General features: G+C 40.3%; 15 protein-coding genes across 32 annotated transcripts in view; 8 read left to right on the forward strand and 7 right to left on the reverse strand.

Annotated features, from left to right (window-relative positions):
- The first annotated feature begins 6,371 nt into the window (after positions 1-6,371).
- On the forward strand, positions 6,372-10,541 carry LOC104809763 (FT-interacting protein 1-like). Its single transcript, XM_010535840.2, has 2 exons — positions 6,372-6,902; positions 7,538-10,541. The coding sequence occupies exons 1-2, from the start codon at positions 6,704-6,706 to the stop codon at positions 10,348-10,350; spliced, it is 3,012 nt and encodes a 1,003-aa protein (XP_010534142.1). The 5' UTR covers positions 6,372-6,703; the 3' UTR covers positions 10,351-10,541.
- A 2,821-nt stretch (positions 10,542-13,362) lies between these two features.
- LOC104809732 lies at positions 13,363-17,253 on the forward strand. The gene is made up of 14 exons (XM_010535798.1): positions 13,363-13,482; positions 14,262-14,426; positions 14,507-14,584; positions 14,804-14,926; positions 15,041-15,154; positions 15,459-15,551; positions 15,660-15,722; positions 15,827-15,910; positions 16,031-16,123; positions 16,242-16,319; positions 16,408-16,497; positions 16,579-16,726; positions 16,879-16,935; positions 17,022-17,253. The coding sequence occupies exons 1-14, from the start codon at positions 13,384-13,386 to the stop codon at positions 17,123-17,125; spliced, it is 1,389 nt and encodes a 462-aa protein (XP_010534100.1). The 5' UTR covers positions 13,363-13,383; the 3' UTR covers positions 17,126-17,253.
- Positions 17,254-17,819: 566 nt separating this feature from the next.
- Positions 17,820-18,919, forward strand: LOC104809734 (protein EMBRYO SAC DEVELOPMENT ARREST 3, chloroplastic). Of its 3 annotated transcripts, none has more exons than XM_010535802.2 (5): positions 17,820-18,004; positions 18,196-18,255; positions 18,436-18,482; positions 18,589-18,655; positions 18,827-18,919. In XM_010535802.2, the coding sequence occupies exons 1-4, from the start codon at positions 17,858-17,860 to the stop codon at positions 18,638-18,640; spliced, it is 306 nt and encodes a 101-aa protein (XP_010534104.1). In that variant the 5' UTR covers positions 17,820-17,857; the 3' UTR covers positions 18,641-18,655; positions 18,827-18,919. The 3 variants fall into 3 exon arrangements, with proteins under 3 accessions (XP_010534104.1, XP_010534103.1, XP_010534102.1); XM_010535800.1 differs by having other exon boundaries at positions 17,822-18,004; positions 18,572-18,655; XM_010535801.2 differs by lacking the exon at positions 18,827-18,919 and having other exon boundaries at positions 18,589-18,797.
- LOC104809733 lies at positions 18,816-20,404 on the reverse strand. The gene is made up of 5 exons (XM_010535799.2): positions 20,023-20,404; positions 19,874-19,926; positions 19,539-19,715; positions 19,266-19,463; positions 18,816-19,162 (listed from the first exon to the last, which is right to left on the reverse strand). Exons 1-5 carry the CDS (start codon positions 20,344-20,346, stop codon positions 18,979-18,981), a joined length of 936 nt encoding a protein of 311 aa, XP_010534101.1. The 5' UTR covers positions 20,347-20,404; the 3' UTR covers positions 18,816-18,978.
- Positions 20,405-20,659: 255 nt separating this feature from the next.
- On the forward strand, positions 20,660-22,542 carry LOC104809736. Its single transcript, XM_010535803.2, has 2 exons — positions 20,660-20,798; positions 22,093-22,542. Exons 1-2 carry the CDS (start codon positions 20,726-20,728, stop codon positions 22,308-22,310), a joined length of 291 nt encoding a protein of 96 aa, XP_010534105.1. The 5' UTR covers positions 20,660-20,725; the 3' UTR covers positions 22,311-22,542.
- Positions 22,543-22,759: 217 nt separating this feature from the next.
- LOC104809737 (transcription factor TCP22-like) lies at positions 22,760-24,857 on the reverse strand. Its single transcript, XM_010535804.2, has one exon. It carries the CDS (start codon positions 24,323-24,325, stop codon positions 23,150-23,152), a length of 1,176 nt encoding a protein of 391 aa, XP_010534106.1. The 5' UTR covers positions 24,326-24,857; the 3' UTR covers positions 22,760-23,149.
- A 382-nt stretch (positions 24,858-25,239) lies between these two features.
- On the reverse strand, positions 25,240-27,916 carry LOC104809738 (alpha-(1,4)-fucosyltransferase). Of its 2 annotated transcripts, XM_010535805.2 has the most exons (5): positions 27,314-27,916; positions 27,066-27,093; positions 26,902-26,990; positions 26,237-26,410; positions 25,240-25,929 (listed from the first exon to the last, which is right to left on the reverse strand). In XM_010535805.2, the coding sequence occupies exons 1-5, from the start codon at positions 27,797-27,799 to the stop codon at positions 25,363-25,365; spliced, it is 1,344 nt and encodes a 447-aa protein (XP_010534107.1). In that variant the 5' UTR covers positions 27,800-27,916; the 3' UTR covers positions 25,240-25,362. The 2 variants fall into 2 exon arrangements, with proteins under 2 accessions (XP_010534107.1, XP_010534109.1); XM_010535807.1 differs by lacking the exons at positions 26,902-26,990; positions 27,066-27,093 and having other exon boundaries at positions 27,314-27,913.
- A 170-nt stretch (positions 27,917-28,086) lies between these two features.
- On the forward strand, positions 28,087-32,090 carry LOC104809739 (putative CCA tRNA nucleotidyltransferase 2). The gene is made up of 15 exons (XM_010535808.2): positions 28,087-28,472; positions 28,901-29,031; positions 29,139-29,256; positions 29,436-29,488; positions 29,590-29,639; positions 29,718-29,816; positions 29,932-30,041; positions 30,135-30,262; positions 30,364-30,430; positions 30,540-30,623; positions 30,729-30,791; positions 31,120-31,297; positions 31,387-31,542; positions 31,623-31,720; positions 31,807-32,090. Exons 1-15 carry the CDS (start codon positions 28,107-28,109, stop codon positions 31,909-31,911), a joined length of 1,806 nt encoding a protein of 601 aa, XP_010534110.1. The 5' UTR covers positions 28,087-28,106; the 3' UTR covers positions 31,912-32,090.
- Positions 32,091-32,200: 110 nt separating this feature from the next.
- On the reverse strand, positions 32,201-34,708 carry LOC104809740 (receptor homology region, transmembrane domain- and RING domain-containing protein 2). The gene is made up of 4 exons (XM_010535809.2): positions 34,168-34,708; positions 33,428-33,658; positions 32,934-33,338; positions 32,201-32,856 (listed from the first exon to the last, which is right to left on the reverse strand). The coding sequence occupies exons 1-4, from the start codon at positions 34,286-34,288 to the stop codon at positions 32,300-32,302; spliced, it is 1,314 nt and encodes a 437-aa protein (XP_010534111.1). The 5' UTR covers positions 34,289-34,708; the 3' UTR covers positions 32,201-32,299.
- A 3,890-nt stretch (positions 34,709-38,598) lies between these two features.
- On the reverse strand, positions 38,599-39,597 carry LOC104809741. The gene has a single exon (XM_010535810.1). The coding sequence runs from the start codon at positions 39,472-39,474 to the stop codon at positions 38,839-38,841; it is 636 nt and encodes a 211-aa protein (XP_010534112.1). The 5' UTR covers positions 39,475-39,597; the 3' UTR covers positions 38,599-38,838.
- A 1,118-nt stretch (positions 39,598-40,715) lies between these two features.
- Positions 40,716-41,936, forward strand: LOC104809742 (subtilisin-like protease SBT3.6). The gene is made up of 3 exons (XM_010535811.1): positions 40,716-40,956; positions 41,209-41,306; positions 41,699-41,936. The coding sequence occupies exons 1-3, from the start codon at positions 40,766-40,768 to the stop codon at positions 41,773-41,775; spliced, it is 366 nt and encodes a 121-aa protein (XP_010534113.1). The 5' UTR covers positions 40,716-40,765; the 3' UTR covers positions 41,776-41,936.
- A 54-nt stretch (positions 41,937-41,990) lies between these two features.
- On the reverse strand, positions 41,991-48,558 carry LOC104809743 (NAC domain-containing protein 30-like). Its single transcript, XM_010535812.2, has 5 exons — positions 48,224-48,558; positions 47,775-47,788; positions 43,391-43,561; positions 42,652-42,923; positions 41,991-42,567 (listed from the first exon to the last, which is right to left on the reverse strand). The coding sequence occupies exons 1-5, from the start codon at positions 48,556-48,558 to the stop codon at positions 42,091-42,093; spliced, it is 1,269 nt and encodes a 422-aa protein (XP_010534114.2). The 3' UTR covers positions 41,991-42,090.
- Positions 48,559-50,719: 2,161 nt separating this feature from the next.
- On the forward strand, positions 50,720-56,462 carry LOC104809765 (probable LRR receptor-like serine/threonine-protein kinase At1g51880; the record flags this gene model as incomplete). Its single annotated transcript, XM_010535843.1, has 12 exons — positions 50,720-51,174; positions 51,292-51,782; positions 51,854-51,995; positions 52,103-52,174; positions 52,237-52,308; positions 52,460-52,531; positions 52,617-52,797; positions 54,598-54,811; positions 54,916-55,166; positions 55,337-55,529; positions 55,604-55,793; positions 55,870-56,462. Coding segments are annotated over 12 exons (2,739 nt in total), but the record flags the coding sequence as incomplete, so codon positions are not given.
- A 111-nt stretch (positions 56,463-56,573) lies between these two features.
- LOC104809768 (cleavage stimulating factor 64-like) lies at positions 56,574-60,507 on the reverse strand. 15 transcript variants are annotated; one of them, XM_019202126.1, is made up of 11 exons: positions 60,211-60,499; positions 60,025-60,103; positions 59,686-59,860; positions 59,448-59,481; positions 59,104-59,339; positions 58,930-59,008; positions 58,548-58,583; positions 58,003-58,455; positions 57,419-57,601; positions 56,987-57,123; positions 56,574-56,905 (listed from the first exon to the last, which is right to left on the reverse strand). In XM_019202126.1, the coding sequence occupies exons 7-11, from the start codon at positions 58,572-58,574 to the stop codon at positions 56,899-56,901; spliced, it is 807 nt and encodes a 268-aa protein (XP_019057671.1). In that variant the 5' UTR covers positions 58,575-58,583; positions 58,930-59,008; positions 59,104-59,339; positions 59,448-59,481; positions 59,686-59,860; positions 60,025-60,103; positions 60,211-60,499; the 3' UTR covers positions 56,574-56,898. The 15 variants fall into 15 exon arrangements, 11 of the variants coding, with proteins under 11 accessions (XP_019057671.1, XP_019057674.1, XP_019057678.1 ...); XM_019202129.1 differs by lacking the exon at positions 59,448-59,481; XM_019202133.1 differs by having other exon boundaries at positions 57,058-57,123; positions 59,104-59,481.
- An 869-nt stretch (positions 60,508-61,376) lies between these two features.
- Positions 61,377-62,463, forward strand: part of LOC104809744 (sphinganine C4-monooxygenase 1-like) — a 1,420-nt gene continuing 333 nt past the window's right edge. The window contains exons 1-2 of the mRNA XM_010535813.2: positions 61,377-61,786; positions 61,873-62,460. Coding sequence (XP_010534115.1) covers positions 61,478-61,786; positions 61,873-62,415 — 852 coding nt within the window. The 5' untranslated portion in view covers positions 61,377-61,477 and the 3' untranslated portion in view covers positions 62,416-62,460. The remainder of the gene's footprint in view (positions 61,787-61,872; positions 62,461-62,463) is intronic.

Genomic DNA, 62,463 nt, shown 5'->3' on the forward strand with positions numbered 1-62,463 from the left:
TAGCTCCATGTTAAAAAGATCTAAGATTTAGTCCACATATATATGAGGTAACAATAAATCAAATCTCATTAATTTCCAAAGATTACCCAACGTATATTTTATAATTTTATATAATAAAGTTAATATAGAAAGGAGCATAATGGAAGGGAAGCACGTTATTTTTGTTCATATATGGTTTTTAAATATGTATATTTGAAATTATTAAATTAAAGTGTAAGACCAAGAACATGTTAGCAATTTGTCTCTTTGGATTAATATTTAAAAAATAGCGCAGATGTCACAGTTTTGGATATTTTCAGTTTTTCAAAATATGAAATATGTGACGCGAGGGTGACTATTTCGATTTCGATTTCAATTATAAAAAAGTTATAACCATTTAATTTTTTTTATAAATTTCGTTTCGTTTCGTTTCGGTTCGGATTTAACTTTTCTAATAAAAAAAAATTTTGTAAAAAAAATATCGTTTTTTTTTATAATTTTTTATTTGTTTTGATTCAGTTCGTTTTTTATGGGCTGGGCCTAAAGCCAATATTATGAGGCCCATTAACTAAAACGACGTCGTTTTGTCTCCCAACCAAAACCCTAATACTCCTCTTTTAACTCGTCACTGTTAAAAGGCTTCCGTTCGTCCTTGTCGTAGATGCATCTCTCTGGTAATTCGTCTCCTCTCTTTTTTTTTTTTTCTGAGTTTTTTTTTTAAACACCAGTTTCCGTCACTTGTCCTTTTTTTTTTAATAAGATGATATGGTTGGTTGATAAGTTGGAATCAAATGATGAGATTGGATCAATTATTCTCACGACGGTCGTCTGAGACAAATCATGTGATGCATCGAATCCAATGTTCTCTGATGATATTTTCTTCCTCAATTTTTTTTTTTATTTACCCTCTTCATGACCTTCTGTAATTCCTCCTTGCAGATCAAATCGGGTTTCGGTTTAAGTTTGGTTCCATTATTTTCGATTTTGAATTTTTTATTTGAACAAAAAATGATTTTTATTCGTTCTTCATATTTTATTTGGATTTGGTTTCGGCTTTGTTTGAGTTAATTTCTGATTATCTAGTTGTTTAGGTTATAAATCTTTTATATGTATTATGGGCAAATATTACAATAAAAGTAAGAATTATTTGGAGGTAAAAAACCTTGTGCGGACAGAACATCGAAACGAGATGCGACGACAAAAGGAAAAGAAAGGGTGGAACACGAGGACTTCCCAGGAGGTCATCCATCCTAGTACTACTCTCGCCCAAGCACGCTTCATTGCGGAGTTCTGATGGGATCCGGTGCATTAGTGCTGGTATGATCGCACTGGTCGACTCTTGCGTTCACTACGTTTCATCTATTTTCACCCGCTAGTTCGTTCACGGCCTTTCGCCATTCTTGACCCCGCAAAATATAGCCGCGAAATCTAAGTTCTCCGGTTTTTTTTCAACGGTTTGGTTCTCGTACCATTTCCGACTAGAACAAACAACAACAGAACAAACCCATGCCGAACAAACAACAACAGAACAAACCCATGCCGAACAAACAACAACAGAACAAACCCATGCCGAACAAACAAGACAACGGTTATCTTTATCAAACAAGACAACGGTTATCGTCTCCGTTAACCCGAAACGAGGTGTGAAAAATAAAAAACATCAATCAAATATTACAATAAAAGTAAGAATTATTTGGAGGTAAAAAACCCTGTGCGGACAGAACATCGAAACGAGATGCGACGACAAAAGGAAAAGAAAGGGTGCAACACGAGGACTTCCCAGGAGGTCATCCATCCTAGTACTACTCTCGCCCAAGCACGCTTCATTGCGGAGTTCTGATGGGATCCGGTGCATTAGTGCTGGTATGATCGCACTCGTCGACTCTTGCGTTCACTACGTTTCATCTATTTTCACCCGCTAGTCCGTTCACGGCCTTTCGCCATTCTTGACCCCGCAAAATATAGCCGCAAAATCTAAGTTCTCCGGTTTTTTTTCAACGGTTTGGTTCTCGTACCATTTCCACCTAGAACAAACAACAACAGAACAAACCCATGCAGAACAAACGAACATCGGTGGAACGAGATCCGGTGGAAAAAATGGCGCAACACGTGCAACCGGGTATTGCATTAGAATTTATCAAACAAGACAACGGTTATCATCTCCGTTAACCCGAAACGAGGTGTGAAAAATAAAAAACATCAATCAAATATTACAATAAAAATAAGAATTATTTGGAGGTAAAAAACCATGTGCGGACAGAATATCGAAACGAGATGCGACGACAAAACGAAAAGAAAGGGTGCAACACGAGGACTTCCCAGGAGGTCATCCATCCTAGTACTACTCTCGCCCAAGCACGCTTCACTGCGGAGTTCTGATGGGATCCGGTGCATTAGTGCGGTATGATCGCACTGGTCGACTCTTGCGTTCACTACGTTTCATCTATTTTCACCCGCTAGTCCGTTCACGGCCTTTCGCCATTCTTGACCCCGCAAAATATAACCGCGAAATCCGAGTTCTCCGGTTTTTTCTCAACGGTTTGGTTCTCGTACCATTTCCACCTAGAACAAACAACAACAGAACAAACCCATGCAGAACAAACGAACATCGGTGGAACGAGATCCGGTGGAAAAAATGGCGCAACACGTGCAACCGGGTATTGCATTAGAATTTATACAACAAGACAAGGGTTATCGTCTCCGTTAACCCGAAACGAGGTGGGAAAAATAAAAAACATCAATCAAATATTACAATAAAAATAAGAATTATTTGGAGGTAAAAAACCCTGTGCGGACAGAACATCGAAACGAGATGCGACGACAAAACGAAAAGAAAGGGTGCAACACGAGGACTTCCCAGGAGGTCATCCATCCTAGTACTACTCTCGCCCAAGCACGCTTCACTGCGGAGTTCTGATCGGATCCGGTGCATTAGTGCTGGTATGATCGCACTCGTCGACTCTTGCGTTCACTACGTTTCATCTATTTTCACCCGCTAGTCCGTTCACGGCCTTTCGCCATTCTTGACCCCGCAAAATATAGCCGCGAAATCCGAGTTCTCCGGTTTTTTTCTCAACGGTTTGGTTCTCATAATGCCTACAAATGCATGTGATCTCCGTATAAATCCTATAAAAACGCCCTGGAGATGTAGAGAGAAATATGAGTTATCAAACCTAGAACTGGTCACGAAGCAGAGAGAAAAACAACTGGGCGTGTCGGAAGTGTTTACGGTGGTGGGTCTTCAAGAGTTCTTCTACGACCAAGTGCCGAGCGAGCTCAGAAGCGTGGGTCTGTCTCTCTACTTGAGCGTTCTGGGCATCGGAGATGTTCTGAGTAGCCTTATGGTTTCTGCCATTGGGGAGGCCACTTCCCAAAGCAGCCAGACGAGCTGGTTTGCGAATAACCTGAACAAGGGTCATCTCGACTACTTCTATTGGTTACTTGCCAGCATCAACTCCTTCGGTCTGGTTTCCTTCTTGCATTTTGCCAAGTCTTATGTCTACAAAACACCAAACTCGTTGTGAATTTAACCGCTGCTATCTGCTTTTCTCATTGTGACCCGATGTATGATTCATACAGAAAGAACTGTACCTCCGTCTGATCCGCAGTTTGAATATGTATTGGCTCGAGTGCTCTGTTTTTTGGCAGAGCAAAACAGAGACACTTTTGTTCAGGTGAGGAAGACATGTTTGTTTTTTTTTTTATAGAAAATCTGTTTTGATTGGATGGCTTGACCAAAGGAAAACATCAAAACAAACTGAGATGAAGATATGTCCGAGCTGTCACTCGGTGGCCGTCTTTCACGATGACGTCAGCCTCCGGCTCCGTCAGCGCCCACACCGCCCGTGCTAAAAACGTGCTCAATATCAGACATACCCTCACTCTGGTTTCACGTCGATTAATCTTCCCGACGTTTTTTTTTCTACGTGTTGCTGATTGACACGTCATGCCACGTGGTACTCTCTGCGTCAACCACGCATCCACTATCTTTCGCATCGTAGTTTAAGGGTGATAAATGATGGGCCCTCGCAAACAGCCCATTAAGGCCCAAATGATAACTAACCTAGAAATAGAAAGAGAGAATAAAAGCATAAATAAATACTTTTAATGTTACGGGTAAAGGAGGATGTATCGATAGGGAAATGGGAATATGCTTCGAAGTGGAAGCAGAAAGGGAAATGCTCATGCGCTCTGTGCCTTCTCTTTTTCTCTGCAATCAAACCCATTCATCTTTCTTAAAGAGACAAGGAAACAAAAACATGGAATACCACATTTGATATTGTGGATCTCATTCCACAACCTAACAAGAGCCATATATCTAAACTGATGTCGTCTTCTTCTACGTTAAATTAAAAAAAATAATAAAAAAAATTCTCACCTGATGAGGAGCTTGCAAGTGGGTCACAAATTAAATGACACGTAAAGATGTGCACTTGTTCAATTATATATATTAGTAAGGTGCATTACCTTGGATCTATACATGACAAATTAAGGCTGCAGTGTGTGTGTGTGTGTATATACACTGTCAAAAGAGAGGGGGAGAAAAAGCGATGAAGAGGGAGGCATGTGATATTATATTACACGTGGCCTGGCTTCGACAAGAGAACAAAAGGCAAATACAATTCACCTTGTATCCACAACACACATGCATGCGTGTGTATGTAAACATTCGTATTTATTTTTTAACAGTGATCTACCGTGTCTATATATTGGCAATTGGTATTTCATCATCACCTACCGCATATGTAATCACGTCTGCATTTTTTGTGTGTATATATACAAACACGACATATATAGAATATCATATCTAATATCTATCGATCGCATTTTTGAAATCTGTAACATGAACAGCATGTGGATATCTGACAAAAAAAAAGAACCAATGGCATGGCATCGTAGATATTTTCTCAAGGCAATATAAAACGATCCATTTTCCATCGTCCTTGTATAAAATCTCAGTTACCAAAACGAGGTCACAAGAATCAAGTCATGACCAAGGAAGTTACTGAGAGACTAGAGATAGATTAACAGGCCTCTCTCTCTCTCGCCGCTGCTTCCAAAAGCAGCAAATGCTGAGTCGTAGAACGGAAACATGTCTTAGAGGTCACATGTTTTTCAATTCCAAGAGAGGACATTTGCTTTTAATGTGTTCCTACCAAACCAATACTTAATGCTGTACGGACTGTTGTTTCTCGGAGATTCCATTATATTTATCACAGCAAGGTCACGCGGGATTTACTATATTTTTTTTTAAATAAAAATTAAGTATATATGGTTTCAGTTGTTTGTTAACGACCGGTTTTAGAGCCTGTTCAATTTTTATTTTGTATTGCGTTGATACATTTATTATGGGCATTGACCACTCTTATAGCTTTAAAAAGGAGAAAAAAAAAGAGAGGGCAGAAAAGGGATCCCCAATAAAAATACAATGAACCTTAGCTACTAAGGAGCGGATTGTTGACTTCAAAGCAAACTTCCAAATCAGAAAAACAACGATAAATTGAATAAATATTTATATCAGGAAATAAATAATAATTAAATGTGCGGATAAAAATCTACAGTTTTCGTGAACGTGAGTGATCCATCTCTCTCGCACATTTCTCTTCTCCCCATGGAAACCCCATTGAACGACAAAAACAAAATATTGTCCTCACAAACTAAAATGTTAGTGCGACAATTAGAGAATATATGAGAGAATGCATGAACTAACGAATTTTTGCACCACCAACTCCAAATAATATGTGTCGGAACAACTTCTGTGTGATAATGTAAAATATCCCTTTGCATTTGGTGTATGTATTACATCCAGCCTATATATATATGCGTATCATAGCATTATGTTTGAGACAGAAAAAAAAAACGTGTATACGCTTGTACACGTATGTAAGTCTTGAAACATACTAATGGTGATGTTGTGGTTGCCATTTTAATCCTTCATTTTCATATAATTTCTTCGGTGGGGGAAAAGACACAAGTTGCTTATTTTATAGGGAAATATTATATTTTATTATAAGAAATCCTTTGGCTTATCATGATCGATGGCATTAGCATTAGCATTAGCAAACAAAACACAAGTGCCTGCCTCCTCGACAAGGATGGTACATCGCTTATGGTCCTACACCTCACTCACCTAATATTCTTTATTTTTACATTCTATTTTTATCTGTTTAATGGAACAAAAAGTTACAGTTGCCCATGATTCATTACACCTTTATTGTTTTCATTTTATTGAAATTTATGAATTTTGTGCTGTCGTGTAGCTTCGTCCGGTATATACGTAAGAATCTGGCGTTAGGACATGATGCCTTTACTTAAATCGAAATTCATTTGGAGAATCTAATAAATTAACAACTTGCCGTATAAATTATTTGCCGAAATAACCTATCCTCACTACAATCATGTCTGTTAATTTTAACTGTCCTTTACAACAGAAAAGGTAAATTATAATTTTAAATGATTGTGATAAAGAAAAAAAAAGTCCAAAATGGACTAATGACGTCTTCCTCTTGCCTTCTCTCTCTCCCCCAAAGGTTTTTCTCCTGTTTGAATTTGAAACACATCATAAGTTCCTGTTATTACATCAAAATAATAATGAGAGAGAGAAACGATAGTCTCATTTCCTCTGTTTCGGGTTCCATCGTTCATCTCTCTTCATAATTGCAGCCATCTTCTTCACCCGAATTCTCTCTCCACCGCTCTGATTTCTCTCCTCCCGACACAGGAGATGAGCAAACTGGTGGTGGAAGTAGTGGACGCGAGCGATCTGAAGCCCAAAGACGGACAAGGATCCGCCAGTCCATTCGCCGAAGTCGATTTTGACGACCAGCGTCAGAGGACGCAGACGCGGCACAAGGATCTCAACCCTCAGTGGCACGAGAAGCTTGTCTTCCATGTCCCCGACCCCACCGCTCTTGAGCTTGCAAGTGGGCCACAAATTAAATGACACGTAAAGATGTGCACTTGTTCAATTATATATATTAGTAAGGTGCATTACCTTGGATCTATACATGACAAATTAAGGCTGCAGTGTGTGTGTGTGTGTATATACACTGTCAAAAGAGAGGGGGAGAAAAAGCGATGAAGAGGGAGGCATGTGATATTATATTACACGTGGCCTGGCTTCGACAAGAGAACAAAAGGCAAATACAATTCACCTTGTATCCACAACACACATGCATGCGTGTGTATGTAAACATTCGTATTTATTTTTTAACAGTGATCTACCGTGTCTATATATTGGCAATTGGTATTTCATCATCACCTACCGCATATGTAATCACGTCTGCATTTTTTGTGTGTATATATACAAACACGACATATATAGAATATCATATCTAATATCTATCGATCGCATTTTTGAAATCTGTAACATGAACAGCATGTGGATATCTGACAAAAAAAAAGAACCAATGGCATGGCATCGTAGATATTTTCTCAAGGCAATATAAAACGATCCATTTTCCATCGTCCTTGTATAAAATCTCAGTTACCAAAACGAGGTCACAAGAATCAAGTCATGACCAAGGAAGTTACTGAGAGACTAGAGATAGATTAACAGGCCTCTCTCTCTCTCGCCGCTGCTTCCAAAAGCAGCAAATGCTCAAGTTCCTCGGCCGTGTCAGGATATCCGGCGTGTCTGTTCCCTTGTCTGAATCCGAGGCCACCGTCCAGAGATACCCGCTCGACAAACGCGGCCTTTTCTCCCACATCAAAGGCGATATCGCCCTCAGAATCTATGCTCTGCCTCTCGACGACTCCAATTTTGCTCCGCCCACGCCCCAGGAGGAACCGGCCGAGGTGACGAAGAACTATGAAAGTTATGAAACCCCGTTTGTGGAAATCGATGGAAACGCTAAAGCCGAAGAAGTTCACACGGAGAAGAAGCCGAAAAAGAAGGAAAAGGAAGCGAGGACGTTCCACTCCATCGGCACGGCCGCGGCGGCTCCTCCTCCGGCGATTCCGCCAACGGAGTTCAGGGCGGATTTCATGCGGGCGCCGGGCCCTCCGCCGACGGCCGTAATGCAGATGCCAGTCCCGAGACAGAACCCGGATTTCCAACTAGTGGAGACGAGCCCTCCTCTGGCGGCGAGAATGAGACAAGCGAACTACTTCCGAAGCGGAGACAAGACAGCGAGCACGTACGACCTGGTCGAGCAGATGCATTACCTCTACGTGAACGTTGTGAAAGCCCGAGACCTTCCCGTGATGGATGTCTCCGGCAGTCTCGACCCTTACGTGGAAGTGAAGCTCGGCAACTACAAAGGAGTGACTAAACACTTGGAGAAGAACCAGAATCCTGTCTGGAAACAGATTTTCGCTTTCACCAAAGACAGATTACAATCAAATCTGCTTGAGATCACCTTGAAAGACAAGGACGTTTTGACAAAAGACGATTTCGTGGGAAGAGTCCTCATCGATCTCTCGGAAGTTCCTCTTAGGGTTCCTCCCGACAGTCCTCTGGCTCCACAGTGGTACAAGCTCGAGGACAAGAAAGGCATGAAGACCAACAAAGGGGAGATAATGTTGGCTGTATGGATGGGGACACAGGCCGATGAGTCTTTTCCCGAGGCTTGGCACTCGGACGCTCATCGAGTGAGCCACTCGAACCTCGCCAATACAAGGTCTCAGGTTTACTTCTCGCCCAAGCTGTATTACCTGAGGGTGCACATAATAGAGGCTCAGGATCTCGTGCCGTCTGAAAAGGGCCGAGCACCAGATGCAGTGGTCAAGGTGCAGGCGGGCAATCAGATGAGAGCCACGAGGACTGCTCAGATGCGGACAGTGAATCCACAGTGGCACGATGAACTCATGTTTGTTGTGTCTGAACCGTTTGAGGACATGATTGTCATCTCGGTGGACGATAGAGTCGGTCCAGGGAAAGATGAGATACTCGGGAGGGTGTTCATACCCGTTAGAGATGTCACGGTGAGGCACGAGACAAGCAAAATGCCAGAGCCACGGTGGTTGAATCTTCAGAAACCGTCTCTAGCGATGGAGGAAGAGACTGAGAAGAAAAAGGAGAAATTCTCCAGCAAGATCCTCGTAAGGCTCTGTTTAGAAGCAGGGTACCACGTTCTTGATGAATCCACACACTTCAGCAGCGATCTTCAGCCATCTTCAAAGCATCTAAGGAAGCCAAGTATCGGAATTTTGGAGCTCGGTATTCTCAGCGCTAGGAACTTGATGCCGATGAAAGGCAAAGAAGGGACGTCAACCGACGCATACTGCGTGGCCAAATATGGCAACAAATGGGTGAGGACGAGGACTCTTCTCGACTCACTAGCTCCCAGATGGAATGAGCAGTACACATGGGAGGTCTTTGACCCATGTACTGTCATAACAATTGGCGTCTTCGACAATGCTCACATCAATGGTGGTGGTGATGTCAGAGACCAAAGGATCGGGAAGGTGAGAGTCCGGCTGTCTACTTTGGAAACCGACAGGGTCTACACACATTTCTACCCATTGCTGGTCCTTACACCGTCTGGTCTAAAAAAGAATGGAGAGCTTCAGTTGGCTCTGAGGTTCACCTGCACGGCATGGGTGAACATGGTGGCACAGTACAGAAAACCATTGTTGCCGAAGATGCATTACGTTCAACCAATACCCGTCAGGCACATCGACTCGTTGAGGCACCAGGCAATGCAGATAGTTGCATCGAGGCTGGCAAGGGCCGAGCCACCTCTGAGGCGTGAGGTCGTGGAGTACATGCTTGACGTCGACTACCATATGTTCAGTCTCAGGAGAAGCAAAGCCAATTTCACCAGGATTATGTCGCTAGTCTCATCTGTCACTCTGGTCTGCAAGTGGTTCAACGATATCTGCACATGGAGAAACCCGATCACGACGTGTCTGGTTCACGTCCTGTTCTTGATCCTGGTCTGTTATCCAGAACTAATCTTGCCTACGATCTTCCTCTACCTCTTTGTGATTGGAATGTGGAATTATCGGCTCAGGCCGAGACACCCTCCTCACATGGATGCACGTCTGTCCCAAGCCGACCACGCTCATCCAGACGAGTTAGATGAGGAGTTTGACACATTCCCAACCGGTAAACCCTCGGATGTTGTCAGATATAGGTATGACAGGCTGAGGAGCGTAGCGGGGAGGGTCCAGACAGTGGTGGGAGACCTCGCAACGCAGGGGGAGAGAGCTCAGGCGCTGCTGAGTTGGAGAGACCCGAGAGGCACAGCTATATTCATAGTCTTCTCGCTGATCTGGGCGGTGTTTATTTATGTCACACCGTTCCAGGTGATAGCAATCCTGGTGGGGTTGTACATGCTGCGTCATCCAAGGTTCAGGAGCAAGATGCCTTCAGTACCAGTCAATTTCTTCAAGAGATTACCAGCCAAGTCAGATATGCTGCTGTAAGGAAAAAAGAGTGAAATTCATCTCAGTAAATAAAACGTCACTGTAATTGATTGTAGTGTATCAGAGAGGAGATTTGTAGAGGGAAAAAGAGTGAAATCCATACACTGCAGCGCCAGTGGTGGGGGCTGATGCCTCACACCCACTTGTTCACAGTGAAATAAATAACAAGGCCCATTCTTTTTCAGCACGAATCTGTTGGTCCCAAAAGGAAAACCCTAGATCCCATATTAATCAGCAAGACAACTAAATCCCAATGGGGGCCCGCTCCCACTCAGCAAGTTGTTGCCTTTCCAAGCAACTAAATCCCAATAGGTGCTTACCAAGTGAACTCCATCCGTTGCTGTATCATAAACTGCACATTGCAAAAACAAAAAGAAAATGTGAAAACCAATGATACACCACTTCCCAAATCTAAAGAGGATATAAGTTAACAAGTGTTTAAGCATACCTGGGCGTGGGTAAAACTGAGAAATATGAACTTTGAGAGCACTTGTATTCCTTCCCTTGATCAGAGCAACTGTTTGCGCAAAATGCCTGGCATCGGGAAAACGTTGGAAATGGAATCTCTGGCCCAGCCAAACTATGCCAACAAGCAACATAATTCGCATCATAATGCAATCAAATTTCTCAGAGCCAATAAAAGCATTCCAGGCAAGTTTTCAAGGTATTTCCTATGATAAAGGCAAACTAGACCATAGACAACGTGTCTGACTTTGACAGTGAATCATACATGAAGAAATGCAATCAAAGGTAGCACAGGTTTCGGGTTTGTCCAGCACTAACTAGGAAAGCCACATATTATATCAGGTAGCAATATTTGCATTCCTTCCTGGCACAAGTTCTGTTAAGGTTCTTGAATCCGGCCACTGTGTATCCTTGCTCATGGCCTGCAACAACATATAACATGAACATGGCCATATGAAAAGATCAGCATAGGGCAGTTCAAGAAGATTCTGCGCTCCCCATCAAGACAGCATCACTGCCAGATTGTCATTCTGTTAAGGTTCTTGAATCCGGCCACTGTGTAATCCTTGCTCATGGCCTGCATCACTGCTCTTACCTCTTGATATCAAAGTGGCCATGGCAGACTGAACAGCTGCGATAATTACAACAGGTCACATACATTGCTATCACAACATGTTCAAGCGAGCAAAAGAACTCTCGTCCACAGAGCCAAAGATCAAGCAAACGTTTAAGCTTACGCGTTAATGAGCCACAGGTCAGCCTCCTCTGGGATCTCCGTTAATCCATGGCCGAATGCTGTGAGCTGACCAGCCATATACTCACGAGTCACTATCACTCTGAACATCAACCGTAAAACATGACAAGATTCATGATGGTTGTCAAATAAGGTACAACTAAGTGCATAATCTAACTAAAGGAAATCAATATCTTAAGCACCGAAGGGATAACATGAAATCAAGCCCTGATGAGACAACTTAGCGTCAATCACGACTCAGGCCTAAGAGCTAACAAGAAAGAACATGAAAAACTCAAGAACCAACTTGCCTAGTTATGGGAGCATCCGACTGTCTTCATATATATCGTCTGCGAAACCCAACCGAAACCACCAAAAAGAAAAGTTTAAATACACAGGAAACATCATGGATATGGTGAAAGAACGAGAGGAGGACCCGAGTACCAGGGAACTTGGAAGAAAGAGCCGGCGAGTCATTATGATCCAGAGAAAGCACCAGCTTCACCTTGGTTGGGGATGTGTAATCTTCAAACGTCTGGGTTCATTCCAACCGCCTTCAAAGGTAATCGAAAACCTGGAGGAGCACCGCCGCCCAACAAAATCCTCCATTCCCGTCTTCTCTCACCGCACGGCGGCTGAAACGAGGAGGCCAGAGAGGGGTTTTTCACGGTGAGAACTTTTCCGGAGCCGTTTCCGGATGTGTTTAAATGTTCTAAAACAGGCTCAATTGTAGTTCGTTAGGCCCATTAAGAAGTACCAAAGATTTGCTCGGGTCGGGTCAAATTCATAATTGACCCAATGGAACAAGTGGGTCCTTAAGAGGGCCCAATGGGCCAATTCACAGATATTTCTTTGTACTATATATCTATCTATGGATTGACATTTGCATTTATCATACATAATAATTATGTACATTTATGTCAGTAAACGAATTTTCAATTATAGTTTTTCTAATTAAGACTTAAATATGAGAAGGAAGGTTGCATATTTTTAAAAAAGGAAGTGCTGCAAATTTGATGGTAGAGAATTAGTATCTGTAACGGCTACTACTTTATTTATTTTGACTCGAAATTCATTACTTGGCTAATTTGCTTCGGACGCACATAGACGAAAGATTATACTTATCAATCATTTCTACCAAATACTCCTTCCGTTGAAAATATTAGGCCTTTTTCTTTTATCAATCTAAACTTTATTATAATATTGGCAATTAATATTATTCATTTATTCAAACATTAGTCAATGATAAACTATTTTAGGGATTGGCCAATGCAATTAATATTGTTCTTCGGCATCATTATCATATAAAAATTTTAGAACTATACTGCAATCAGAAGACGAAGGTTTTCACTCTTAACATAATATAATTAATGTTAGAGAAATTTAATATTTAAATCTTAAATCAAATTGCATTATCTGTAAATGCAAATATTGATTTAAAGAATCCAAAGTGTCTGTTTATTTATACCCCGTTCATTGGATCCACGTCACTAATTACACTCTCGCCTCGTTGACTCCGAGAGTTTAATTTGGTGAGCTCACGATTAACGAATACGCATTAAAAAAAACATTTTGTTTCTGTTGGTTAGATGCAAATAATTTACACGTACTACCATCAAATATTATTAAAAAAAAGATATTTATTTATTCGTCAAAATAATTTACACGTACTACCATCAAATACACGTGCTGTATACACACACACACACACACATATATATATATATATATAGAGGCATATGTGTATGTATATACGCATAAGCGTATAAGTACTATACTTTCCATTACCTAGGCAGGCCGTCAGAAAATCAAAACCAAAGAGTTCGGTCGGAGAAATGTCAGATTGGAATTTCAATGGGAATCAGACTCCTCCGTTTGTTCCCTTATCGAGTCTTAATCCATCCCCGACTTATCTGGCAGATCCTAATTTTTTGGTATATATTCTCTTCTTTTTCTGTTTCTCTTGTGTATTTGGGTTAAATCTATGGAGTTCGTCGTCGTTTTCCATGCGATTTATGTTTTCCTTTAAATAAAAGATATTTGGATACAAAATCACAGAATCTTCGATTTTATCACAATATCTATGTGTAGATTCACCGGCACATTACACATGCTATTAGATCTGTACTCATTCGGATTTATATGCAATCTTCTCAATTATATAAAAACATACGAGCAATGGATGAACATAGTTTACCCTCTCCTTTTAACCAACAAATATAAAGTATGTTTTCATGATTTTATATACGTCTTGATCTATTTTGATGTGAAAGTTTGAATAAGAAGAAAATATAAGGCTTTTATTACATACCAACGCGCTAAAATTTACGCGGGAAATTTAAAAATAGACGTGTAAAACACGTATCATCGTATTTAAAGTCATTTTATTTATCATCGTATAATATAATTTAATGATTATAAAGATTATTAATGTTGGATTGTTTTTAACTACTACAAATTACAAATATTTTTTTGTGTGAAAAAAACAGTAAATTTGTGTTTGGATTTGCAAAAGATATTTCCTTTTTATATTTCAATGAATGATTAATGTCTCTAGATTATCGGTATTGTTACGCATGCCCACATAAATTAATCCTCGTGTCTGTGAGAATTGTGACTGTTGTTGTGGATACAAGAGACACATAAATCCCAAGAGAAATCAGAGGGGGGATTTATTGTTTTTGAGAAATGAAAGCATATAAAAATAATGCAGAGGAGAATGACGGAGGAGATGGAGAGGAACGGAGCGTTCAACACAAACGAAAGGCCGTACATTCCTCTTCGGCCTGACGTCTCTGATGGGAGCCGCCCCCAAGCAGCAGCTGACATTGCACCTCTCAGAATGCTCTTCCCTCTTCTTCGCCATAACCCCAACTCCGTGCGTTAATTATTCATTATTACAACATATATACATATGCACGTATGTATGTACAATGGAATGCTGTTCCCTGGTTTCAGGTTCGCGGAACTGTCCCCTCTTCAACTATTCGTCCGCCACAAAATACAACTTCTCAGGGGAATACGATCCCAATAGGAGTGAGTCTACTGTTCATATGTATATATGTATATTAATCACGTTTACATTCTCTATATGTGTATATACATATTCTTGAAACTCAAGGCGCTTGAAGTTAAATATTTATTGGAGAATAGCTACTTGATAATATTACAGTGGAAGTGTATATATATGTATGTATTCGAAAAGCTTCTCATTGTATATCGGCAGGTGATGCGATATTATGTATTGAAATGTAGGGGTATCCGTTCAGGGCAGTGCGACGAAATGGGCCGGTCCTTGACGTCGAACCTATTCCAATGATCGCCCATGAGAGCCACACTGGCCCCATCCGCCATAAACCTACCTCCTCGAGGAAAATAGTATATATGCCAATCTTTTGTGATGTTTTTTTTTAATTCGTATCCATTACACAAATCAATATACATATACATACGTAGATAGGGAATGGTATTTCTAAAAGATTGTCGGTGTAGGGACATCCGTTCAGGAGGGCAACACAAAATCGACCTGTGGTTAATTTTAATCGAACTATAGCCTCTGGGAGCTACGATGGCCCTACCCACTTCAACAATGAGCCAAATATTCTGGTACGTCGCTAGAGAAAAAAAAACCCTTCTTTATGTCTTTACATATCCTATACGGACATATATGTTATACGCGAGTGTTTTAAAAATATATATAGATAGATAGATGTTACATTTTTTTATCCACGTGTGCGTGTGTGTGTATATACACTTATTTTGTGGAAATCAAGGTTTGTATGATCGAAGAGATGTGTGTGTTTGTGAATTAGTCGATACACAGAATCAAATAAAACATATGATGCGACATATATATATACAGAAAGTATTTATTCGTGTAACGCATAATCATGTTTGTCCATCCACACAGGAATCTAGCTCTAATGACAACCACAGGAGAGCGATGCAGCCGACTCCACCTATAGTAATTCCTGACAACGAATCCGGCGGCTACATAGATGAGGTATACATACATACATGTATATATATGTCTATATGTGTGTGTGTGTGTGTGTGTGTGTGTGTGTGTGTGTGTGTGTGTTATATGAATGATAATGTTCTCTCGTGACAGGAACTTCACTTCCATGGCCCTATTACAATGCAACAAGTTTTAGGAAACGGATCATCCCAAAATGTACTGATTTACAACTATACGATATCATTGTGTATATAGAATATACGAAGAGACGTGTAATGTAACATTCATGCATATTTCTTTGTAATATTCTCTCCTGACAGGAACCTCGCACTAGTAACTCGACTCTGATGCAACCGATTTCAAGTGTTTTATCACCCCAAAGTGTATCGACCTACACCTATGAGGTGATTATATAACCGTGTATATGGTGGATCGATGGATATACTTAAAATATAACATTCATTCACATTTTTGCCTATATGCACATGTGTGTGTATAGTGATGATAGCCTGATTTCCTGACAGGTGCCTAGTTCTCGAAACCAGGCTCCAATGCGGCAAGTTTCAGGTTTCCTATCACCGCAAAGGGAATTGAACCAAGCTACCCGCAACTATGAGGTAATTATATAATCGTGTATATTAATAGCCGTACAGTGTAACATTCAGACGCATTTCTTTTCCTGTATATATATGCGTGGGGTTGTGATCGCTCCTGAGAGTAATTAACCTCGTTCAGATGAGTCATGAACCAACTCAATTGCAGCAAAATCCAGGTGCTTTAGTACCCCATAGTGCACCTACCTACAACTATGAGGTATATATATATTGTGTTTCGTTTCCCTATATATATATGTGTGAGGTGAGTGATAATGATATAAATATCCTTCTTGTGTCGCGGCCAGCCTTGCTCTGGAATCCCCACCCCAATGCATCCAATTTCAAATGTTCAGTCATCCCAGAGTGTACCGACTCTAGTGGCCTGCCACTTCGAGGTGATTTTGCGATTTAACCATATGAATATACTTTGTCGATACGTGTGCATGAGAATGAAACTGATGCATACTTTGGCGCAGTGTTATAACAACAATAACAATAACAAAATGGAAGAACAAATGAACATGAACCCCATGGAGGGGGAATTAGGCTTTATGGAGCAAAGTTTTATCCCTATGGAGTCTCAGATGGGGAACAATGCTACCGGCATTCCGCATTATAACAATGGTCAGTCCTTTCCTTATATATATATATATTTATATGTTATGGAATTAAGATTTAATATATATATATATATATATATAATAGAAAATATAAAGACTGTGTAATATGTTCATCTTATACTCAGAGTTGCATACATCTTTTTTTTTTTTGGGCAGATTTTGGGGGATTAAGCAGTGTTGCCGCGGCGGACTTGGGAACCTCATCCAACGCCAGTAAGTACACACTATTTAATTATTAACATATTAAATCTTAATTTTTTTTGCAGCATCTCTAATCAACTTTTTTTTTTTGTTTGCAGATGGAGAGAGATGGAATGATGAAGAAGACGCGGCTGGTACTACTGAGAGCTTTATCGATGACGACTTCTTCAAAGGCTTGGAGTTCCCGTGGAATTTCTTCTAACCAACTCCTCTGCATTGGCACCTTGCTTTGTTCTTTTATTTGGACCTTGCCTTTTTTTTTGCATTTTCCGCTTCCATTAGACTTAATTTGGTACCTTTGGCGTTTTTAATACTCGCCTCCATTTATTACATTTTGAAGCTGGGTTTATGGCTGACGATTTAAAAAAAGAAAGATGGTGCAACTCGGGTGTATGGCGTTTGGAAACCCAAGTTGTGGGTTCGAGCTCGGGCTCTGTCGACCGATTACCCGAGTTCGCGGGTAACCAGGGTTAAAAGAATATGGTGAGGACTGAGGAGGGTGAGAGGTCGTGAGTGCGCGAGGAGGTTTAGGAGTTGAATTGGATTACTCGGGATCTGTGGCGAGAGCAATTTCACGATTTCGGTTCGCCATCCCTCGTGCTCCTCCATCTCGATTTCATGGTGTGTATGTGCTCTACGATAATCCCAGGAGAGGATTATAAAAAAACATATCCAGAATCGTCAGCAGAGCTTTGGTAGAACCACTACATTCATCTCATTTAACGTTTTTACAAAACCCACGTACCAAAATATAATGGAACGACTCCGAGTTCAAAACGGCGTCGGTTCAGCCTCCTCTTCTTATCGTTATCATGAACCTATGGCCACCACGCGATCCCAACATCCACCACACACTCATTTTGTATATAAAATTAAGTAATTTAAACCTATATTTTATATTGTACATAAAATTTAAAACATTTGAGATCAATATATGGCGAGACTCCCACTTTGCGGCAATCTACAGATGGAAGGGAGGGACGTAATCTTCCATGCATCACCCTTCCCTCCCTCGGTGTCTCGGAGAAGCCATTCCCTCGCAGTTTCTGCAGCTAACTTGGGAAACTTTTCACTCGATTCCGTACGAATTTACTATCCTATACTTATCTTAATTACAAATACGTTATATAATTATTGAATATAACCCATTATAATCTTGTATGTATGTATGTTTATCGAATAAGCCAATTGTGAAGCATCTCAATTAAATGTTAGATCAATCTAACGTTTTAACAAAACAAATATTTTTATTTGGATGATAAAACATAACAGATATTCAAGAGTTGCAAAACGTGTGGAGGCAAAGGAGCTATAGAGTGCCCTGGTTGCAAGGTACAACAAAATCATTGCACATCTGTATTTCTTTTTAAACTTTGGATACGCACTTGAAGAAATCATTATGACTGCATATATACATGGTAGCTGTCATGAATTCTTTTAAAAAAACCGAAAACCAAATCTTTCAAAAACGTATAATACATGATGAGACTGTATTTATGCATTGGGATTCAGGGGAGCGGAAAGAATAAGAAGAATGGGAATGTGTTTGAGAGATGGAAGTAAGTTTGGACGGATACCAATTTTAAATATGCAATTTCCATGAACTTATTTAGATAACCACTCGATTATGCAATTTTGTTTTTTAAAGATGTTTTGAGTGCCAAGGATTTGGAATGAAGAGTTGCCCCAAATGCGGGAAGGGAGGGTTGACGCCTGAGCAGAGAGGAGAGAGGTAAAACACAAGAGCCAATTAAACACACTTCATAAACATAATGTGATCCAATAGTTGTGTTTAAGCAAAGAATCAAAGAGAGAGCGAACATGGGCTTCATGGTCTGAATGAAAGGAGCAAATCTTGCATGTATGTGATTAAATGGGTCGTTTGGGTCTCATTGTAATTCAGTTGATAAATGGGCCATGCTCCCTTACAAAAGAGTCACAGTGGAATGAGCTTGAAGCCCATAAGTGGCATTAAACAAAGACGAGGCGTCAAAGAAACAACATGAAAGCCCACTTTATCAAACAGAGAATGACAACGACGCCCACTTAGGAGAATCACATGAAACCAAGGAACCACAAGGGGTTTCCACTTCCAGCCCAACGAATCTGGGCAAGGGAAAGCCTCAATCGCAACACAGACAGGGCAAGGGAAGGGAGACCCGAGACACGCCTGACCACATGCACTTGCTGTTTCTTATCCCACTCAATTATTATTATCTTTGTGAATTCCCGGTGGAATCTGTTCGAACACCAAAACATGTTGATGAAAAAGTTGAATCTTTTTTTTTTTTAAACATATATGATCCCTTTAAGGTAAAAAGAGTTAAGAGAGGAGTTTGAACATGAGGAGGCGGCGTTTACGACCGAGCCAAGTGGAGAACCATGGAGGATCAGCCTCTATAACTCTGTAGCCGGCATTTGCGTAGAGCTTCCTAGCCGCTCTGTCGTCTTCGTATGCCCTCAGAGCCATTAGCTTCATTCCCCACTTTTCCCTTACCACGTCGCATCCCTTCAACAATGTGCTCCCCACTTTCCTCCTCCTGTCCCAACAAGAGAGAATTACTTCCTTTTTTCTCCTTCTTGGTATTGACTATTGAGTGGTGGAGAAATGATACCTTTGAGATTTGGAGACGGCGAGTCCCGACACGTAAAGATACTCATCCACGTCCGGAAAATGCCGAAGCACAGAGGCGTCTCTCATGGCAGTCACGTCCACTACTCCCACGATCCCTCTGCCTGAATCCGAGCCTTCACTCTCATCCCTCTCCGCCTCTGCCACCAGACATGCATATCTGCTCACATACGTCAGTTTCGACTTAATAATGATCAAGGAGTCCACATCTCAGAGCGTTTGCCGTTTAGACATGTTCCATAAACGCTTAATCACACAATCACCCATTTTTATGTTGGATGTAGATCAACAATGTTAAGAAGATGACTCTTAATTTACCTGTCAGGAGGTGAATTCTTGAGTTTGTAGAGAAGCACAGAAAGAACTTCTGCCTGCAAATTTATGATCCATCATCCACAACACATGTTTATAAAGAATCCAGAAATTACTAGGTTCCTTCAAATTTTAACAAAAAGCTAAAAGAGAACCTGGAAGAAAAGGAAGAAGAAATCGTCGAAGAGAGCGACCGGGTTGTGGAAAGCCTCTGCCTGAACCAGAGACACCTTCCTCATCTCTTCTTCGTCCTCCTTCGCCAGCCTCCTCACGCCCCATCCGTGTTCACTCACCACATATCTCAAATCTGTCTCCGCACTCCGAGTCAGACCCGTCACTGACTCGGTCGACAAGCACTTTCCGATCACCGGCGATCTCCTCCTCTTCGGAAACAGTTGATAAGTTCCGGCGACCCTGTACGGATATGGAAACTCTGGTGGCAGCGGTTTAGAGAAACTCTGTGGCAGGTAAGTGGCCATTCTATTTCAGATCATTTCTTTTAAAATAAAATATAAATAATTTTCATGCAACGAAGAATTGTTTCCGCAAAAGATACGCCCATGTACTTTATCACATTTTCTTCTTCGGTGGCTGTGAACCATAGTTTATGTTCGCCACGTGGACAGATATCAGCCTAACACGTGGAATTCATTGACTGCATCTACAAGCATTGAATAAATTGGGGCCGTGCATGATAATGGGCCTGGCCCAAATACAATATGGCACGTGTTGTATAATCCCATGGATTCGCACGTGCGATACACTCTCTCTCTCCATCGCATATTATTGGTTCGAGAAGCGCCTTCCATCAAATCGGAGTCGTCGCGCTTTGCTGCAGTTTATCGAGCCCTTTTGATCATGGCGTTGAACACCGGACTCAGATCTGTCTCGCGGATCTTAGCTTCTCCTGTATCACCCATCTCCAGATCTGGTCGGTATTGTTTTGCTCGCGGCTTTGTGTTTTCCCCTTGATTCCAATTTAGGGTTGTTTGGCTGCCGAGAATGTGCTGATCATCTCTTCCATGAATTCATTTTTTTCTCACGTTTGGTACCCGTTTTGTAAGCTAATGCTTGTTGTCATGATTGGGGTTTCGGCATATCTTATTTGTTTCCGAGCCTGAAAGTCTGATGGTTTGTTGTCGAATCGATTGCTTATTGGTTGGTTATCTCATCCAACATAAATCTTCGCGTTTGATTCTGTTTTTCGGACATTCTTACTTCTAAACGTGTGATTTAGGGTAATGATTTATTGTCTTCAATGTGTCTCAGCGACATTTCAAGTTGCTCCTGTAGAGCCAATGGATTAAAAGTGACATAGTTATCAACTACTCCTATGATCGTTGTCCTTTTCTTGTTATGTAATACCAAATTTCGTCTTGTAGGCTTGTGTTAGTTGTACGTCTAAGGCATGAATATCCATATATCATTGATATGTACTATATGTCATGGACATTATATCTGTGATTCTGTATGATAATCATGGATAATGTATGTATGACTGGGAAGAATGAATTACCTTTTGGGTGTTTCCAGTTTCTCAAACATACTTGCACGCAAGAATGTGTTACTAGCTGTTTTTCACCGGCGACAGTGAAATTTGATCTTTCGGCCACCATTGCTTCCTGTCAATTGCTACTAGACATTCAAAGACACCAGGCCTGTGTGGAATATATTGCCAATGTCATGTGCTTGCAGTAAAATTCAAGAACTATAGTCCATGTTTTTTAGATATGTTTCTGAAGACTGTCATGTGAATTGCTAGTTCATGTCATGGATCATGCATATGCACATTGTGTCTTCCTTCGTGAACCCGTTTGTGCAAAAGGAAACCTAGTTAAAGTAACTGTTTGAAATGTTGTGGGTGTTGATACCTCATTGTGATGGCTGGATTATGGTTATTGATCAATAAGAGCTTGAGCGTGATATCAATTCTGTTGCTACTAGGCGTTTGAAAGCTCTGGATATATGCACAATGTGTAGTGACTTGTGAGTATTAAATGTGGATATAACATGCATTTAGCCATAAATCTCAGGAGTTAGATTCTGATCATTGTGATGTCATTTGTTAAAATCCTCATGTGTAATGAGTTTTGATACCGTTCATCACCATCAATGCTAATGTTGCATTGTTGTATCTGATGGGACTGAAACATTTTATTTTCATTTTTCATATCTGAAGCACTTGGGATTAACGCGATGTTGTTGTTGTTGTATAATTGAAGCAGTTGGCAGAAACTTCCATTCAACAGGAGTGAAGAGGATGGGGGGAGGACATGGGCATGATGAGCCATACTACCTTCATGCGAAGCATATGTACAACTTAGACAGGATGAAGCATCAGGGCCTCAAGATGTCTCTCGCTGTTTTCACGGCTTTCAGCATCGGTGTGGCAGTTCCTGTCTATGCTGTCATCTTCCAGCAGAAGAAGACTGCCTCTGCTTGATCCCCTGAATCTGATATTATTACAGCATCTCCTCTTGGGTTGGAATAATATGTATGAACTCCTAAACAATTTGCTTTCCGGATCATAGCTACCAATCGTTTTTCTGGTTTTCTACTTCCTCAGTTACTGGCTCTCTGTTTTCTGTCAGAATATTGGTCCTTTTGTTATGGGGAATTCCCTCTTCTTTTTATGTGGAAAAGAAAAGATCAGCAGCGTGGGTGTTGTAAACAAAGTAGCTTCATGTGGTGATAGTTCTGTGCTTAGCTTTTAGTTTGTTAGTATATTAAAGCGGGTAAAGCGGGAGGATTGCTCTTTTAACAATTCCATAAGAGATTATTACATTGTCATCACTGTCTCAAATAAAGGAGAATAATACTGTCATCAATTCATTACAACCCAACCGCATTTAACATTCCATTCTTCACCTCTTTTTTTTTTGTTCTAAATCATAGTTTGATGTGTTTTATATTAATATCAAAAGAAAACCCAAGGAAACTTTTGTTTCTTACAAATCTCACCAAACCCTTGAATGATTCCACATATATTCACATCTTCACCAAAACACACAAAAAAAGGGGGGGAAAAAACGAAACAACTAAATCCACGTAACACACAAAAAAGCTGGATTAAGGAGGAAGTGCACCCAAGCGCAGGGCGCAGAGGCATCCGTCACTGGTTGTGAATCACCCAATCACGCCTTCCAACCACCAACCGCAACCCAATCTACCGACCGAAACCCCAAATTCTGTCACTAACTGCTATTGGAGTCCCCATTTGTGTCTACCTGCGTCTACTGACCTCAATCGCAATCGCCAAAACATGTTGAGTATAATTTATAATCAGGAATTATCAGTAGCGTTTCCATCACCACCGCTCTCACCGCGTTGCGTTTGGTGTTGCTGCTGTTGATGCTGATCCAGAGTCATCGCCAAACCGCCCCTACCGCCGCCGATTGCCGCCATGTTGCTCTCCGTCACTCCCAACCCTAGCTGTTGACCCCCAATTGACATCATCGACCCTGCCCGACCCGAACCCGAGTAATGACCCGCATCGAACGCCCACATATGCTGCTGCTGCTGCTGCTCCTGCACCGCTCCCCCTCCACTCCCTCCCATCGGAAGCATCCAGAACGTGCCACCGCCGTTCGTGGTCGCCGGAGCCACCGCCCACATTGGCTGCGGCATGAAATTTGCCGTCGCACGCCCCTGACCCGTCTCCGGCTCCTGGGTCCGACCCGTTTTGGGTGAGCTCCCGCTTGGGTCCGCGGCGACGCTCGATTCCTTGAAGAGGTCTTCCCTGTATGGTTTTGTCAAATCGGTCATATTTCTCATGGAAGCGTCTGAGAGAATTGGCGGGTAAATCTGGTGGTGGAAGCCGAACACGGTAGCGTTCTGGGCCGCTGCGTTTAGTAACTTTCTAGAAGCATCCACCGCCGCGACCGATGAGCCGTTAGTGGCGTTGAGGTCGTCGTAGAGAGACAATCCAGCGCTATGGAAGGAGAGTGGGGCGGATTTCGACGGCGACGCGGAGATCGTGGTGCCACTGCTGCGGAGGGAGACGCTGAGTGTGGAGAAATTCGCCGGGATGGTTCCGGTGCCGGTGGCGGCGATGATTGCGGGCTCCGCCTGCTGGAGAAGCCACTCGATTGTCTCTCCGTCGGATTTGTGCCCTAATTCCCTCGTGAGCTGAAACACCCTCGCCGCGCACATGGCCGGCATGCGGATTCTCCGTCCCCTGCCGTCGACTTTGGTGTGTCTGTCCTTGGATGGCTTCTTGGCAGCCGATTTGACGACTGTCAGAGAGCCGCCGGAGCTCGTATTGGTGGAACTCGAAGTGGTGGATGTGGAAACGGCGGAGGAGGCGGCGGCGACGTTTTGGCCGGAGACGGAGCCCATGAAGGACACTAGTGATCGCTGCGGTGGTAGGTTTTCGGCGGAGCTCAGGTGCAGCGCCGCCGTCGCCGTGCCAGCTTCCTGTTTCCGACCATGGAGATTCTGATCATTACGCGATTCCATCTCCTTCTCCCGGTGACCCTTCACTTAAAATCCAAAAAAAAAAAACCCTCTGTTTAATCAAAACACGCTCGGGTCCGACTCGTAACACAAAATTCCCCAGAAATTTCCGGGAAACGCCAAGAAACTCCGAGAAAACGACGGAAGATTCGGAAAAGGCAAAGAAGATGAGACGTAGTGCGAGGAGACTCTCGAGCAGGTGCTACAGATATCGCCTTCCAAAGGAGAAGAGAGAGATTGATTGATCGAGGGAAACAAGTGGATGTGCTGTAATGGCTGGAGCGAAGTATCCATCTATCCATCCATCAGCTCAGCATTATTGTCACTGTTGGTACAATCAATCAATCAGTAATTGCTACATCCACTCCTCTCTGTTTTTTGCTACTTCCAGGGCACCTTTAGTGAAATTAAAATAATAATCCGCTCCCTCCTTTTGGCGTTTGAATTCAAACATTGTGGAATTTTGGCATCCAACGTTTACACTTGTATTTGTTTGTCGGTCATGTTTGAATATATAGGAATCATGTTCTATCATTTGTATACCCTCTCTATATTATGGATTGGATCAAGTACGACATGTTATTATAATCAGTTAATTTCAAACGGGTTTACTAATCCACTCACGCGATTAAATATTCAAAGCAAAATCATTATGAGTTTACATAAAATCTGTAGAAAGATATTTTGCCAAGATCATGGGTACTAGACTAGTTCTTTTTAAAACAAGGACAGAGAGGCCTATGCTGGTTGACCCACCCCACTCAACCCGCCTTGTACTAATTAAATGCTAATCAGTGATTGAATTCATCACAAGTAAAGTAGGTATCATATCGTGAAAAACCCTTTCTAATCCTTAGCCTTTCTAGTATAATAAAGAGCACATCCGATCAAGTGTTTTTTTTTGTAAGCAACATGAATTGACCAGAAAATAAATTGGATACACTATCATCACAGGTGACAGTTTTGAAGTGAAATACTAGTTGTACAAATGACAGTTTTGCTGTATAAATCTAACATCATTACATGCGATTCCCCTCCTCTCAAGCGCGGGCCTTCCTCCCGCCTCTTCTGCTAACGTCTTCACACAACCTACAAGGCAATGTATCAAGACTCAGGGCACGAGCCCCCCCGTAGTTTCCCAGCAGGCCGCATCTCCTCCAAGCGTGGTACTCCGCATATGCCACCGGATCATCCCCCACCCGCTTCACGTACTCTGCAAGCTCTTCCATCGTTCTGAACTTTGTTCCATCGATCACTGAATGTGGCGGCACAAAGTCCTCGGCATTTGGTGCCCCAAAGTAGATAGGGACTGCGCCCGAGTCAAGCGCATAGAACAGCTTCTCTGTCACGTATGAATCTGTGGCTGTGTTCTCAATCGCCAGGACGAATTTGTAGTGTGACATGGCGCAGTGGAGGTGGTCGTACCATTTTGGCTCGGCATTGGATTCAGCGATACACTCCGGGTACATGGATAGAGCTGCGTCCGAGCCACCGACATTGTTTAGGCACTTTCCAAAGGAGTGGTGTGGAAGCAGATCGAGGAGGCTCTTGGCGAGTTTGTCCCTGTGAGCGAGGCATCTCGAAGAAGACCAATACACAAGAACATCCTGCTACCCAGAAAATTATGGGGGATATTAAAATTTCCATTTGGATCGATCTATGCGTGAAAAAAAAAAGTTTCTTTGGGACTCATGGAGCATAAGACAAAGAGGGTTCTAGAAAGGTTATTCATCAGCCTGAACTACATATATAAGATGGAAATTCAAGGTCATCAACTTTTTGGATGTTGTTGAAAATACTGGGAAAGAATGTGCTTAGAAAGTGAGTTAGGTGTAATTTCCGAATTTTATGATGAATGAAATTGGAAAGAAACAAAGAAACGTATTAAGATGGAGAAGATTAAGGAGGAGTTACACTGTTTTTGTGAGGAGAAACATGATAGTTCCGGTTATTGTGAAAGAGGGCACCAGCATAAGTCGACTGGACATCGTCTTCGGCATGGTAGCTGATGAATATATCTTCACGGCCTGACCGTCTCCTTCCAGCCTCAAGGTCCATGTACACCCGAAGTGGATCTCCAATGCGTCTCTAAACAAACGAACGCAAAAAGAGAAAGAAAGAAAAAACCCCTCAACAAGCAGTCTAAAGTGCTGATAATACACAAGTTTCAGAGAGTAAGCTCTAAAATAACAGATGGGACAATACAAGGTTACACTCCCATGCGAGCGAACAGAGAAAGAGCATAACACTGCCTTTCTAACGACTCAATCAACGATTGAGGAAACAGTTGGACCGAGTATCAAGAGATCACAATAGAAATGCTGATACAAGTATGCATTTTGCTTGTTTCAGAATAACCATGTCCATCACAGATTATGCAAAAACATGTCGAATTCCCATTTGGTCAAACGTTAAAATCGAAAAACTTGTTATCTGATCAGAAGAACTCATGTAAAACATGGATTGAAGAAGTCATGGACCGGAACAAGAAACAACAGTCATCCTTTGGAAGGCTAAGCAACGGGAACAATAAAAAAAATAATAGTATAAAATCCTCAGGTTCATAGTCAAATTCTCACCTGTAGTATAGAACGAAGCAAAGGAGCATTTACACAAGAACACAGACTTCTTCGACCATTGTATCTTCTAGCCGACGAAACGACAAGGGCTATCAAGAAGAGACGGTAAACAGGACCATATACCTCAAATCAAACGCTCTAAGCTAAAGGCATGGATCACTGACCAAACCTTTTGAAATGCAATCCTGCAGACTAACCCCAGAATTATACTGTATAAGATCAAATCGGCCAGAGATATTGATTCTAAAAGTTAACTAGCATAGATAGTATCATCACGTCAAATTCGGGGTAGAAAAGGGAAAGGTATTTGATTGCCGTGATCATCCAACCCTATAACCATTTCCCAACAACTGCATGCACAGCGAACATGTTCACCAAAAGAAGAAATCACCACAAACAAGAACAGCGTTACCTGAAGCGGAGGTGTTGTTGTCTCGAACAACAGAGCATCAGGTTTATCCACCATGACAGGTGACTTGGTCCACAAACAGGTCATCCCACATCGACAAGAGTACAAATTCTCCAAATTATCTGGGATCCAAGTCCATCCTTTCACCAAAACCCTGACGTGGTCCATCTTTAGCTTATTGCAACCCGATCCACCACCGGATTCCTGAAGAGAACCCGAACTGACATTGACCCGGATCAACACCCTGTGCTTCTCCCTGAACCGAGCACAACCCACTTGCGAGTCCCATTGACTGAAAGCCCCGAAAATATCAGTGAAGGAATTGTTTCCTACATCTTCTGAATCAGGCAGATTCGGATCCGGGTCGATCGGTTGCCGGATCGACGTGGACACAGACGGGAATTCTAGAACGCCAGAGAAGGAGAGGATCAGGAGAGTGAAGAACATCATCAGCAATGCAGCCATGGCGTTGAGGTATTTCAATGGCATGTTGTTCGGGATCAGAAAACCCTCGAATCGGAGCCTCTTCGCCGGAGGGAGAGGCCGGTGAATGGTGGGAGATTTTTTTCATCAACTCGGCGAAAGCAAACTCCGTTTGGGTCTCCTACCGACTGTTGAAATTTAAAATCCTAAAACGATGTCGTTCAACGCTCGAGCGTCTAGATAAGCCCATGGGCCGGACAATCGCATTGATTTTGTGTTTTTAACCCGACCCGGCCTGCAAACTCCCTGGGTCAGGCATTGCAGTAAATGGCCTTAGACGAAAAAACGCCATGGACGAGTCGGGGGAAAAATCATGAGATTGTCTCTGCCTCTTAATACTGTTATAAACCTCAGAAACCCTCTCCCTCTATTATCCCGCCATTGTAGCTTGGGTCGTAGACCACTCGTCTCCTTTCGCAACTTCTCGATTCTCTCTGTCGCTGCTGCTCCTCGGCATCTGCATTGTTATTGGCCCCCGGCGACTATGACGGCGGGGAAGGTGATGTCGACGACGACTGTAGAAGGAGAGAAGAAGCAGCCGCCGGTTTCTGTCGAGGTGAAGGATAGGATCGACCTTACCGAGACGGAGCGAAAGATATTCGACCGGCTTCTGGCAACGGCTCGCTATTTCAATTTTGACACGCAGCTTCGTGTCGCCGGTGGGTGGGTGCGCGATAAGGTACTCTCTTTCACTTTCCGGAAATTGACATAAGGTTGTCTGAGGATTAGGCGAAGTTTCTGCTGTTCGATTGCGTGAAGATTGACTTTCTAGATAGAAGGGTCGACGAAACTCGATATAGTGAATTGTTAGAATTTTGAACTCGCCTGGTAAAGGCTGAAACTTTTTTGGATTGCGATTAGGTCGTAACTCTACTAGTATTTGTTGTCCACGAAGTAAGATCAGGTTTGCGTCTTTGTCTTGCTTGTGTTCGTATTTGATCTCGTCGGAACTTCCCTTTTCCTTGTACTGCAAAACTTTGGAGGATTTTTCATTCGATTGTTCTGTTTGATATTGTTGAAATCTTAATCTGGCAAAGATGGTCTGAGAATTTTCTTGTCTTTCTCTTTCCTGCTCTGTTTGGTTATAGCTGTTATCTTTGGTTTCAGCTGCTAGGCAAAGATTGCGACGACATCGACATTGCCATTGACAACATGCTTGGAAGTGAATTCCTGGATAAGGTCTGCCTTTATCTGTCTTCTACAGGGGAAACAGTACAGGGGAAGGCGGTTATTGAAAGGTCCTGAATTTATTGACTTTCCCTTCCTAATGCTTCAACACAACTTTGGTTCATACCCATTATTGTTGTTTTCATTAGGATGTTGACGTTTTCTTTGATGGTTGTAGAAACCCTGAACAATCCAAACATTTGGAAACTGCAAGGATGCGCCTTTTTGATCTGTGGATAGATTTTGTCAATTTGAGATGTGAGGAATACACAGAAAATAGTCGGATTCCTGTCATGGTACAATATCTTATTCTTTTTATTTTCAGTTTTACATATTTATATTCTTCAAATGCATTACATGGAGCTTTTCTCAGTTATTTCAACAGTATAATACATATCCTGGATTGCTGTAGAATTTCTTAATTGCTAGTGGTTTGAGTTCAAAACTTTTAATATCTTCGTGTGTCTTGGTTTAGAAATTTGGATCTGCCAAAGAGGATGCTTATAGGAGAGATTTAACTATAAATAGGTAATTATTTTCATCAAGAGCAAGAAGCATTGTAAACGCTTCGACTGCATATCACTCTAGACAAACTGTGACATTTGTTCGGATGACTTTCATTTTGGCAGCCTGTTCTACAACATTAACACTGGCTTGATAGAAGATTTTACAGAAAGAGGTCAGTGCATCCTAGTCTTACCAACATTCCCCTCCTGTAGTTTTGAAACTGATAGGTAACACAAATGATGAATAACAGGCATTGACGACCTCGAATCCGGAAGAATTGTGACTCCATTGCCTGCGAGAGCTACATTTCTGGATGATCCCTTGCGAGTTCTTCGAGCTATTCGCTTTGGTAATTGCTTCCATTCTTCTTCTGTCATTCTTTGGCCTTATCGATGCTTTGTTTGACTTATCTCTGATTGTTTGCTTCTTGTTTCTTAATTTTGGCTAATCTATTGCCGAAAAAGGTGCCAGGTTTGGTTTCGCCCTGGACAAAGAGCTAAAAGAAGCTGCTTCAAGTGAAGAAGTCAAGATAGCTCTTGGACAGAAGATTAGCAGAGAGCGGATTGGCCATGAAGTATGTTTTTGCTATTTGGATTTTGTTCATCTCTCTAGCAATTTTATCTTGCTTAGGGCTTATCCTTACCCATCTATCGGTTCTTTGTTGCAGATTGATTTGATGATATCCGGCAATCGACCAGTTGCAGCGGCAACTTACATTCACGATTTGAAATTATTTTTTGTTGTATTTGCTCTTCCATCTTCGCCTGACCCTGCACCACTGGAGAATTGTGAGAAGTATATTTCATCTCAATTCTAAACGGTTTAGCAAATATGGTTTGGGATATTCTGTTCACTCGTTTCATATGCTAAAATCACTTGCATGTTTTGTTAATTAGCCTCTGCCTAGCTGGCGTGGATGGGTCATGGAAACTCATTCAATCAATTGGGTACAGCAAATTCAGTGTGAGTCAACGATGCATGGCCATTGGTTCTTGTTTAGCATCTACACGCTGATTGCTTTTCATTTTGAATTGAAATTAGACTCTGATTTGTCTCAATCGTTTGATTTCAGAATGAACAAAGAAGGCTTGCTCTGTATGCTGCTCTGTTTCTCCCATTTAGGAAAACTTTCTACAAGGATAGTAAAGGCAAAAGGGTACTGTAGTTCCTTTCCTTATGTATTTGGTGCTCTTGTGTCTTTTCTGCAATTAGCTGAATATGAATTCAGTTTCTAAATATAGAAACATGTCCCCTGTTTCAGATTCCTGTTGTCAACCACATTTTCAAAGACTCTCTGAAGCTGAAAACCAGCGACTCCGAAACAGTGAGTTCTTTTTATCTATGTCCCGTGCCGAAAGCCTTCACTGGACTAGGCTAGCTGCTGGCCAGCGACTGCAGTTCGGGTATTTGACTAATGTTCAAAACGGACAGCCAAACAAAAAAACAAACAGCAACAGCAAACTGATGGCAAAATCAAGAGAGGACATTAGATGTGTTCTAATATATGTTTTGTTATTTTTTTTTCAAATTAATCAAACCAAACCAACGGTTTATTAAGTGATGAAATAGCCCAAAGGCAAAGTTGTGTTAGCTCAGGACTGAAGTGTTTCCTGCCATGCCTTTTATTGAATAACCGACTCCGTTTTCTGCAGGTTATCAACATACACCGTGCTGCGGAGAGATTCCTAAAGTTGATTCCTTCCCTTCAGTTGAAGAAGGATGTACGATTAGACGAACTCGACTGGGCAGTCGATGTTCTTGAACACTGGAAATCAATCTCTCTACACGATCCAGAGCTCCCAGAGACCTCAAAAGTGAGAGTACTCACAGGTACTTCTCCACTGCCATTTTGAATCCTACTAATAGCCTAATTAATACTCGGCCTTTTGCTATGCCTAATATCATTGTATCGATTTCAGGGTTTGTCCTCAGAGAAATTAAAGATTTCTGGCGTGTCTCCCTTGTGACATCCTTGCTGTTGCATACCGAAGATAGAAGGGCTGCAGATATGGACATCCAGCTGGACGAGAAACGGGAAATGTATCTAACGATTCAGGACACAATTCTTGAGCTTGGTAAGTGTGACTAGAAAAGATGAAAGGAATAAGCCTTTTGTTTTTTTTTTAAATGGATAGCCTGTGATGGCTGCATACAGGTCTTGAGAAAATTTGGGACGTAAAACCGCTGGTGAATGGGAAGGAGATCATGAACGTTCTTCAACTTAAATCTGGAGGGCCTCTCATCCGTGAATGGGTCATAGTCTTCTCCTTTTACACTTGCTTGTGAATTTCGTACTTGCGTTTGTTTTGCTCAATAACTTTTATTGTGTGGTTTTGCAGCAGCAGAAATTGGTCACATGGCAGCTGGCCTACCCCAGTGGCAAAGCAGACGAATGCATCGATTGGATGAAAGAAACAAATGCAAAACGGATACGGACAGAGTGATTCCCTATTTGGAATGGCAGTCAACTTTGTTAATTTGTATAACCCCCCGATGTCCGAAACTGTTAGCATACGAGGACTCTATTTAAGCAGTTTTTGTTTGTGAGCTGTAGAATCAAACATACAACCAAATGTTCTTTGTCAGGTTTTCGTGTGAATATATTTGCCAATTTCGTTGCACACACGGCCCTGCAAAAGTAATCGAATTTCTATGTTTTGAAGTATGTATATCATCTCTCACGCAGCTCAAGTTTTCTACTCGGATCCGAAGGTGTGTGGTTTGGGCGTAAAATCTACAAAATAAGATATCAAATAAAATCTCAACCAAACATCTGTCATGAACACACTCGCTTCACCCTATACATATGTATCCCAAGAACTCATAACAGATCTAGCAGTCTGTAAGCGAGTGAGCCGAGTTGAACGGAGAGAACGTCCCTGCTGATTCGCTGCAATGCAGAGGACGAAACCGATGGTTTGAAGACCCGATATATAACCCCGGTGATGGATTAACGGGACTAGGCGACATGTATCTCGAGTTGAGAGGCGATGTGGCCGGGAAACCCAGTGAGTTTGGTGAGGCCATACGAGACATCGTGTATGATCTCTGCGATTGCGATGGTGACACCTGTTGCCTGAGATCCACAGAGCTCCGGCTCATATTTATAGGAGGAGATGACCTGAATGAATGCTGGATGATGTAGGATGAGCCCGCTTGCCCGGGAGAGAAAGAAACAGAGGATGGCAATGATCCGATATGCAGTGCAGATGACATTGGAATTGAGGATCTAAAGGACGAGAGAACTGATGAGGAAGCAGCAGGTGAGAGCAGAGGTGTGCTCTCTGACGCAGGTGGCTCTCCTGTGCTTGTTCTCGCATCCCTTTTGCACACTGGGCAGAAGGTTCTCCACGACGTCAGCCATGTGTCAACACACATTGCGTGAAACTCTGAAACAACAATCATCACTTGTTTGTAACAGTTTTCACAATTCAAGGATTCGGGATGGTGAATTCGATTAACTCACTGTGACGGCAAGGTAAGACCCTTAGTTTTTCCCCGACGCTGTAGTCCTCGAGGCAGATGGCGCAAGAGGTTGCAGTAGTGTTGCCTTCATGTACAGAAGTGAATACAAGACTAGGCATTGCTTTCACCAAGCGTCGGCTCATCCCATGGAACTCACGGACACGGGAAGACCGAGATGTCCGGCGCCTTATACGATGCCTCCGGACAAAGAAACAAGTCGCCAGCACAGCAGACATAGCAAGCAGTGATATGAAAGAGATGGCCATTATCGACCATGCCGAGTTCTCAAAGCTTGAGATCAACCAGACTTTTGTATTGGGTAAACCAGCATACTTCTTAAGTGTTTCTCCCGATGCTTTTGAGACAAAAACCGCATGTATCTTAATACCACCTGAATTACCTGCCACTGAAATCTCGATATTTCAGTGAAAATGATTAAGACAAAAAAATGAGAAGGTGAAACTTGTGGGTAAGAAGAAGAAGAAGAAGAGTTACTTGAGATCAAGGCGCCACTGTCTTCATTGTTATAGACAACGGCAGCTTTAAAACCAGCTCTCTGTGCCTTTCTGACTTTATCCTCGAAGCTGCAGCCACCTCTTATTATCAACACAAAAGGGGAAGTACCATTTGAGCCATTCTCGGGCCCATTGCTCAGATCCTTGCACGCGTCCAGTGGCTCGGCTATGTAAAGTTCTCCCATTTCTCCCGAGTCCTTGATTGCCATAGCTGAAACACATCATTGTCATCATCATCATCCGCAAATTTAACTAAAAATAGTCCCTGCAATAGTCGGAAAACTGATTGAAAAATCTTCTGTTCCAACGCACATATGGATCAGTTTTCATGAAGCCTTAATCATTGGACCTCAAACACAGTGTTTTGATCCAAAATCACCAAATTCAAAGAGTTATACTCACTTGAATTCAACGGGAAGCCATTTGAAACTCAACAAGACCATTTATTCAAAGTAAAGTTGCCAGATAAAAAAAAAACAATCCAAGAGCTCAAGGGACATAATATCCACCACAAACTATCACATGGATGAAACAAAAGGCACGAAGGAAGCTCCAAAATTCAAAAACCAAGACTAAATTTCAAGGGCATCTGAGCATAAACAACTATGAGTCGTCACGGTTCAATCATCTGATAAAATGAACTTCCGTTTTCTCAGCAATCCTCTACTTCCATAGCTGCAAACAACCGACGAATAGATCGAATTGAACAAAAAAAATCACCAAAATTAGCTTCGATGTCGTCGAAAGAGCGAGTGATGTTGTTCCCCATCAGAACCACTTTGCCTGACGATACACAACAAACAGCCAAAAGGTGTAATAGTAGGACCAGAGCACGATTCATCGTCCCTTTCTTCCCAAATCGAACAAGAACAACTGAAACTCAGCAATTGGCGTGTTAGGGTATTCCGACAATAGACACGTCAGCTTCCATCTAGATCGAAAGTTTAAAATTTAATAGAAAGAAATAAATCAAACCCAGAAATATTATCCTCGGATATGATAATGGGTATTCGAAATTCAGGATCTTTTTCCGGATTTATTAGGGTACTCGAACCGAATTGACGAGAGAGAGCGATAGAGAGAGAGACGGAGGGAGTGACAGATGAGCCAAAAGAGAGAAAACGGGACGTTTGGCTAAAATTGTCTCGTCTCGATCAGATGATTTTGTGAAACCGTTGGTTGATCTATTTGTTTATGATACTTTACAAAGAAAAATGTATTTTCTTTTTTTCTAATTTCTGCTGATTAATTTGCAGCTTTGGAAGAAATTCTATCATAGAGAACTTTCATTTTCTAATGGGAAAATAAACGGTCCACCTTGTTGTAAATAATCTTTGTACTCTCTCTCTAGATAAGCCTTATCTGTTCATCTCCATTAGACAACGCGAACGTGATTGGTCACCGGAACTATATCAATATATAAGTATTTGTTAAAACCCAAAACAAAACATCTCGTAGTTTCAAATATAAAGCGGTTAGTGAAATTATCAAATCATTTGAACTTCGTTAAATATCAAAACATAACAATTAGGGTTCTTCCGCAGATGATTGTGTGTTTGGTTGCTCCTGATCTGATCTGATGTCATAATGACATTGTCATTGCCTCGTGTTTTTTTTTGTAGATATTGATCCTCTACTTTCCAATTGTTTAGTCGTAAAAATATCTCCTTGATATCATCTCCGTATCTATTGTCTTGGGCCATTGCCTTTTATTTTAAAAGCCCATTTGTAGTATGGTCCTTCTGTTCTGTTCTGTTCACCTTCAATATTTTTCAGAAATTTGTGGCCCATATTTCTATAGATTTCGACCTTTTATAAAAGTGAAATAAGCCCATTAATTACGCGATGATCATATTACAAATATAAATGGGCTTTTTAACTAAAAGGCAATGAGTAATGCAAAGTATCAACGGACATATATATATATATATAAGTTTGTTATAAAAATAAGGAGAAAATCCCTAACAAACCTCAAACTTGTAAAAAAAATATACAAATAAACTTTTAACTTGTAAAACTATCATTTAAACCTCAAATTTGCAATATATAACTGAATAAAACCTCAAATTTGTGAATTGTTGATTTAATAACTCGTTGACTGGTTTGACCACAATTTCAGGTGATCGAAAATCTATGTTGGTCTGGAAAGTTGATATCAGCGTATCCACGTAATCAATTTTAAATGATTTTTTGCTCCAAAATCATACTTATTTATTCTCAAACCGGATTAAATTTCGACCCAAAAAATATTGATGTAACAAAAAATCAGTTAAAGTGGTTACATAGATACGCTAATATCAGTTTTCGGAGCCAATGTGAATTTTTAATCGTTTGAAATCGTGGTCAAATCGGTCAACAGGTTATTAGAATAATAATTTATAAGTTCAAAATTTTATTCAGTTACATATTGCAAGTTTGAGATTAAAATAACTATTTTACAAATTAAAAGTTTATTTGTATATTTTTTTACTAACAGTTTTTTTTAGGGTTTTTTTACTCAAAATAAAGTGACAAAAGGCAGTGTAATAGGGAACTGAGATAAGAGACATTATTGATGTCTTTAGTCTCAAGCAAACATTATTACTTTAAATACTTTTCAATTCACATCCCATCACTTCCACCGGTCCATGTTGTCGGGCCCCATATTCATTATTCATGTATTATATACACACGTCACATCATGCCCACATATATATACATACACCTACACATACAGTTTGTGTGTGTATATATATATATATTGTTAACTGTAATTTCGTATATGAACTCAAACTTTACAAAGTAGTGGATGCGTATACACACTAATAGACACAATCAAGCATGCATGCTGGGAGTAGAATATTAGGATTTTGGATTTAAATCCAATGGAGATGAATGAGTAGTAATTGTTACTATTATTAAGCGCGTCAATGACGGTAACCAACGCCTCAATCCCCTAATCTTATATCTTTTAAGTGATTTGATGAGTCGATGGATGTCATTAACCTGATTTAATCCTACATATCCAGATGTTCTGACAATCGTCGTTCAAATTGATTGCGTTATCAGTTACACTTTGCCATATTCGTTTCTAGATTACGTGACGTGAATGATATATATAATTAAATATATTCGACTAGATGAGTTGTTTATAATGAAAAAGATTTTTTTTTCAAATTCGGAGTTTTTTATAGGAGTTTTTTTTTATAGATTCGGATGCTCTTGTTTGTCGGATATATACGAATATTGTATTATAAATAATCAATGTATTATATACGTAAATGATTGAAGCCAACATTTTAGCTGGCATGCTTCTTCACATGTCTCAAGACGTAATTATGATTTTGTTTACCTTTTTCTAACAATTAGAATATATTTAAACATTATTTAAAGGTTACGTGTTTGATGTTTAAACCTCATATACTTAGAAAGAGATGAAATTATATACAGCAAAAGAACAGATAAAATGTGACGATCAGATGACATAATATCTCAATGTGTATGTTAAACCAGGGATTTTGATAAGCCTTTTTAGCATGATTAAGACATTCTAACATATCATTATTTAATATTTATGGTTCATAATTAGTACATTAATTATTCAAGTCATCACATCATATAAGTTAGATGGCAGTGATATTACTAACACATCTGCCTACAAAATCCTTATACGAGCGTTTGCTAATTTAGTTATTTTATTTTTATAAGAGACACTCTATTAAATAATATATGCGTCTAGGTTGATATGGCAACTAACTTTCTAAGAAATCAGTCCAATAAATTCGTGCACGCACTCCACCTATACATCTCACACATATTTCAAATAAATAAATAGGGCAATTATTACTATGGACCCCGGAAAAATATTTCGCATCTTGTTCTCAATACCACATAACAGCTTTAACTATAAAAGTAAATGATGCGCCGGACACCCAGAGGAGAAAAAAAGAAACGAATATATCATTCAAATTAATTAAGAATAAGAGAATTTATAACCATTGTCTGCTGTTGGCAATTAAATTTATATTATAGATTTGATTCTGATTTTTTCAGTCGGAGGGTGATTTTGACAAAATTGTATTTGTCCAGTCCAATTACCATCAGTAGTATTTTTTATGATTATAATATCCAAGTTCTATTGTTTACATCAGCTAATTTATAACGTTGATGAGAGACATTTTATTTAAACGGTTTATCGGCAACAAATTTTTAACTATACGATTGGTTCCAGTTTTATTTTACAAGGTGCGAAAATAATTGAGAAGGGCGGTGTTCCCAAAATCAAAACGTTATATTAGATTTGGTAATTTACTAAAAGTAGCATAGCAAGAAACATGAACTAAAAACTCGTGCATAAATTAAATCACTTCAATTATATAGTTATGGTTTATTTTCTTTTTATTGTATTTGTACGAACAGCGATAATGGAAGAGAGAGAGCCAACTCTTTTGTCTCATCGAATTTAATTAATGCAATCTATAATTCATGCAAGTTCCCATACAAAAACAAATTTTCTATTCTGTATGTGATAAAAAAAAAAAAATCAAATAGGAGTGAGATCTTCCATGTATACGTATCAACAAGTTTTGTAATTAAATGCAAATGAAGGTATATAAATATTTCTACATAAACTAAATAATTATAAAAGCCTGTGGGAAATTTAAATGCTATTTATATATATAAGAGCTCATGAAGATTGACGAAATTTCTGTTGGTTGCAAATGCTCTACGCATACATAATTAATTTTAAAATCTTCATTTGTGGATATTGATAAATTTACATCAATTGAATCCGTCCAATTCAAATGATGCCTACGCCTATTGATGAATGGCTATTTGCCTATCAACATGTTGAAGTGCTCGTAAAGCAAACAACTACTCACACTTGCGACAACAAAAGCATTGACTGATTACATCATATACTGATTTGTCACACACAATTTTATATAGCAGATTGCATTTGTCGACACATCAAAGCTTAGCTTGCGCTCACATGGGATTAGATATCCCACATGCTGAAAAGGGCTGCGAAAAATATTACAAACTCATCAGAAAATATATCCACATTACGAGATACAAAGAAACAGTTTGCATGTGCATGTGTTTGCTTATGCATGTACATATATATATATATTTGCAAACCAGGCCATAAAACGATCATGATCTCATCCATACAATACATGCGTTCGTACATATATAAGGTTAATATACGGTTGTATTATACACAAGTTATCATTTATGTAATATAGATTACACGTATTTTCGGCGATCTCGGATCTAAATGATCGAAATATACAAACCGATAAAATGATACTTTATAAATAAAAAAACCTGGAAAGAACATATAAAAGAAAAAAAACAAACCAAACCAGGAAATTATAGCAATTAGAGGATTGGATCAAATCTGGGAACTCAGCCACGGCGACAATGAGGAAGATGATGGTAAGAAGAAGCTCCTGAAGACCTCGTCAGATGAACAATGGACTCCGAGACGGCACAAGTTCGTCTACAAGAACCGTATAGATCCACTAACCCGAATCTTTCCCCGACAATACCCTTCGACAAGGCCTTGCTCGATCCGCCATTCATTTTCCGACCGAACCTCCTCCGAGAATTCTCATCCACATCACCTTCGTCCTCGTCCTCACCCTCGTCTTCTTTAGAACACTCCACAAGGGCCGCCGTGAAGGGATCTTTCACCGGCGAATTAGTAATATTTTTCTTTCGCGAACTGGGATGACGATGTTTTCCGGTGGTCTGAAAGTAAAAACTCCGATGAGGAGGGAGAGGCAATAGATTGATGGGTTCGTTGTTCATGCGGCGGAGGTTTACGATATAAGGTTCCTTGGGTTTGCCGGGAAGTTGTTCCCAGGAGAAGGGAACGCCGAGGAGACGGAGAGGAGTCGCCGGAGAATTCAGGGGAGAGTCGCTGGGAAATACGACGGAGCTGGAGGAGCACGACGATATAGACGAGAATGTTCGTCGTCGCGTCGGCGCCGGTAAGTTGGCCGGGCCAGATCGTCGGGTCGGGTTTCCGGGAGGATCCATTTGGCCTTTCTGACTTCCTCTGCCCTATCCTTTTATACTTTGCTCGCTTCTTATTTTAAAGGATCATATTGTCGAGAAAAAACTTTGTATTTTTTACTCGCTATTCTTATTAAAAAGAAAATACAGCGAAACAAAGATTACATAGATCAAACAATAAAATATTTGCAGTTTATAGGTATAATTAAATAAATTTTATCAAAGTATATGGTATAAATATTTTTTGTAGTATTTTCATGGGAATGACATGTATGCAAAAACTTATGTTTTGCTCTTAAGTTTGAGGTTTCGTTTCATCTAAACCCGACATTTGATATATACACATATATATATATATATATATATATATATATATATATATATATATATAAAGGGTAAGAACGCCTAACTATCTATATATAAATGATATATATATATATATATATATAAAGGGTAAGAACGCCTAACTATCTATATCCAAATGTTTGGAATCAAATCATAGGTGAGAAATATAAACGTAAAACTTGTTGTTAAATTAAAACTTTTTGTTGTTTTACGTAGAAATAGTAATGACTCATAAAGACAAAAAATGGTGAGGTAAAAGAGTTACATAATAAAGAGAAATGATGAAATTTGTTAAGGGGGGAAACATAAAAGATAAATTAAATAAGATTAAAGAATGCGACAAAATCTAAAAGATTAAAGAGTCGGAATTAAATATGTATTTATCGTACGGAAGTTATCGTGTATTCTACTGGCCAGGAAGGCACAGATATTGGAGCATTACTATCATCTTACCGAGAGTATCAGATCTTGAAAATTGAAAGGTTATTTTGCTGTTATAATCAGCTTTTTGTACCACTTGCAAATGGGTTATCTATATTTTGTGTACGGTCGGATGTAAATTATTAAGTTTATATTAATAGAAATCACCGTTACCAAAAAAAAAAACATTTATCTGATCACATTTAGTTTTTTTTTTTGGTAGATGTGATGGGTTTCTCAGAGTGGGCCTTTATTAAAGTATAAAAAAAAATACCCATGAGCATTTTCAAAGGCCGATGTACATTGTGATTATGGGCTTTCTTTTCGGATCCATCACATTAGTTTTGGCCCACCCATTTGGTAACAACTCGTCCGATTTATTCTGACAATTTATCAAAAGACGCTAATCCGTACAACAGTGGATGTTCCCACGCAAAACAATATCAGCCGTCAAATATTGGCAAACATTTTTCCGCCGTCGGTTATTTAAGATGCCGAAGCAAATGCGCCCTCCAACAAAACCCGATCCCGAATTACTCTCAAAGAGAAAATGCAAACATCTTCGTCGACGAGACTCTCCCTCTTCGTGTTCGTTTCGTTGTTGATCTCATCGCTCGTCATGGCGGAATCCACCGGAGCTCAACCATCTCAGGCGAAGGTTCATATCATCTACACCGAGAAGCCCACTGATGAAGAGCCCGAGTCCTATCATCTCCGAACCCTGACTTCCGTTCTTGGCAGGTTTGTTCCAATCGTTGAAGATCACCCTCGTTCGCAGAGATCCTGTCGCTTTAATTTAGGGCATTTTGAGGGAAGGGGGAGATGATTTGGATACTAGGATTTCCGCTGCTGTTTCGGAGGATTGTTTGGATTACTTTGACTATTGTTCCGATAACGATTTTCGATTCTCTTTGGCCTGATTTAGTCGCTGAAACTCTCTGTGAATGATTGAAAATGCTGATCAACGAGGGTGCGGTTTTGTGGTGATTACAGCGAGGATGCTGCAAAGGAGGCCCTCGTTTACAGCTACAGGGAGGCTGCTTCCGGATTCTCTGCTAAGCTCACACCAGAGCAAGTGGCCGAGATGTCGAGTAAGTTTTCTGTAAATTTCTCTCTTGTGCGATATGATTTATAAGAGAAATGTAAAGTGTAACAATTCAAGGATGTGGTTTTGATCGCGGCTTGTGTGGGTTATTTCATCAGAATGAGCTTTCGGCTTTTAAGCTTTTTCACCAAATCTTTCTTGACAAAGGGTGGTGGAGAATATGTAGATTCCGTCTGGTATGATGTTAAACAAATTTGGGTAGAATCGCATACACCAAGGAAAATGTGATGAATCCTGTGAACCCTTGTTTTATGCTTTCGTTTTTCGAGCTGTTTCTCAATCTCATATGCATGAATTCTTCATGTTTCCTGGGGTTAAACTAGTTCCTGTAATGATGCTCTGACTTTTGGATGCTTTAATGGCATTTGGGTGTTGCAGAGCAACCAGGGGTTCTTCAGGTTGTCCCGAGCCAGACCTACCGTCTTCATACCGTGGGAGGGGTGGGCTTGAACTGATTATTACCGCATAAGACTAACTCAATATGTTGTGTAATGTTTTTGACTCATAAATGTCACTTGTAATATATGTTGTTGGTTTGGACATCCAGAGAAATTTATTTATTACTGATGAGGAAAAGTATCTATCTGGCTTTGTAACAATCTGTTTACTTTTATAATGTGTCTGTCCATGCGCTCCGAAATTCACCCAGCATTTCCACAGTTTAAACACAAACTCCTATTATACATATGAATCATTACTAGTATGTACTATTTTCCAGACAAAACAAACAGATTACCATTATGAAACTGTAGCCAATGGCAAAGAAGTCTTTATTTCGAGTCAGGGAAGCATCCAAGAATGTGAGTAGTATTAGCTCCGAGCTCGTTATAGTTTTGGTGTATGGGAGGCAAGCTCAATGGATACGACTGTGACTCAAAAGAAGACAGAAGAACATTGGAGTGAGAGTTTTCGGCTGTGATTTGCGTCGCAAGGAAACCATCAACAGTTTTCCAATCAATGCCGTTGAAGCTCTCCCCTTCTTCTTGCTCGAAGCCCTCTCGCTGATCCTTGCTAGTCGTCGTCCCAAGACTCTGTGACAAATTCGGGCTATGGAGCTGTGGGAGCTCCATGCCGCCATAGCAGAGATTGTTCATGAGCATTTGGTTGACGTTTTGGCTTGATGAGGAACCGTTGATGGTTTGGTGATGGTTGAGGTGGTAGAGATGGTTCGGCCATGACTCGTACCCATATGGCCTCTGGTTTGAAGTTGGCTTCCTGAATGCTCGACATACCACCCATCCTTCCTCCTGTGTATGCATTCCATTATTTAACATATTTGCATAAGCCCTAAGGCATGGGTTTTGGTCATTCGGAGGGATAGGTATAGGGACCTGAGGAGGAGCGTGTTGAGAGTTTTGGAGACGGTATTCATGCATGATCCAATCGGTTTTTCTGCCATTAGGAGCTCGACCTTTGTAGAAGACAAGTGTCTTTCTCATACCTATCACCGTGTCCTTGGACAGGACAGCCTTGTCCCTGCCGGTGGCTTTCCAGAATCCGATGGCTGTCGCTCTGTTGGTCCTCGTCCCCGTTGGATACTTCCTGTCCTTGTGGCTGAAGAAGTACCATTCGTTTTGCTCTTCGTACCCTGATTTGCACCTCTCTGAAACGACAAGAATTTCTATCTTACACAATTGAATAATTCGGAGATCTGATTTGGTTTAGTATGCAAGTGACCTTGTATATTTAACGTACAATTAGTCAATATCTTACACAAAATTAAAATTTTGCATGGAAAATCAATGGGTTTTTTTTCTTCTTCTTGATACAATATATATCAATGAGTTGAAATTCGTCCTATTTTGGTTTGGTGATGCAAAAAGCCATGTTCAGTTCTCAATGTCGGTTTCCATTATGCGTCCAATCCTTAACTTCACACACCTTAATAAGTCCACCGGCATAATGATGTATAACGTTACTTCTCTAGTACTGCTTATTCTTTTCACACTTGGTTGACTCTGGAAGCCAAAGAAAGTGGGTTTTCTATTCATTTTCATACCAAATTCCTCAAATATAACCGTCCACATATCCATGAGCAAGATTACGAGTAATGATTAGCACGTTAATTACCTTGAATGTCCCATGGCTCCATTTTGTAGAGATCAATGTCTACGATGACATCCAAGGCGCTCTTCATCGAATCGATCTTCCTCTTTAGGTAATAACCGACGAGCTCTTCCTCCGTCGGATGAAACCTGAATCCCGGTGGCATACATGATTCCATCATTTTATTCACCGTTCCTATACATATGGTTGAGATAATTTAGTAAGAATCGAGATCGGAGGAGAAAGCTAGAGTGGAGAGGGCCTTGTAAAAACTTATATATGTGTGCCTTTGGAAGTATTTCTATAGCGACAACCTTAGTAACAGACGAATCATAACCTTAAAGTTTTGTCTTGTGTTTTTGGGACCAAAAACAAAGCCTCTTGCAAGCTTCATTTATTTTAAATAGAATGCAAAAAATAATAAAATACATATATGAAGAGATCGACCGAATGACTCTTGGGTGGAATGGAATACCAAAAGCTGTGTTGGTAATGATCGTGACGTTGCACACGAACACAAATCGTAATATATTATATGCATCTATATGTATATAAATAAACTTCACATCTAGACATATATATGTACTAAATCTTGGATTCTTAAGTTTAAGGGTTCGACTGGTTGTATCGCAGCAGTTGCGGTTGCGAGTGGCAGCGTTTTCAGAACGTTTGATAGCGATTATAAATGATTAGTACTGACTGGTTGAGAAGTTACTGTTGGTAGCGATTGCGGGTGAGTGCAGTTAGAAATGAATGGTTCATTACGGTTGCAAGTTGCGTTTTGATATAAATTGTCAAAAAAAATATTATTTAAAAATAATTTTTTATAACAGTTTTAATTAAATTTTTCGTATCATTTGATAAAAATTATTTACTAAATTTATAATAATTAAATAATAAATTTAAAATAGAAATATTATCAATTTAATTTATTTTTAAGTAAAAAAATAATTTTATTATAAAAATTATTAAAAATAATCATTATTAAACTTAAAAATTATACTATTGTATTTTTTTTTATTAAAATATAATACTAAAAAATAATATCAAATCATAACACTAAACAAAATCATCACCAATATATACATTAATGTTTTATATAATTTCTAATAAAAATATTTTAGTTTTTTTGTCAAAACGCCTGAAACCGCTACCAAAACGCAAGTTGGAAGTTGCGATTAGAAAACACAAGTTTGGTTGCATTTGCGGTTGGTTGCGGTTCAACCAGTCAGTTTTTTAGTCGCCCACAATCGCCAAAAATCGCAACCGCTCCGTTTACGGGTGGCGGCGGTGCAACCAGTCGCCCTCTAAGGCTGTAGCTATTGTATATTGGTGATGTTATATGCTGGAAATAACTCCCAAGAAAAGTTTTCGACAATGGATTTAATCTGGAGATGCTGTGTCGTGCTCTGATTCTTCTAGCTAGTACATAACCCAAGTTTGTAAAAGTGAAGATTCAAGATCTGTATTTATATAGAGATATCAAAATATAACAGAAATTTTTATAAGGACAAAAATACAAATAGCTTTGAGACCAGGGCATGCTGCGTGAATGATAATGTTTGGTGGGTTTGGTTAAACGGCAATTGGTAAAGTCATGTGCGTATACAGATACAGGCATATATATTTGGATATATATATTTATACATATTAAAAGGTGGCCAAAAAGCTTGACTACTTCGCCGGTTTGATGTTCATTTGAACTCTCTTTCATGTTGTGTTCCTATCGTTTATATTTATGGTGCAACATTGTCTGAACTGTTATAACAGACTTAGGATCAACATATATACGTACAAAGCCACGTCTTCGTAAAAGTACGTGTTTATTACTGCACATACACGTAAATACGTACATGACTTGTACATGCAAACCTGTGTGACCGGAAACTAAAAAAGAAAAGAAAGAAAAAGAGTTTTTTGGTTTATGCAAGGACCAGGAAATTGATGAGAAATTTTGAAGGGTTGACTATAAAATAGAGAGGAGTGGACATTTTCTCCAACATATCCGTAAATATTAGTATGGTTAATGATAAACACTATATTATATATATGCATGCGTATACATAAAAGCTCTCAGGGGTACATGCATATACATGAAACGGAAATTAGGATATATATATATATATATATATATATATATATATATATAGATTATGCGATATAACCCAGTAATTCTCACAAGGGAATCAACGTACCGGCCGGCTTCTTGGAATCCGAAGGAAAACAGAGAAAAGGGAGAAGTGAATGAGAGATACTTGGCGTGGAGTGGCAATTACTATACGAAGACGAGGAGGAGCTTTTTAATCATAACGCAGGACCGTCTAGAAATCTTAGGCTATATGTATAAATGGCGAATTAATGTTTCCGAAATGTGTATATATAGGGAGATATCGTATCATATATGTCCATGCGTGTTGTGTGTGTGTGTATATATGTACAAGGTGGATATAAGAGGAGAAGAAGAAGAGGAAGGGTGGAAGGCGGGTTTGCTTGGGCGTGAGATAGAGAGATCTATTTCCTGTTTTGGACGGCGTAATCCCAATTTCCCCACTTTACCCGCAGCCCCCCCACTTTCTTAATATATATATATATTAATCCTTTATATCCCCTTGTTTATGTTCGACAACAAAAAATGAAGCACATGGACCATCGTACATCATGTTTATATCTATTCCCATTTTAGTTCTAATGGACCGTCGGGCATATACTTCAAGGTGTTCCCCAAAAGTTAATATTTATTTATCTTTAGGTTCTTCTCCAATAATCACACGGAATTATATTCGCGCACACTGTGAAAGAAATCATGAGGAGGAAGGAGGTGAGTGACTCAATAGTATAAAACGAAATGCTGGATATCATAAGCCCTACACACATGCACACCATCAGGTGTCCTTGATAGATTGCCACATATGCATCGATTTCCGTTTTGTCTTTTCCTGGCATACATTATCCCACTAATATCTACAAACGCATTCTCAGTCTTACGTAGAAATTGAAACTGGATTTGAAGAATTTAATTCATTATAGTTTAGAAAGTTGGAGATTCAAATTTAGAATGTAAAAAATTTATTAAAGCCTAATATATTTTTATTTATTTCTAATCGAAATATGGTGAAGATAACAGAGTGATACAAAAAACAACTCGATCAACTCTTCATCATTCAAAAGGAATGATACTTTTTTACGTACGCTTCTATAATGCAATTCTCAACAGTGATTCTTAAAATATTCGCGCAGTAAAATCCAACTATTTGTGGTAAGTAATGGGCGATGGAAGTCTAACTAATCATGGGGGCGGGTGAAGGTCGGCCACTCGTTCCCCACACATATATCACCCTCTTATTATTCCATTACACCGCTCATAAGTCAAAACACATCCCGTAAACACAAATACACTATTGCATGTAACGTTTAAAATTTATAGCTTGTTAATGTTTTTTTTTTAAATGTAATTTAATTATACTGTTGTTCCATCAGGTTATCAATTTGATGATTTATTGTTGGAATGCAATCTTATTTATCAGAATATAGAAACGTGTTTTCTCCCTTATCATCTAAAATCGTAGAAGAAGTGCAGACAAAGCAAATGGGAACTGAATTTGTTTGGGGCGGTTTGTGGGAACTTCTCACACACTCTAGGTTTCATTTTCAGATTGCGTCTCTTATATATGTATATATATATATATATGCAAGCAAAGCATAATAAAGCTATATAATATTTTATATTATCACTTTCTTTATTTTTTAGATTGTTTCCTTCCGAAAACTTCAACAGTTTTCATTTCTTTTTGTATCCTTTATGGAGTAAATCAATGACAATATAAATACGGATGAGACCTCCCAAACCTTTTCCGATACCCATGTATCATTTCTTTATGTACCGTAAGAACCTGTGGATTTAAAGAACGTATACAAGTTACACACACACACACATATATATGTACACATGTCTTCACAAGTCTGGTCGGGTGTGTGTCTCGCTCTCTCTATATATATATATATGTCATGTTTGACAGTTTGGGTATTTACAAATGAAATTCAATTAACAGATTATCAGTTGCACAGTTGGCAAATGATTTATGTTTTTTATATTGGAAAAAAAAAATTGAAGCAATAATTACATTGGATAAAAAAAATAATAGTTATAAGTGTTAAACATAGGTACAGACACTAACCTTATTAATTTATATTGGAATTAAGAAGTCGCACATCGTTACGTTTTGTAATCCTTATTAGCAAAATATTTCGCATTTGTGTAGAGGTAAAACATTGTTGTGTAATTAAACCCTGTTTTGTTTATGAAAATCTCAAACAAATATGTCAAGAAACGACAATCATTTTTATAATCTCGGAAGCTATCCAAGTCCACACTGCTCATTGTTGGAGCCTAATCTTTTTACATAATTACCCTGTAACATGCAACTGATGAATGATACAGAAGAATATCAGAGGTTCATATAAAATTACATTAAGGCCCAATCCATGAGTCATGAGAGCAACTGACCCCTCTCTCCTCAATTTCCACATGTTTCTTTTTTTACACTATTAAGTCTTCGGGTCATAAATGCATCTTCCATTTTCAATGCTAACATCTCTTCCAATCCTCCATAGCTTACCGGCTACTTACTAACAAGGCCCAAAGACATCAGCTCCGTTTCAGTTTCTGCTCAAACATAGTCTCATCACAGCACCATAAAACTGCCAACATCTCTCTGAGTACAATCTTTAAATTTTCTGAAAATCAATTTGGTCCAACCAAATGATTCCACTATGTTCGTTCTCTGTATATTAATTCCGTTAAAACACCAATCAATCGATTATTTGTACTCCTCTACAAAGAGCCCATAATTATTTCACCGTGGGCGATTTTTCGCCGGCGACCTCCGGAGGAGGAGAAGCTTCTTCAATACACTCATGAACACCAACACATTCGGCTTCTTCGTCAAGTTCACGGCGGTGTCGGAGGCCGAAGACTTCTTGTCGGATTGGACCCTCGGACTGCGACAAATAATAAGGTCGTCGTTGAGATCTTCCCACAGCATGTCCATCTTCTCCTCGCTCAAACGGCTCGAGAAGCTCATCCTGTGTGCGTCGTCCCGGAGGAAAGTCTCTGGCCAAAGTTGAGGAGAATCGATGCAAGCAGATATCACCGGGAAGCTGAAATTTTCTGGGGAGTGACTCTTCGAATCCATTTCCTTTGCCTTCTCGGTTTGAAGGGTTTGATCCAACCTTTTTTTTTTTTTTTGCGTGCGTTCCAACTGCATCAACAAGTTCTGTCTTTTGTTGTTTTATCTTTCGAAAATGGTTTGGTTTCCTGACAGTTGGCTGTTGAAAAGGAATATTCATGTTTTTTTTTGTTTTTTTTAATAAAAAACTCTGTGACATATTGTTGTTTTTTAAAAATAAAGAAAAGAAAATTGTTGCCTGATTTTTCATGATTTTATGCCTCAACTAGATTTTACGTCTAATATTCTACAAAACCCACTAATTATTGATTATGAAGAGGACAATTTGCAGGGAAATTCAAAATTGTGTTTGATTTCCTTTTAAGTATTTCTGTGATTGCCCTACTTCATGCATGCATGGTTGACTGGTTTTACATAAATAAAGATATCACTCTTCTCTTCTTTTAATATTATATAATATATGTGTCTGGAAACAGGAGGACGAATGAGGACTGTCGATACCAAAAGAAGAAAATGTTTTGCAAAATCAGTATATTCAATATGACCCATTTACAGATATATTTTCTATATTCCACATGACATTATAAGGGGGTGAGATATAAGATGAAAGACAGGGATGAAAGGGACAAAACACATCAGATTCAGTTTGACATCTCATCTCATCTACCGGCGGATTGATTGGGAAGATAAACATAACATCGCTCTACTCTCTTACTTCCACGTTGTGCCACTGACTTGCTGACATCACAATATTCATTGAAGGATTTTTCAATGAATCATTCGATGCATAAATGGCACAGATTGCTTGGATCGGGACCATCAAACATGCTTTTTTTCAAGATATTTCCAGCAAAACCCATGTTTGTTAGCGGTGGTTCACTTGTTACGCATTCATTAGAGTGCTCATTGAAACTAGATGCACACTGAAGAGGAATCCATAAATCACTGGCTTTTGATTCCTGAGTTAATTCAATCGATTTATGATGCTGCAAGATCGACTATGAAAGAGGAAACCAATGGCTTTTGAACAATGAAAACCAGCGAATCAAAAGCCCCCCATTCCCATCAACCCAAGAATCTTTACTTTGTCCTGATCATGGTAGTGTCAGTCGGAATGTTATTCAATGTTGACAAAAACCGATGCAGAGATGTAATCTCTTGATTCTGCTGCTTTTGGTCTAGTTGACAAGAACAGGGTTGTTCTGGATCCATGCAAAGATTATCCATCATATGTCAATCCAATCAAAACCAATATCTGAAGCTGTTGGCTTTTTATACCAAGCAACCGGTGAATGTGTCTAGAGTCATCATTTTCATCTGCCAAAGGCGACAACAACAACAACCATATGCATAGAGTGAACGATCGTCCTGGTGATTAGAAATAAATCTAGTCAGCCCACGGGCTGATTGAGTCGTATTCGGCAGTTTTTGATATATGGGTGAGTTCCTAGATTTATTAGGCGATACCTATTTGGGTGATGGGCGTTTGGGCTCAACAGCCCAAAACGTGAGGACAATGTAAAAATCTTGCCTTCTGACCATTCAACTTTGTACGAGCTGAGTTTCATATCCGTGTAAACTGTGTTGTATCTCCGTGCGTTGGGAAATTATGATGGCATGTTTGGAGTGGAGGACGTGACAGGTCCATAACCAACCCCAAATGAGTGGGCCACTATATAAGTTGTCTCTTTCTATCTCTGTTGTCGAACTTGTAATAAATACGTCCGAGTCCAACATGGGATGAGACGGCTTCTTCGACTTGAACACATATATTCTCCACTTCATATTCTACGCACATACATACCTATGATATGATTATGCAACGCATCCATTTGGTGATGTTTATGTAAAGCATGATCGACTTTTCTTTTTTTTGGTTCATGGATTGTATTAAAGTATCGATCAAAGGGTAGCCCTACACATTAAATGAGTAGTGAAAGATAAGACGGACAAGACGTAGCTGCCACACAAGTTTTTGCATTTAAGACAGAGCATGTCATGTTAATGGATGAATCAGCAAAGAAGGAATCATGAATCTCAGGTTGCTGCTATTCGTGTTATTTGTCGGAGTTATCGCCCACGATCAAGGAGGGAAAAAGAGCCTTGATTGTGGTTTGCTGCCGGATGGGGCCAACTACATAGAGGCCATAACGAAGCTGGTTTTTGAGTCAGACGCCGAATACATCAATTCCTGAAACAGTACGAAGACCGTAACCCACGGCAGTATCACAACCTCAGGAGTTTCCCCCAGGGAAGGAGGAACTGTTACTGCCTCGACGTGAAAAATGGGAGCAGATACATGATCAGAACTTCCTTCCTGTACGGAAACTACGACGGTCTGAACCAGACTCCGAGCTTTGATCTTCACGTGGGACCCAACAAATACGCATCGGTAAAGATTCAAGATCCACAAGAGTTGATGCGGAAGGAGCTTATCCACGTCCCGACATCTCAACTGCTCCAACTGTGTCTGGTTAAGACAGGACCCACCCACCCCTTCATCTCCGCCTTGGAACTCAGACCCCTTCATCACGACACTTACATCCCTGAGTCCGACACCGGTTCTCTTCTGTCCCTTTTCCGTTACTATCTCGCCAGTATTAACTCTCAAGGCCTATTAAGGTACAACCCACAAACGAACGAATATTATGCATGAAAATCACCTTCATATATATATATATATATGATTCTCGATTGATTCTATTGAGAATCTAAATATATATGACGGCTACTACTCAGGCACGACACCGACATCGTGGACCGTATCTGGGAACCGTTCTTCCGTGAAGACTGGACGGAGATAAGCACCGATGTCAACATCACCGGCGACACAGAGGGCTTCGACCTGCCTCAAGCCGTCATGAGAACGGCCGGCGCTCCCCGAAACGCAAGCGAACCGCTGGTCGTGGAGTGGAGCGTCGACAATTCATCCGGAGATTCTCCTGAGTTCATATGCATGCACTTCGCAGAGATCGAAGCCCTCAAACCGAACGAGACAAGGGAATTCGATATCACCTTCAACGGCGGGGATCTCTGGTTCGAAAGACCCTTCAGTCCGGCGAATTTCACGGCCAAAACCATACAGAGAACCGAAGGATCGAAGTGCGACGAAGGGTTTTGCCGGTTCGAGCTAGTGAAGACACAACGCTCGAGCCGACCGCCAATCCTCAATGCTATAGAGGCTTACACAATCATCGATCTTCCGCTATTAGAGACGGAGGAGTTTGAAGGTACGTGTGTCGTTGGTGAAGTTAAATGGAATTGGAAGAGTGTGATATGAATAAATATGTAAACGAAACAGGGAGAGCGATGAGGGAAATAGAGAAATTGTACGGAATGGAAAGAAGAAGCTGGGAAGGAGATCCATGCTTCCCTCCAGACTTGTCGTGGGAAGGACTCAAGTGTTACTACCCTCTCAACCAGCCTCGCACCATCACTTCCTTGTATATATATATGTCCACCACCATGTTTATGTGTGTATATATATGTTGATATGGTTTAATATAATCAAAAGAACCCTTCTTTTGCTTGTTTTGGATTCGCCAAACAGGAACTTATCGTCGAGTGGCTTGACGGGGAACATCACATCTTACATCAGTGATCTCTCGCACTTAACGGAACTGTGAGTTTGTGTGTATATGTATAGTAACTCCTCTGCTTATCCTAAACGAAAATAATCTTCAGGGATTTGTCAAATAACAATCTGACTGGAGAAGTGCCGCAATCTCTGTGGGAAATGAAATCCTTGACAATCTTGTAAGTTATGTTCCGTGAAGCAAAACACAAAAATCATTAGCCTCCCCTTGTTACTGATGTTCTCAAAAAAAAAAAAAAAAAAGAATTGCAAAGTTGGTACAACTTATCTGAAAGATCAAAACAGTTGATTATTCATCTTAACAATGTACAGAGACTTGAGTAACAATAAACTCAGTGGCACGGTTCCGAAAGCCATATTCCAAAGACGCGGGTTAAGGTTGAAGTAAGTAGCCTTGACCTTACTGCTCTTCAGGTCATCTTAAGAAGACTGTTGTTTTCCAACATTGATCTGAAAAAGATATTTGCAGATATGAAGGAAATCCGAGTCTATGTGCGCAAGATTCTGTTAGTTTTTTTAAAAACTCTCACTCACAATCTGTTTTTTCCAATGAATGCAGAATTAGAAACAAAGAGATTTTTCTGAAAATATATATGCATCTATTACGTTTTTCTTTTGTTCTTACAAACATATATAAAACAACACATAACTGATGTAAGTTACAACTTTAACTTCAAAATACAAACTGATCATTAACTGCTAAAATAAAAACTGCTTTTACAAACTTTCTTTTCCACGTCACCACCTCTTCAATTTTCACCTTCCCTTGCACATGCTTGAGTCATTTTCTAACACTCCTCCTTGACTCATGCCATCTCCAACATACCAATTTGCACATTCAATCTCTTTCGGCATAAGTTCTTCATTCTTTTCACTTGTAGGATTAAAACAGTAACTTTCATTTTCCATTCGAATCTTGAACAGAACTTCATTTGTATCATTTCCAATGATACACTCATTTTTGTCGAAAATCACTTTGTACCCTTTTTCGACTAACTTAACAACACTCAAAATGTTTTGATCAATCTGAGGTACAAATAACACATCAGACAACAACTCGTAATTTTCTGATCCTTTGATCAGAACATCACCTTTCCCTTCAACATAAATGATTTCACCATTTCCTATTCTCACTTTCGACTTGAACGAACTGTTTAACTTCTCAAATAAACTCTTATCTCTTGTCATATGGTTCGTGCATCCACTATCCACCAACCATCCATCTTTGACAGCATTTGAAATGAAACAAGATGCGACAAAAAGATTTTCTACCTCATTTGTCTCTGCCGGTTGTGCTTCGGCAATTTGCGGCATTTCGGTTCGACAAAACTTCTCAATATGACCCGGTTTGCTGCATCTCCTACACTTGAAATCTGGTCTTTTCCAACATTTCCAGTGAGGGTGGTTTGTTCTCTTGCAATGCTTACATGGCTCGAATACACTCTTATTTTCTCCAGCATCAAAATTCTGATTCGGCCCCTTACCCTTTTGAGTATCCCAATTCTTTACACTTGCCTTCAACGCACCTTCAATAGATTCATCGCTCCTCATAATCCTTCTTTGTTCTTGTGCTTGCAAAGCACTTTGAACTTCAGCAAGTTTCAAATCTGAAAGTTTCTTCGTATTTTCCAGAGATGCGATAGTTGCTTCAAAACGTTCTGGTATTGACACCAACACCTTCTGCACTATTCTTTTGTCTTCAATCTCTTCGGCAAGAATCCTTATTTTGTTCACAATGCTTACCAACCGATCTATGTAATCCTTGACAGATTCACTTGTCTTCATTTGTTGTCTTTCAAACTCCCTGAACAAGTTGAGAACTTTCATTCCCCTGATTTTCTCATCTCCCTCGTACTCCTTCTTCAGGAAATCTCACACTCCTTTTGCTGTTTCCAACGACATTATCTTCGTGAACACCGATTGAGAAACTGCAGAGAAAAGACATGATACCGCCTTTGCTTTTCTCGTTACCTTCTCTTTGTGGATCCTTATTTGATTCACTGTTGGATTTGCAGCGAGAGGAGGAACCTCGTCATCCTCTTCAACGGCTTCCCATAAGTCTGCTCCTTTCATAAAAAACTTCATTTTGACAGCCCATATCTGATAGTTTTCTCCATCGAACATTGGTGCGGCCAGATTTGACAATGTCGAAGAACTTGATCCATCGTTTTGCTCCATTTGCTCACCGATTTTGTTTTTTTTTTCACAGATTTTATTTTTTCCCCTCACAGATCCCAACAAGATAAAAATGCTCTGATACCACTGTTATTTTTTTTTAAAACTCTCACTCACAATCTGTTTTTTCCAATAAATGCAGAATTAGAAACAAAGAGATTTTTCTGAAAATATATATGCATCCATTACGTTTTTCTTTTGTTCTTACAAACATATATAAAACAACACATAACTGATGTAAGTTACAACTTTAACTTCAAAATACAAACTGATCATTAACTGCTAAAATAAAAACTGCTTTTACAAACTTTCTTTTCCACGTCACCACCTCTTCAATTTTCACCTTCCCTTGCACATGCTTGAGTCATTTTCTAACAGATTCATGTAGACGTGGCAAGACAAAGATCATTGTGCCTGTTGTTGCATCACTTGGTTCCTTGGCTTTTATTTTCTCTGTTTTGGCCTGTTTATTTCTCATCAGAAGAAAAGGTAAACGTACCACTACATTTACATCTTGACAGTTACAAATTACCAGAAGAAGAGGTATATATATATATAGATTGCTAATATCACTTGTGTACTATAACCATCAGCAGCCAGCAACGCAGACACCAAGTCTGGCACCGACACATCTTTGATGCCATCTGATCACTCATCCTTATTGACAAAGGAAAGACGGTTCACGTACTCACAAGTGTTGAAGATGACAAACAACTTTGAGAGAGTTCTTGGAAAGGGAGGGTTTGGTGATGTGTACCATGGTTGCCTCAACAACACGGAACAAGTTGCCGTCAAGTTGCTTTCAGAGTCATCCGTCCAAGGTTTTAAGCAGTTCAAGGCAGAGGTACTAAATTTATATTACATTCTGAGGTTTGAAAATTGATAATATCGCTCATTTTCAAACTTCACTATGAAATATATATATATTTTTTCATTACTAGTGTCGGTCTTGTTTGCAAAAAGGCAACAACTTCTTCGTTAGCTGTTAAATTGAAATTGGTGATATGGCGATAGGTTGAGCTTCTTCTGCGAGTTCATCATAAGAATTTGGTAAACCTGGTGGGGTACTGCGACGAAGGAAACAAGTTGGCACTCATCTATGAATACATGGAAAACGGAAACTTGAAGGAGCATCTGTCAGGTAAACGTGGTGACAACATCCTGACATGGGCAAGCAGACTGAAGATAGCTGCTGAGGCTGCGCAAGGTCTGCACGTCTATTCCACCCCAAAAAATGTATCTGCAGTGTAGTCCGTTTCTGACTTGTATATGTATGTACAGGATTAGAGTACTTGCACAATGGCTGCAAACCACAGATTGTGCATAGGGATGTGAAGCCGGCAAACATATTGTTGGATGAACACTTCCGGGGGAAACTAGCAGATTTCGGTCTTTCAAGGTCATTCCCCGTCGATGGAGATTCCCATGTGTCCACTTCAGTTGCCGGGACTCCTGGATATTTTGATCCCGAGTGAGTAATTTGCTAAGTTCTCTCGAGAGTATTTCTTTCTCTATATATGGTATGAGATTGTCTTTTGGTATATCAGGTATTATAAAACGAACTGGCTAACAGAGAAAAGCCACGTATACAGCTTCGGAGTAGTATTACTAGAGATAATCACGAATAGACCTGTATTCGACCAAAGCAGAGAGAAGCATTACATAGTGGAGTGGGTTGGTGAGACACTGGAGAAAGGGGACATCCATAGCATAGTAGATCCCAAACTCCAAGGTCAGTTTGAGAACAACTCCGCGTGGAAGACAGTGGAGGTGGCGATGTCATGCGTCAACCACTCTGCCAATAGACGGCCGACAATGTCTCGTGTTGTCGCGGATTTGAATTCATGTGTCGCCATGGAGATGGCGAGGACCGGAGACAGCCTTGAGAGTTCTACTCTTGAGTTGAGCCTCGGTTTCGGCACTCAACTTGCTGCCCAACCCCATGTCAGGTAACATACGTTCGTTTCGAATCTTCAAAATGTAACGCACACGTTATTATTTGCGTTATACTTTTGAGGTATTTTCTGTACTTGTGGAATTGTCTCCTATATACGTATTGCTGTACAGTTTGCATAGTGCGCGCTTTACATTTTTTTTTTTAAAACTTGGGGAATATATCAGTCAATACTAGTTTGCATTCTACGCATAGAAAAGAGATGAATCGGGTGCCCATCTCTTTATAAGCCACACTGTATACCAGTCGATTCAATCTGTATGGAAAAGAAAACCACCCATGCATTGCCATATGACATATTGGAGAAAATAATGTGCTTATTATTAGTGAGTACTGAAATCGCAATAAACAATTTCCGCTGAAGTAGCCTGAGGCCAATGCTCAAAAACAAAAGCGGTAAGCAGTGTCAACAGGACAACTTCTATGGAGCAGTGGTATGGTACTGCAACTGTTTCAGTTTATCCAGAGAGACACCACACCAGTGGTATGGTAGATCTAAAATCTGTTCTCTTTTTCTTGTGTTTACAAACAGATCAATGGTTACACTAATTGTACAATCACTTTACCATTCACCTGGAAAGCTCCTCAGAGCTGTGAATCAATTGAGAGTCTCAGTGGCTGGTTAGCGCCTGCAATAGCAGAAGACATAAGCCTAAGAGAAGAGAACATAACTTCATGTAACACTTCAAATTGTAAATAAAATGGCATACTGAGACTTTGGGTCAAAGACTTGTTTCAGCTGCATGACCTCTTGTCGCTGCTCCGGTGTAAGCAAACTCACCTGCCCTGGCGTCAAGTTCATCACTTGCTGAAGCAATGCCGACTGATCATCTCCAAAGAGATAAGCCTGCCAAACAAAAATATAAATTCAACTCCATATTGCTCAGATGATTTCTAATAAATTTTCAAATTTGTGGATTACTCAATGACTAGTTTTGTATATATTTTTTTTTTCTGTCTCTTCCATAATTTTTTAAGTTTTCCAGTTATCGAGTGGAACCACAGAGTCATAACTGATTTTTCGAAAAAATCTAGAGCCATCTACTGCATTTGGGAGCCTTTTCACATGATTTTACCACTTCCAGTTGGGGCAGAGACACAGGCAACCAGAAAGCGTGGTGAATGATAATATCATTCATTACCTGAGGCTGAGGCACCTGTTTCTCCCCATGTAGCATTTGCTCTATTCTTGAAACTCGATTGGCAAGCACATTACTAGAGGCATCTTCCATTTTGATCATTTTTGAAGCTCTGCCTATCAATTCTGCAGAACCGTCATTGTTTGTTTGGCTTCCAAAACCAGACGATACCGCTTGCTCCCCTTGCTGTAGGATGAAAAAATAGCGGAAGGTGAGAAAGTAATTTTTGAAGAAGAAAATAGGATTCTATTCTCTCACCAAAAGCAAAGAAGGAATAAGAGAGAATGCGGGTTAAAAGGGTATAGTCCATGACCAGATAGATTTCAAATCCCATCTTCAAATGCGAAACAGAGAGCATGAAACATTGCCCTGACCACACATCAGCTACTCAATGCAGCTACCAGTAAGCACTCAGTTATGAATGATTAGTGGAAGACGTAGCTAACCCAGATCAGTTCTTTGGTGTGAAATAAAATGAAATAGGCATTTGGAAAATGAAGGAATTAACCGCTTCAATTACTCTTGAACTGAATTTACATCACAATTGCCTCATTCTTTATAAGAACACAGAAAAATTGAACACTCACCAGCGACAACGGATTTGACAAGGGCAGACGAGGTAATAGAGATGATTGGGTAGCATTATTCGGGAGAACTATCAGATTACTATAAGCTAAGCTAGTGGAAGCGGAAGCCGCTTGGCGTTGGAAGGGAGCGGGTTCATTTAAAGAAGAACTGGCCACTTGAATTTGGGATCTCACAGGAGGGTTCGCCAAAGAAAGAACCTGATCTCCAAAAAGGCCCAGCTGTGCTGGTTGCAGCAGAGTGCCATGTTGGGGAATCTGAAGGAAGGGTTGTTTAGAAGATTGTTGTGGTAGAAAAAACTGACTATCGGGAGGGTGATTCAAAGGCTGTAACCTTTGTGCAAGTGGATTTAAACCCAGGAGGTTTTGAACGGCCACTTGATCAGATGTTTGTGTCTCTTGAACCAAAGACCCTGCCAAACGCTCCGGAGCCTGGACAATATTCGGCATCTGTAACTGCAAAGTTCAAAACCAGAAATTGCTCTCTCAAAACATAATAATTAGTCAAGAAGGAAGAAGAAAGATGTGTTCAGTTACATGAAACGAACCACTTGGGGACTCACAGTACCAAGCATTATCTGTGCCTGCAACAGGAACTGACTAAAAGTTCAGAAGGCTTTTTTCTAGAGGTAGTGCAAGAATCATATCATACTAAGAGAAATTTTGTCAAAAGGAGACCGTAAAACATACAGGAAGAGCCATAGATACCGGAGTTAGTGACATTTATGAAAATGGGAAAAGCCAAAACTAACAGCTGCAGAAATTCAGATACGAAGTGAAAGTATTCCAAGCGTATAACTATAGCAGCCTGCTGAGAACACCCATTTGTAAAGAAAAGCAAATGGAACAACCAATTCCTTCCTAGCTCTGATAAAACAGTAAAATCATGAACGCCAAAAGATTTTGCAATATAAGTGAAACGGGGAGAACCTGGAAAACAGCTTTTAACAACTGAGGCCTTGCAAGCAACAGCCGTCGAGCTTGTTCCTTATTCTCTGTAAGCCATTAACTGACGATAGAATGCACAGTGATGTTAGACAATTGAATTAGCACAATCGGTTGATGCTTTGAAGAACCCAAGGTAAAACATGCTGGGAGTCACACCTTAAGGGAAGATATAATTTCAGCGAGCTGACTCCTAGACATCTTGGCGAGATGAAGAGTGAGGGGATCACTAGCTGGAACCTGCAGAGTATTTTGACTAGACTGCAAGCCAACTTGAGGACCACCTAGAGCACCTGCCATTACAGACGCAGCTGATACAGCAAGGTGGAGGTCAATTGGCTGGTGGATATTAGAATCCCCGGGTACTGCAGGCCCTCCAATTTGCTTTTGAGGCTCTGTCATGCCAGAACCAAAAAAGGAAGGCATGCAAAGAGCAGCAGTAATTATTGTTTGTCCAAAGGTAATTGAGATCATTAATAATTTAGTGTGTGAAAAACTACAACCAGCAGTAGTGGGTAATCCAGACCCTCCATGACCCTGAAATCCAAAGGTACCAACTACCAATGTTGAAATCCCTAAAAGAGATTGAGAAGTAATAGGAGAAACTGATGGAGTTTGGTGAATCATCAACAAAAATTTTCCAAATAGGAAAGCGGATTAGTCATAAGAAGGGAATCAAAGACCACAGCCGAGGTGAAACTAAAAAGGCATACCCAAAAGACATAAGAAGTGACAGCCTACCTGTTCACGATTTCTGTCAGCTCCTTTGTCATTCTCCGCAAAATCAACTCTGAGTTGACGACCATTGATCCCATAACCCTGAAGATTACGACGAGCACTCAATGCAGTCTCTTCGTCCTTGTACTCGCAGAACCCGTACCCTTTAGGTTTCCCGGTTTCTCTATCGATAACTAATCTGAATCAACAGCAAACAGCACATTTCAACCACTTGTTACTACGCTGTTGTTCCCAGATTTCCCAAAAGATCTCGTCTAATCTTAATGGGAATTGATTCCTTCACAAACCTCAAAACAGTTGGGGAAAAAGTGTTTACGCAATAAACCGTAGTCGAAAGCTGACCTGAACGAAACAACAGGTCCAACCTCCCTGCAAATTTCTCTGAGTTGTTCCTCTGTAGCATCGTAGGGTATGTTCCCAACTGCAGAAGACGATTAAAATCGAAAAATAAAAAAGACAATGGAAAAAATGCAGGATACTCGAAGAAGTTGACATAGATCATGGGGACACAGAGAGGAAAAGAAGTACCAAAGACGCGGCGACGTTGGGAAGAAGAGACCATGAATCAACAAAAAGCTGAAGGAGGTGAAATGCCGTTCCATCACAATTGTTCCTCGGGCTTGATTGGATTGAATACAAATCCCCACTCCCGACTGCTTGAGATTCTCGCAGAGAGATCTTCCTGTCAGTTAGATTTGCCCTATTTCTATATTACCTCTGACTCGCGATCGCGCTTCAATCTTCCATATGTGTGTAGATTTTCCTTCTCTCCTATTTCCATATCTGTGTGTATATATTGATTCCCAGTTTTGCAATTCCCCTGATCTTAACCGTATATTTATATTCCTATTTTTATTTTATTTCGTCCCATAATGTTTCTGATTTGAACGGAAATATAATAAAAGACAGTAGTAATAATGACGTAATTTTACCCCTTGTTGGGCCTATGTTTTTTTAGAAATGATGGAAAGTTAAGATGAGGGCAAGTCATACCAGCCCGTCATATATGGGCTTACCCGTATCCTTTAGGTTTATCTGTATATTTTCTTATTGCAATCATCCAAATCCAAGCCATTTTCTTCACGTCGTCTCCTAACACAGTGCGGTGGACCATCCGCATTAAATGCGGATTTTAGGGAAAGCTCGAAAAATTTATTAGATGTCGTCTGTTGGGATGTGGGCAGGCGATATGATGTGACGATATCATTCTATATTATGAGATGGGTGAGGTGCACATACTCATGAATTAAATGGACCGACCTAACACACATTGCCACCCGATCCCTCATTATTTGATTTTTTTTTTTTTTTTTTTTGCATTCAGATGTAAATGTCCCGACGTCTTTGATCTCTCATGATTTGATTTTATATATGGATCGTGTTTGAATTATACAATTGCATGCTATCTTTGATCTCTCATGATTTGATTTTATATATGGATCGTGTTTGAATTATACAATTGCATGCTAACTTCTTACACAATAATTATTTATTGATAATCAATTAGACTAATGCTTTTAACAATAGTAAAATCACGAATGTTACGGACCACGTAATCCTAATCGTTGACTATAGCATGCATTCGTCTTTCACTAGTTTTAACGTAGGATGCGTTACGTTATTCTAGAGAGTTATAAGTAAATTACTACGGAGAGGCAAAAACTCAAACCTTGAGCGGACTCCAATATATATGACTATTATAATCACTTGACTTACTACATATCTATCTACCAACAACTCTTGTCTCTTCTATCAATCATGCGTATATAATCGTAACATTAGTCGTGGAGAAGCCATGAATACCCTCCTTGTTCTCCATAGTTACAATTTTTCTGTAGTACAAAAGAATAAAATAAAAAAGAAAGGAAGGATGGTGGTGTGGGAAGGGTACGCGAGGGACGAGACGATGGGGATAATAGCGCCGATAGCCGTATATTGGGTGTACGCAGGAGTATACCAACTAATGGGTGGGATGATGGAGAAGTACAGTCTCCACTCCCTCCACGAACACCTCCATAAGAACGTCCCTTCCCTACCCTCCGTCGTCCGCGGTGTCCTCCTCCAACAGCTTGTCCAAGCCTCCATCTCCTACTTCGGCTTTCTTGTATATTAGTTTGTTTGTTTTTTATCCGACTCAATCTCAGTTGCGTAGGATTTCTAACACGCAATCGATCGTACGTACATGTGCAGCTGACATCATCCACCGCCCAAGAAACGGGGCAACCGCCGATCACGATTCAGATGATGCAAATGTTGGTAGCAATGTTTGTGTTCGACACGTGTCAGTACTTCGTGCACAGGTACATGCACCACAACAAGTTCCTATACCAAAACGTGCACTCTCAGCACCACCGGCTCGTCGTCCCCTACGCCGTGGGAGCTCTCTATAACCACCCCGTGGAGGCCTTCTTCGACACTCTCGGCGGAGCCGCTGCTTTCTTTGCCTCCGGTATGACTCCTCGCACTGCCGTCTGGTTCTTCTGCTTGATCACCCTCAAGACCGTCGACGACCATTGCGGCCTCTGGCTCCCTGGGAATGTCTTCCACTTGCTCTTCAATAATAACGGAGCTTATCACGACGTTCACCACCAGCTTAGCGGCGTTAAGTTCAACTACTCGCAGCCTTTTTTCTCCTTCTGGGACAGAGTTTTAGGCACTTACATGCCCTACTACCTCCTCAAGCGTCCCGAAGGTGGGTTCGAGGTCAGGATGATGAAGCAACAACACTCTTGATCTCTTCCCCGTATTTTAGAGAGGTATATTTGTAATTCACGAGAGATG

This window comes from Tarenaya hassleriana, unplaced genomic scaffold (assembly GCF_000463585.1).
Source record: "Tarenaya hassleriana unplaced genomic scaffold, ASM46358v1 Cleome163, whole genome shotgun sequence".
NCBI lineage: Eukaryota > Viridiplantae > Streptophyta > Magnoliopsida > Brassicales > Cleomaceae > Tarenaya > Tarenaya hassleriana.

What these genes read in the sequence shown, in the direction of transcription:
- LOC104809742 (XM_010535811.1), top strand. Translation starts at nt 40,766, where the DNA reads ATGCAAACATCTTCGTCGACGAGACTCTCCCTCTTCGTGTTCGTTTCG. An exon ending in CTGACTTCCGTTCTTGGCAG is followed by an intron (nt 40,957 to 41,208) that starts GTTTGTTCCAAT and finishes TGGTGATTACAG; the next exon opens with CGAGGATGCTGCAAAGGAGG. An exon ending in GCAAGTGGCCGAGATGTCGA is followed by an intron (nt 41,307 to 41,698) that starts GTAAGTTTTCTG and finishes TGGGTGTTGCAG; the next exon opens with AGCAACCAGGGGTTCTTCAG.
- LOC104809734 (XM_010535800.1), top strand. Translation starts at nt 17,858, where the DNA reads ATGGCGAGACTCCCACTTTGCGGCAATCTACAGATGGAAGGGAGGGAC. An exon ending in GAAACTTTTCACTCGATTCC is followed by an intron (nt 18,005 to 18,195) that starts GTACGAATTTAC and finishes AAAACATAACAG; the next exon opens with ATATTCAAGAGTTGCAAAAC. An exon ending in AATGTGTTTGAGAGATGGAA is followed by an intron (nt 18,483 to 18,571) that starts GTAAGTTTGGAC and finishes TGTTTTTTAAAG; the next exon opens with ATGTTTTGAGTGCCAAGGAT.
- LOC104809732 (XM_010535798.1), top strand. Translation starts at nt 13,384, where the DNA reads ATGTCAGATTGGAATTTCAATGGGAATCAGACTCCTCCGTTTGTTCCC. An exon ending in TATCGACCTACACCTATGAG is followed by an intron (nt 15,911 to 16,030) that starts GTGATTATATAA and finishes ATTTCCTGACAG; the next exon opens with GTGCCTAGTTCTCGAAACCA. An exon ending in GGGAACCTCATCCAACGCCA is followed by an intron (nt 16,936 to 17,021) that starts GTAAGTACACAC and finishes TTTTGTTTGCAG; the next exon opens with ATGGAGAGAGATGGAATGAT.
- LOC104809738 (XM_010535805.2), bottom strand. Translation starts at nt 27,799, where the DNA reads ATGCCATTGAAATACCTCAACGCCATGGCTGCATTGCTGATGATGTTC. An exon ending in ATTGCATTTCAAAAGGTTTG is followed by an intron (nt 26,991 to 27,065) that starts GTCAGTGATCCA and finishes TCTTCTTGATAG; the next exon opens with CCCTTGTCGTTTCGTCGGCT. An exon ending in TTTCTCCTCACAAAAACAGT is followed by an intron (nt 25,930 to 26,236) that starts GTAACTCCTCCT and finishes TCTGGGTAGCAG; the next exon opens with GATGTTCTTGTGTATTGGTC.
- LOC104809763 (XM_010535840.2), top strand. Translation starts at nt 6,704, where the DNA reads ATGAGCAAACTGGTGGTGGAAGTAGTGGACGCGAGCGATCTGAAGCCC. An exon ending in CACCGCTCTTGAGCTTGCAA is followed by an intron (nt 6,903 to 7,537) that starts GTGGGCCACAAA and finishes ATAGATTAACAG; the next exon opens with GCCTCTCTCTCTCTCGCCGC.
- LOC104809740 (XM_010535809.2), bottom strand. Translation starts at nt 34,288, where the DNA reads ATGAATCGTGCTCTGGTCCTACTATTACACCTTTTGGCTGTTTGTTGT. An exon ending in CGACATCGAAGCTAATTTTG is followed by an intron (nt 33,659 to 34,167) that starts GTGATTTTTTTT and finishes GATGTGTTTCAG; the next exon opens with CTATGGCAATCAAGGACTCG. An exon ending in GGTCTTACCTTGCCGTCACA is followed by an intron (nt 32,857 to 32,933) that starts GTGAGTTAATCG and finishes TTGTTGTTTCAG; the next exon opens with AGTTTCACGCAATGTGTGTT.
- LOC104809768 (XM_019202129.1), bottom strand. Translation starts at nt 58,574, where the DNA reads ATGCTTGGTACTGTGAGTCCCCAAGTG. An exon ending in GTACTGTGAGTCCCCAAGTG is followed by an intron (nt 58,456 to 58,547) that starts GTTCGTTTCATG and finishes TGAACTTTGCAG; the next exon opens with TTACAGATGCCGAATATTGT. An exon ending in AACAGGTGCCTCAGCCTCAG is followed by an intron (nt 57,124 to 57,418) that starts GTAATGAATGAT and finishes TTTGTTTGGCAG; the next exon opens with GCTTATCTCTTTGGAGATGA.
- LOC104809743 (XM_010535812.2), bottom strand. Translation starts at nt 48,558, where the DNA reads ATGGATTCGAAGAGTCACTCCCCAGAAAATTTCAGCTTCCCGGTGATA. An exon ending in GGAGCCATGGGACATTCAAG is followed by an intron (nt 42,924 to 43,390) that starts GTAATTAACGTG and finishes TTGTCGTTTCAG; the next exon opens with AGAGGTGCAAATCAGGGTAC. An exon ending in CTCAACACGCTCCTCCTCAG is followed by an intron (nt 42,568 to 42,651) that starts GTCCCTATACCT and finishes ATGCATACACAG; the next exon opens with GAGGAAGGATGGGTGGTATG.
- LOC104809739 (XM_010535808.2), top strand. Translation starts at nt 28,107, where the DNA reads ATGAGATTGTCTCTGCCTCTTAATACTGTTATAAACCTCAGAAACCCT. An exon ending in CCACTGGAGAATTGTGAGAA is followed by an intron (nt 30,263 to 30,363) that starts GTATATTTCATC and finishes TTTGTTAATTAG; the next exon opens with CCTCTGCCTAGCTGGCGTGG. An exon ending in AAACCAGCGACTCCGAAACA is followed by an intron (nt 30,792 to 31,119) that starts GTGAGTTCTTTT and finishes CGTTTTCTGCAG; the next exon opens with GTTATCAACATACACCGTGC.
- LOC104809733 (XM_010535799.2), bottom strand. Translation starts at nt 20,346, where the DNA reads ATGGCCACTTACCTGCCACAGAGTTTCTCTAAACCGCTGCCACCAGAG. An exon ending in GCCGTCTCCAAATCTCAAAG is followed by an intron (nt 19,464 to 19,538) that starts GTATCATTTCTC and finishes TTGTTGGGACAG; the next exon opens with GAGGAGGAAAGTGGGGAGCA. An exon ending in CGTAAACGCCGCCTCCTCAT is followed by an intron (nt 19,163 to 19,265) that starts GTTCAAACTCCT and finishes GTGTTCGAACAG; the next exon opens with ATTCCACCGGGAATTCACAA.
- LOC104809737 (XM_010535804.2), bottom strand. Translation starts at nt 24,325, where the DNA reads ATGGAATCGCGTAATGATCAGAATCTCCATGGTCGGAAACAGGAAGCT.
- LOC104809736 (XM_010535803.2), top strand. Translation starts at nt 20,726, where the DNA reads ATGGCGTTGAACACCGGACTCAGATCTGTCTCGCGGATCTTAGCTTCT. An exon ending in ATCACCCATCTCCAGATCTG is followed by an intron (nt 20,799 to 22,092) that starts GTCGGTATTGTT and finishes TAATTGAAGCAG; the next exon opens with TTGGCAGAAACTTCCATTCA.
- LOC104809741 (XM_010535810.1), bottom strand. Translation starts at nt 39,474, where the DNA reads ATGGATCCTCCCGGAAACCCGACCCGACGATCTGGCCCGGCCAACTTA.